The sequence below is a fragment of the Pongo abelii genome, chromosome 8 (assembly GCF_028885655.2).
Source record: "Pongo abelii isolate AG06213 chromosome 8, NHGRI_mPonAbe1-v2.0_pri, whole genome shotgun sequence".
NCBI classification, from domain to species: Eukaryota; Metazoa; Chordata; class Mammalia; order Primates; family Hominidae; genus Pongo; species Pongo abelii.
Genome location: NC_071993.2, coordinates 11,864,116 through 11,935,497, shown reverse-complemented (window position 1 = coordinate 11,935,497; position 71,382 = coordinate 11,864,116). Strand labels below are relative to the sequence as shown.

Here is a 71,382-nt window from a genome sequence, read left to right as displayed (position 1 = left end):
CACTATCTCATCCCCCATTTATTTTCTAAACACTTGGTGTCTCAGTTCTATTCCCACCACGATTCTAAAGCTGTATTCTCGTATGTCTTATCCACTTCTCAGGCATCTGGCTGTTTGGATCATCCATTAAATATAAGTATTTTTCCCAAAGTTGAATCTTCAGCCCAGGGTTCAGACAGCTCTCCTTGGGCAAAAGCATTCATCACCCTGGCCTCAAATATTACTTCGATGATGATGACCTGAAAAATCACCACCACTGGGCACTATTTGTTTTGTCTAACAAGCTGAGCACTGACTCTGGTTCCACTCGGGAACCTTGTTTTAAACCATCTGCTGGGCATCTCACTTATTAAATGCATTCATCCATCCATCACCTCTATTTGATTGTGAAAGGCCAGGTTCTCTTTTCGGAGTGCTTGAGATGGGAGAGTATAAACAAAAAAGGAGTTAAATCACTGCCTGATACAGAAACAGGAATGATCCACGGGAGTCTCAGAGGGGGACTGGGGCCCTGAGGATGGTCTGTAGGGGGAAGGGGAGGGAGGGCTACGTGGCAATGTGATAGGAGACCAGGACCTATGTATGGAGAGACGTGGAAGTAGAGCGTTCTCTATGTGGGACATGGCCTGGACGTTAACAGGCTGATGATGTTGGGCGTTCACTTTGAAGTGTCTGCAAATTGTGTGGTCATTCAGCACTCCCTGAACTTCAGTGACACCAGCCTGGTGTTAGCAGCTCTTGGGGTCACATCCTATCATTTCCAGGAAAGCAAGTAGAGGCTGAAATAGAGCTGGGCGTGATGGTTTGGAGGAATGCAGAGAAGTCAGTGATTATGAGTAAGAAAACAAAGCCAGCCGGGTGCGGTGGCTCATTCCTGTAATCCCAGCACATTGAGAGGCCAAGGTAGGTGGATTGCATGAGCTCAGGAGTTTGAGACCAGCCTGGGCAATGTGGTGAAACCTCGTCTCTAACAAAAATTACAAAAATTAGCTGGGAGTGGTGGCACACGCCTGTAGTCCCAGCTACTTGGGAGGCTGAGGTGGAAGGATCGCTTGAGCCTAGGAGGTCGAGGCTGCAGTGAGCTGTGTTTGTGCCATTGCACTCCAGCCTGGGTGACAGACCGAGACCCTGTCTCAACAACAACAACAACGAAAGCAAACTCCCTTGCTCTTGAAGATGTTAAAGAAATAGTAGCGAGTGTTCTAGATGCTCCTATTATAACTACTTAAGGCATTTTACTTTGATGTTAAATAAAATAGTGACCTCAAGAAGTTGGAGATTGGCCGGGTGCGGTGGCTAATGCCTGTAATCCCAGCACTTTGGGAGGCCGAGGTGGGCAGATCACGAGGTCAGGAGATTGAGACCACCCTGGCTAGCATGGTGAAACCCCACCTCTACTAAAAATACAAAAAATTAGCCGGGCGTGGTGGCGGGCACCTGTGGTCCCAGTTGCTCAGGAGGCTGAGGCAAGAGAATGGCGTGAACCAGGGAGGCAGAGCTTGCAGTGAGCCAAGATCACACCGCTGTACTCCAGCCTGGGCGACAGAGCGAGACTCCGTCTCAAAAAAAAAAAAGAAGTCGGAGATCATGGAGATACTTGAATTATATATTCATGTACATGGCCGGGTGCCGTGGCTCACGCCTGTAATTCCAGCACTTAGGGAGGCCAAGGCAGGTGGATCACTTGAGGTCAGGAGTTCGAGACCAGCCTGGCTAACATGGTGAAACCCATCTCTACTAAAAATACAAAAATTAGTCAGGCGTGGTGGTGGGCGCCTGTAATCCCAGCTACTCAGGAGGCTGAGGCACGAGAATCATTTGAACCTGGGAGGTGGAGGTTGCAGTGAGCAAAGATCATGCCACTGTACTCCAGCCTGGGTGATAGAGCGAGACTCAGTCTCAAAAAAAAAAAAAAAAAAAAATTCATGTGCATGCCATTGCCCTGTGGCATTAGGTGCTTAGTCTCCATATATGTGAGAGGACTAATGAGGTAAATGTGTTTACTATTACTAAGTGCTGGGTCCTCACCTTCCCTTTGGGCTCATCATCTTCTGTCTCAGGCCCCCCCGCCATCCTCTTCCTTAAGCTCTTTAAAAAGCCTAGACAGCCTCTTTCTTACATTTCAGGTGTATAAATAGTATCACCTTGTATCTTTATACCATTTCATAGCCTACAAAACTGATTCACACACGTTTCATTCTCACGACAGCCTTGGAAGGTGTTGTTATTCCCATTGCATAGATGAGGAAACTGAGGCTTAAAAGGATTCAATGTTTTGCTCTATCTCACTCATGTAGTAAGTGGCAGAGTGATCGTTCTAGGTCTGCTGCTGTCTGCTTTTCACCAGGGCTGCTGTTCATGAGTTTCTGGTTGCCTGGTGTAGCAGTACCTTTTCCATGAGTTTGCTCTCTATAAAGCCCGTTAAGGGCTCATATTGTTGACCATTTTCAAGGTTATTAAATTAGTATTGGGGAAAAGCACAACCTTTATGAGAGTTTAAGGAATTGTAATAAACAGGAGCAATGTGGAAATCTCATTAGAAATGTGGAAATCTCACCTTATTAAATATTCATCTAAGTAGAGAGAACTGATAGATATGAAGAGGAAGGGCTACGGGGAGAATGATAACAAAATAGAAGCTGTGTTTCCTAGCAAAAGGTTGAAAATCCATTAAGATTTTGATGGAAAGCATCAAAATCTTTCTCAAGTGTCCATGAAGAATTATTAAATGCCAACTACAAAGTGCTGCTTTATGTGTATGAAAAGACTCGGTGCTTCCATGTATCAACAAAACCCCAAATAGAAGAATGCCATGGGCACAGCGGACATAGATTAAAGCATCGTCTCTGCTGGAGACAGACAAAAGCCCTACATCCAAGCAAAACTCAGAAGCCAAAAAGAGATCATGCCACAGGATTCATACTACACAGACGTCGTCATTTTGCACATCGTCACGTCATTCTTCAGTCTTCTTTGGAAGCCTTTAGCCAGAACTGTCAGAAGTGACAAAGAGGAAAGTCAAGGCCGTGCAGGTGAGAGGCAGACCTGGCCACAGGGTACAGGCTGCTCCTCTCTCTGACACCCCCAGGCAGAGCAGATGGGCCATCCTTGTAAACAGTGTGTTATGCTGGGGGAATAATTATTCTCAATGGGGTTTTTCCATATGCCCATTTTCAAGCAACTATGTCAGGAGAGCAGGGATAATTGATACACAGACATAATTCCATAATAGGTTTGAGCTCCATCTTTCATCAGTCAATTTCCCAAATCTACTAAAAATAACAAAATTAACTCTAATTTTCATTGACTTTCTGTTGTCCTTCCCCTCCTGGGAAGAAGTGTTTACGAACTCCAAAGAGGAACAGGCCTGGTTAGATTCAGCAATTGAACAGGCTAAGCAATTAAAATCTGACGCTAGCATGCAATATGATATATGAGCAAGAAGTCATCTAATTTAATAAGTGGAATTACAGAGTGAAGAAGTCATTCTAGCTTACATTGCATTAAAAGTTGTTCTAAGAAAACACAAATGTTTGAAGTGTTTCTAAGAGGGCAAAATAACTCTTCATTTCATAAATGCATTTGCTAAAAGGTACCTTTCCATAGTGAGTTCCTTTGGCACATTAATAAAATTCAGGTTACGACTGGGCATGGTGGCTCACGCCTGTAATCCCAGCACTTTGGGAGGCTGAGGCAGGCGGATCACTTGAGGTCAGGAGTTCAAGACCAGCCTGGCCAACATAGTGAAACTACATCTCTACTAAAAATACAAAAATTAGCTGGGCATGGTGGTGGGCGCCTGTAATCTCAGCTACTTGGGAGGCTAAGGCAGGAGAATCGCTTGAACCCAGGAGGTGGAAGGTGCAGTGAGCTGAGATCATGCCATTGCACTCCAGCCTGGGCGACAGAGTGAGATTCCTTCTCAAAAAAACAAAACAAAACAAGGCAGTGCTGGAATAACACACTATGATTTTTTTTAGCAAAATAGTTTTCAGTTAATTATTTGAAAAAAGCCATCAACATTGGATCAGGGGAAAAATATTTAAATATATTTTGTAAACATATAGGCTTCCTTTTCTTGCCCATTGAAGAGATGTGGTAGGGTGGCGTTGGCCAGATATCTTTAAATAAGTGAAAAAGTATCTCGTAACTGAAACAGGAGGATGGGTGTGCGCCAGCGTAGTGTGACATTTCAGCACTAGCCTGACCACCCTCTCTGGGGTCTGATCACTATCCGCAGACAGCATTGTGTGCTATCTCGAAGGCCTTCCATTTCACCTGGGCTTGCTGCAGGTACTCTGGGGAAGGAGCCTTCTTGGCAGGCATTTCCAGATGGTTTTGTGATGACCCAGTTCTCACAATAAAAGCCACACTGGGAGAGAACAGAAGCTGAGAGGTCGAAGTGGGAAGCCCAGGTTCCTTCAATCCTGCTGGAGCAGCTTCTGAATTTCAGAGAGGGGCAGAGCTGTGACCTGTCCTTCACCCCAAGGTTTGATTTGTTGGTTAGCACATTTGAGAAGGAAAGAGGGCAGTTTGTCATGCTTTATTCGCGGGAGGCTCAGCGTGGAAACTTCTGATGCTGCTCACATTAAGGCTCTGAAGTCAATTACTGTTCATGAGGCTGTTGAGTTCTCTTTTTTCCTACGTTAGTGGAAAAGGACCAGGAGGCTTGGCACATGTGAATTTCAGGGACACCTTGCAGCCGTAATAATGACTCCATTCCTTTGTTGCTATTAAGTGGGAAAGTAGGAATTGAGCCCGTTTCCAGGTGTTGGGCTGCCTGAGAAACCCCTCACAGCCAAGTCCTACTCAAAAACGCTCAATGGCTTCCCAAATTCAGCCCCTCCAGTGCTGTATTCTTCTACCTGGCCCCCAAATGACCACTGCCCTCTAGTCCCTTGCTGTTTCTCTTGCTTTAATATTTGCAGTTCTGCTGTTTCCTGAGCACTTTCTGTACTTCCCGGTCCCGCGTCTTTGCTTGGGCTGTCCCCCGCCCTGGTAAAAATCTGGCTGGTCCTTGAAGCTCAGCTTCGACTTCACTTTTTTCAGGAAGGTTTTCAAGTATCCCCAACCATTTCCCATGTCTCCTTCTTTCTCTCTTTCTTAAAAAAAATGTTTTAAAGACAGGGACTCGTTCTGTCACCCAGGCTGGAGTGCAGTGGTGCAATCATAGCTCACTGCAGCCTTGACCTCTTGGGCTCAAGTGAACCTCTTCAGCCTCTTGAGTAGCTGGCCCCTGCACTCAGCTGGTATTGGTCATCTATGTATGTATGCATGTAGGTATATATGCATGTATATGAGACAGGGTCTCACTTTCACCCAGGCTGGAGTGCAGTGGTGTGATCATAGCTCATTTCAGCCCCAAACTCCTGGGCTCAAATTATCTTCCTGCCTCAGTCTCCCAAGTAGTTGGGATGACAGGCACGCACCACCACGCCCAACTATATTGCTCCCCAACAGGCCCAGGGAAACTCAAGGAACATTCCAGATGGCCTAGAGAGCATCTGGAGTGTTCCATCTATGGTCTCAGAGAAGACAACACAACCCATCGGTCCCTACATGCACAGCACATGGGCCCTATTCCCAGGGCAGCTCAATCTTAATTTTAGCTGGGTGGGGAAAACGTCAAAGTGCCCAGGGCCGTCGTGACCTAGGGGCATGGCTGGTGGCCCGTCCACCCTGTTGAGATGACCAGCGCCACTCAGACCACTCAGCGGGGGACTAACTGGGGCAGCGGACAGCACTTGCTGGAGGAGACGTTTCTCTGGGCAGTCCCCAGTTCTCCAGCTGTAATAGATGCATTTCTCACCTATTTTTAGAAATTTCCAGAAAAGGAGGTCTCACTCTTTTCTTGCATGGAGAATGGGAGAGAGCATGGGTTAGCGAAGAGTGCTTCTGGGAAGCTCTGGAAACTGTTTTTTTGGGAGGGCCCTGATGTGAAGGCGGCGTCCAGGAGGCCGCTCCGTCCTGGTTCTGCAGGCGTCGGGCAGGAAAAGGGGGAAGGGGGAAGGGACACTCCAGCTTGCTGTGGCCACTGAGGGCAGGTGATCGCGTGCAGAGGGTACCCTGGGCTTTCTGGACTCTGAGAAAAGCCCAGTGTCGAGGGTGGTGGGTGAGGAACGGGGTGGGGTGTTGCGGGGGGCAGGAGGGACGTCTCGCATTTCAGCACCGAGGGCTGAACTCTGTGGTTCCCAGAATCAGGGTATAAGTCACGTAGCTGAGGAAGGTTCCCAGGATGAGGCTGTAAGTCACATCGCCAGGGAAGGAGGGACTGGAAGACCCTGTGTTGGCCGCGCGGAGTGGGGCCTCGGCGTGACGCGGCTGCACGAATACCTGCAACGTGTTGGGAGAGCCAGGAGGGCTCCGCACAGACCTGGACCACACGCCACCCTTTCGGGAAGGTGCGCACCGCAGATGATGAAACCTGCACGGGGCCTGGAGGGCTCTGCCTGCATCACAGATCCCGCCACGGCTGCCAAGGCGGGCTTTCTCCAACCCCCGGGATCCAGCCAGAGGAGGAAGCAAGGACTTCGGTTTTGATGGCTGTGGGGGTGTCATTCTTTCCCTTTAATTCTGAGACGCGTTAATTGGGAGTTGGCTGCACAGGTTGGCGGCTCCTCCCCGGGCCTGGAGTTGCTCAGGAAATCCAGGAGAACTCACTCCCGCTGGCCTTGCAAGGTGCCCCACCCTGCGCAGCAGAGCCCGTTGCGCCCTCCAACATCGGACTCGAAGTTCTTCAGCTTTTGGACTCGAGCTCACACCAGTGATCTGCCGGGGGCTCTCGGGTCTTCAGCCACAGATTGAAGGCTGCGCTGTCGGCTTCCCTACTTTTGAGGTTTTGGGACTGGGACTGGCTTCCTTGCTCCTCAGCTTGCAGACGGCCTACTGTGGGACTTCACCTTGTGATCGTGTCAGTCAGCATCCTTAATATATTCCCCGTTGAATATATTTCTATCCTATTGGTTCTGTCCCTCTAGAGAACCCTCATACAAGAATTACTAGAATATATAAGATAGTTAGCAAGTTTTCTGGTGACAGAATCAATACACAATGTCAACTGTGTTTCTCTACACCAGCAACAAACAGAAATTCAGTTTTATGTAAAAAAATAAAAAACAGTAACAATGACAAAAAATAGGGTACTAAGGATACATCTATAAAAGACCTTTATGGAGAAAATTATAAAATTCTTTGTAAGACATTAAAGAAAGCTCAAATAGTCACCATGTTTATAAAAAGAAATAACTTAATGTCATAAAGATGTCTGTTCTTAACTGACTTACAGATTTAATGTAATTTCTTTTGAAGTTTAAATAAGAATTTTTTCTGAAATCGGACAAGACGAATCTCAAATTTAAAATAGAAGGGAAAAATGCCAAGAATAATCTAGACAAAGGGTCCCCAACCCCTGGCACTGCTCCGTGGCCTGTTAGGAACGGGGCCTCACAGCAGGAGGTGAGTGGCAGGTGACTGAGTGAAGCTTCATCTGTACTGACAGCGGTGCCTCATCACTCTCATTACCGCCTGAGCTCCGCCTCTTGTCAGATGAGCAGTGGCATTAGATTCTCATAGGAGCAAGAGCCCTATTGTGAACTGTGCGTGCCAGGGATCTAGGTTGCATGCTCCTTATGAGAATCTAATGCCTGATGATCTGTCACTGTTTCCCATCACCCCCAGATGGGATCATCTAGTTGCAGGAAAACAAGCTCAGGGCTTCCACTGATTCTACACTATGGCGAGTTGTAGAATTATTTCCTCACATATTACAATGCAATAATAATAGAAATAAAGTGCACAATAAATGTAATGCACTGGAACCACCCCAAAACCATCACCCACCCTCCTCCATAGAAAAATTGTCTTTCGTGAAACTGGTCCCTGGTGCCAAAAAGGTTGGGGACCACTAGTCTAGACCTCTTCTTCCCCAAAGGAAATACTCAGGCAGGGGCCACACTCTGGAGAACAAGACTTATGACAGAACTGTAGTCAATTAAGGCTGTGGAATTAGCTGGGCGGTGTGGTGGCTCACACCTGTAATCCCAGCACTTTGGGAGGCCAAGGCGGGTGGATCACTTGAGGTTAGGAGTTTGAGACCAGCCTGGCCAATATGGCGAAACCCCGTCTCTACTCAAAATACAAAAATTAGCCAGGCATGGTGGCGGGTGCCTATAATCCCAGTTACTCAGGAAGGTGAGGCAGGAGAATCGCTGGAACCTGGGAGGCAGAGGTTGCAGTGAGCCGAGATTGTGCCATTGCACTCCAGCCGAGGCGACAGAGCTTCTGTTCATCAAAAAGTGCATAAAAAGCATGTATACATACGTGACAAACCTGCATGTTGTGCACATGTACCCTAAAACTTAAAGTATAATAAAAAAAAAGTGCGTAAAGAGGGCAAAAAGACTAGGCATGAACTTGGAGAAGATATTCTCAATACACATACCCGTCAGTGGGTTAGTATCTAGGATATATGAACTCCTAAAAAGTAATGCAAAAGTCTCAAACAACATGCGCAGGCGTTTCTAAGAAGGAACACGAATGACTCATAAACAAATGAAAATACCATCTATGATCAGCGTCATCAATAATCAGAGAAACACAGCTTGAAACCACCATGAGATATCTTTCACCTCTACCCAGCTGGCAAAAAATGGAAGAATCACTTGGAGAAGGTGCGGAGCCGCTAGAATGAGCGTGGATTGCTGGAGGGAGATGGCTCAGTTTGGCTTAGCTGCCACAACAAAGCACCTCGGACCGCATGGCTTAAACAATAGATACGCGTCATCTCGCAGTTCTGGAAGCTAAGAAATCTGAGATGAAGGTGTTGGCAGCGTTGGCTTCTCCTGAGGCCTCTCTCCTTCTGTAGTTGGCTGCCTTCGCCCTGTGACTTCCCGTGGCCTTCCCTCTGTGTCTGTCTTTTTAGGAGGACACACATCCTAGTGGCTTAGGGCCACCCAAAGACCTCACTTTAACTTAATGACTTCTTTATTAGGTTGGTGCAAAAGTAATTGCAGTTTTGACATTTTAAATGGAAATTACTTTTGCACCAACCCAATATTTTAGTGTTTATTTATTTGTAAATGTTATTCTATTTATTTCTTTCATATATATATTTTTTATTTCAATAGCTTTTGGAATACAAGTGGTTTCTGGTTACACAGATAAATTGTGAAGTGGTGAAGTCTGAGATCTTAGTGCACCCATCACCTAAGGGGCATACATTGTACCCAATATATAGTTTGTTCACCCACCTCGCACCCTCCCTCTGAGTCTACAGTGTCCACTGTCCCACTCCATAGGCCTTTGTGTACCCATGGCTTAGCTCCCACTTCTAAGTGAGAACGTGCAGTATTCGCTTTTCATTCCTGAGTTACTTCACTTAGGAATATGGGCTCCAGCTTCATCCAAGTTGCTGCAAAAGACATACTTTCATTCTTTTTCATGGCTGGGTAGTATTCCATGGTGTTTATATACCACATTTTATTTATCCACTCATCGGCTGATGGGCACTTCCGTTGGTTCCATATCTCTGCATCAATTACCTCTTTAAAGACTTATCTCCAGCCAGGAGTCGTGGTTCATGCCTGTAATCCCAGTACTTTGTGAGGCCGAGGAGGGTGGATCACCTGAAGTATGGAGCTCGAGACCAGCCTGACCAACATGGTGAAACCCCGTCTCTACTAAAAATACAAAATTAGCCGGGCATGGTGGCACATGCCTGTAAACCCAGCTACTTGGGAAGCTGAGGCAGGAGAATGGCTTGAACCTGGGAGGCAGAAGTTATAGTGAGCCAAGATCGTGCCATTGCATGCCAGCCTGTCGAAAAGAGTGAAACTCTTCTCAAAAAAAAAAGACTTATCATCTCCAAATATGGTCACATCCCGAGGTCCTGGGGGTGAGGGCTTCAACATATGACTTTTGGGGAGACTAATTCCACCCACAAGAGGAGGATACATTTGTACTGTCACTTTGGACGTTTGGGCATTAGCTATAAAACTGAGCCCTAGCAATTCCATTCCCACAAAAGTCTTGCCTTGTGGACTAGGACACATTCAAACAATGTTTACGGCACTATTATTTGCAATAATAAGGGGGAAAAGCTAGAAACGGGAACAGATAAATAAACTGACTTATATTCATAAATAGAATACTACAGAAGTGGAAATGAACCACAGCTGCATGCTTCAATATGGGTGAAACATAACATAATTCTCAAAAACATAAGAACTGATTGTATATAGAAGTTAGAGAAAAATGAACATAATTCCAGTTATAGAAAGTTCAAAAATAGGCAAGACTGGCCGAGTGCGGTGGCTCACGCCTGTAATCCCAGCACTTTGGGAGGCCGAGGTGGGCGGATCACGAGGTCAGGAGATCGAGACCATCCTGGCTAACATGGTGAACCCCGTCTCTACTAAAAATACAAAAAAAATTAGCCGGGCGTGGTGGTGGGCGCCTGTAGTCCCAGCTACTCGGGAGGCTGAGGCAGCAGAATGGTGTGAAACCGGGAGGCGGAGCCTGCAGTGAGCCCAGATCACGCCACTGCACTCCAGCCTGGGCAACAGAGCGAGACTCTGTCTTTAAAAACAAACAAACAAAAATAGGCAAGACTAAGAGCTGGGCATGGTGTGCATGACTATAGTCCCAGCTACTCAGGAGGCTGAGGTGGGAGGATCACTTGAGCCCAGGAGTTCGAGTTTAACTTGGGCCGAGTGAGACCCTGTCTCTAAATAGAAAAGGCCGGGCGCAGTGGCTCACATCTGTAATCCCAGCACTTTGGGAGGCTGAGGCAGGCAGATCACGAAGTCAGGAGTTTGATACCAGTCTGGCCAACATAGCGAAACCCTGTCTCTACTAAAAATACAAAAAATTAGCCAGGCATGGTAGCAGGCACCTGTAATCCCAGCTACTTGGGAGGCTGAGGTGGGAGAATCGCTTGAACCCAGGAGGTAGAGGCTGCAGTGAGCTGAAATCGCGCCGCTGCACTCCAGCCTGAGCGACAGTGCAAGTATCCATCTCAAAAAAAAAAAAAAAAAAAAAAGCAAGACTAAGTTCCTGTAGGCAGTCAGATGTACAATGTAGAATTCAGGGAACACCCCTCAGTGTTTAGAGTAGCTTTGGTCAGCTTTACCATTGATTATCCTGTCAGTGACTGGTGGAAAATAAGAAAAATAATAAGGAAAGCGGATGAAAACTTTTATTACCAGGGGTCTTTCCTACAATGCCCAAAACGTAGTGCCTCTAATACTTCAAAGGCAGCTGCCTCAAGTGGACTCATTGTGTGTTTGATCAGGAAACCGTGCCACTGGGGGAAAGAAAATGGATGTGATAGAAACTCTGAGACACACTCCTGGTGTGGCGCGACTCAAACCGAGCTGCCACGCTGCTGCTGGCTTCGGCCAGCCTGTCCACAGCCAAAAGCACAGACCTGGGCACACAGGGTGGTTGCATTGGATTTTGTCTTTCTTCTCCAAAGTCCTTTTAGTGCTATAGATTCCACCCTCTGCATCTGATGCCACTGTCCCTGCTGAGTGACTTGGGAGCTCATAAACACAGCAGTAGCATTGGGAGAGATGATGATAGTCTTGCGCCTGTTGACTGTGGAATGTGAGAGCTGCCAGCCTGGGTGCTTGGTAACCCTGGTAACCTAGGTCTTTCCATCCTCTTGCTCCAGGCGGCATAAGCACATTAAGCACGAGGCCAGCCAGGCGAGGTGGCTCATGCCTGTAATCCCAGCACTCTGGGAGGCCAAGGTGGGGGCGGGACAATCGCTTGAGCCCAGGAGTTGGCGACCAGCCTGGGCAACACAGAGAAACTTCATCTCTACAAGAAATACAAAAATTAGCCGGGCATGGTGGCGCATGTCTGTAGTCCCAGCTACAGGGAGGCTGAGGTGGGAGGATCACTTGAGCCCAGGAGGTCGAAGCTGAAAGGCCCAGCTGGCCACTGGGCCCTGCTACCTTAGCCCCCTGGGGCTGCTTTTTGGTAAAATGCTTTAATTTCAAAATGAATACCAAACACAAATGTTTTAGGAGTTCAAGTAAAAACACCCACTCATCCTGGGTGAATTCCTTCTCCACTTTCCAAGAAAGAGAGCATAAGGAAGGGGCCCAAGAGAGCTTCAATAACTCCTCCGCGATCTCTAAGGGCCCTTCCTATGCAGGGATTAAGGGCTCCCTGGAGGCGCACAGGAAACATCCCCTGTAGTTTTGCATTCAAATTAGCTAATGAGATAAGCCTCCTGCTTCAGCTTCCTGTCTTTGGTTATAATTGGTCTTGCAGCCTTGTTAATCATTTCCTGCAGCTTTTCCTTCTTTGGCTATGATAAATATGAATGCCTTTAATCTGCCATTCCTTCTTCGGGCCTGGGATTCTGTCAAGAGTGACATTTTCTTGTTTTCTAGTCTGCCTTTCTTAGTGTGGAACCATTTTGTTTTCTTTTTTTTTCTTTTAGTTTTTGAGAGAGAGTCTCCCTCTGCCACCCAGGCTGGAGTGCAGTGGCGTGATCTCAGCTCACTGCAACCTCCATCTCCCAGATTCAAGCGATTCTCCTGCCTCAGCCTCCCAAGCAGCTGGGATTACAGGCTCCCACCACCACGCCCAGCTAATTTTTTGTATTTTTAGTAGCGATGGGTTTCACCATATTGGCTAGGCTGGTCTCAAACTCCTGATCTCAAGTGATCCATCCGCCTCGGCCTCCCAAAATGCTGGGATTACAGGTGTGAGCCACTGTGCCCAGCTCATTTTTGTTTTCTATAACACATTTTGTAGGTCTAGTTTTTTTGTTTTGTTTTGTTTTGTTTGAGACAGTGTCTTGCTTTGTTGCCCAGGCTGGAGTGCAGTGGTGCAATCTTGGCTTACTGCAGCCTTGAACTCCTGAGCTCAAGTGATCCCCCCACATCACCCTCCCAAGTAGCTGGGACTATAGGCGTGCACCAGCACCACTCGACTAATTTTTAAATTTTGTATTTTTTATAGAGGCAGGTTCTTGATATGTGGCTCAGTCCAGTCTCGAACCCCTAGGGTCAAGTGATCCTGCTGTTTCGGCCTCCCAAAGTGCTGGGATTACAGGCATGAGCTACCACGCTCAGCCCTAGGTCTAGTTTTTAATCCAAACGTTCACTTTTCTCCCTCCAACTGTTGTAAAAAGAATGAGAAGCCTGCTAGCAGAGCCGAATCCTACAACCCAAAGCTCCCTGTGGTCTCTTTTTCTGTGTTTGCTCTTGAGAGCACAGGCAGTTTGGGGGAAGGGGTGGGAGTGGCTAGGCCTTGCTGCTGATTGGCTGGGGTGGAAATGAAATCATAGGGGTCAAATTTGTCCTCCCACCTGGACCTCCCAAAGTGCTGGGATTACAGGCATGAGCCACTACACTTGGCCTCGCCTCTTCCTTATTGTACAGATGCAAAAACTGATTCTCAGGATGGTAGATGATCTGCCCAAAGTCACATAGCATCATAGTGGCAGTGCTAGGACCAAACCCCACGTCTTTGGGTTCTCGATCCAGTATTCCTTTCACTCTCTACCTTCAACCAACAAGATGCCGTCTAGCCCTCCAGAACATTCCGTACCTCCAATTCTCTTTTGTAGGATGCACCTATTTATTTTCTCTAACGGAAGCGATTTCATTCCAACTGTTTAAGTACCTAATTCATGTTTAGTAGTTGGAAAAGAACCTTCCAAACCATTCGCAGGGTCTGTATGTATTCACTGGAGGAATCTCATCCTTCCCCACCCACAGAGAACACATTTGTGCTGATCACACGCTGCAGGCATTGCACTCAGTTATGGTTATGTGTTCCCGCCCCTCATTTCCCCCAGGATTTCAGAGGCCTTGAAGACAAGGATCTTCTATGCTTTTCAGACAAGGATCTTCTACGCTTTTCTCTCTGTGGGGATCTAGCACAAAGGCCTTGGAGAATGGTGGATATTCATAGAAGGATTATCACTAATTACAAATTCCAGTACAGTTTTAAGACAATGTCCTGGTGCCACTCCTGTGGGCCACGGTTCATAAGCTCAAAAGCCTTCCAGGGCCGGGCAGGTAATGTACATTAAAGACACAAGACAACGGTAGGGCCAGAAGGGTGGTGGAAACCGTGGAAAACTGGGAAGTTCATGCCTCATCACATTAAAAAATGTAGAAAGCCCACCAGGTGCAGTGGCTCACACCTGTGACCCCAGTGCTTTGGGAGGCCAAGGCAGAAGGATCGCTTAAGCCCTGGAGTTCCAGACCAGCTTGGGCAACATAGTGAGACCCCGTGTCTACAAAATTTTTTTAAAAAATTAGCTGGGCATGGTAGTGTATGTCTGTAGTCCCAGCTACTCTGGAGGCTGAGGTGGGAGGATCACTTGAGCCCCGGAGGTTGAGGCTGCAGTGAGCTATGATCATGCCACTGCACTCTAGCCTGGGTGACAGCGTCAGACCTCTCCACCCTAAAATTAAAAAAAAAAAAACTCCTTTAGCAGCCAAATATCCAGCTATGGAGGCATGAAAATGTCAGCAAGTCCTTCCCTCTTCCCCAAAAAGACTAGGATCAAATTGGGGAAAAAAAAAAAAAAAAAAAATCAAAAACAACCATTTCAGAGTTTTGGAGATTGGCCAGAAGCAGAAAACAAATTGAGAAGTGTTTACTCATGAAAACGAGCTTGAGCTTCAGACAGTGGCAGCAGGAGTCTGCAGCCTTTGCTCTGCTCTGTTCCTAGCCCCTCCCTCTTCCCCAGTTCTGGCAGTGGTTTTATTAGCAAGGGGCCGACCAGAAAAAAATACCAACTTTGCTGCTGAAGTGGGCACATTGATTTGGAGCACAGTGTTGACAGTAAAATAGAGGACTCAGTAGGAAACAAGTGGGAGGAACCACAGCTCTGGGAGTCTGAGGATGTGCTCCTGGTGGGGTCAGTGGTGGGCCAGCCATACATTTAACACAAACTCCTGGGATGAAGGAGCCTCCGGGGGACCGAGGTGGGCTCTCCCCCATCCCTGTGTGCTGGTACAGTCGTAATGGTGGTGGTTGGGGCTGTTAAAGAACTTAATTCCAAATATTCAAACTAGTTTTGAAGTTCAGCTCTTTTTTTTTTGATATAGTGTCTCATTCTGCTGCCCAGGCTGGATTGCTTACTGAAACCTCCAACTCCTGGGCTCAAGCAATCCTCCTGCCTCAGCCTCCCCAGTAGGTGGAACCAGAGGCATGCCACCACACCCGGCTAACTTTTTTGCAGAGATGGGCTCTTGCTATGTTGCCCAGGCTGGTCTCAAACTCCTGGGCTCAAGTGATCCCCCCCCCGCAGCCTCCCAAAGGGTTGAGACTACAGGTGTGGGCCACCTTGCCTGGCCTCAGCTCTTTTCTCGAGTTCACTGAGCCATGGTACAAATGGATAGGAGCCCATCACCTGAGTACCAAATTATTTTCCTGAAATGTGATGAAATTCCCTCGAGCAACTCTCAGTCATGGCCTGATCCCACCTACATTCATCACTGAACTTCAGTTTGGTGTGATCTGTTGAGTACATACGTGTGCGTGTGTGTGTGCTTATGTGGGTGCGTGTGTGTGTGCTTATGTGGGTTCGTGTGTGTGTGCATATGTGGGTGCGTATGTGTGTGCATATGTGGGCGCGTATGTGGGTGTGTGTGTGTGCAAGTATGTGGGTGCGTGTCTGTGCACGTATGTGTGCACGTGTGTGCGTATGTGGGTGCCTACATGGGTGCCTATGTGTGCACATATGTGTGCGTGTATGTGTATGCCTGAGTGTGCGTGTGTGTGTGCGGGTGTGCACGTGTGGGTGCGCGTGTGAGGACACGTGTGGGTGCGTGTGTGGGTGTGTGGGGGTGTCTGTGGGTGCACATGTGGGTGCGCGTGTGGGTGCATCTGTGGGTGCGTGTGTGTGTGTGGGTGTGGGTGCACGTGTGTGTGTGTGTGGCTGCGCGTGTGGGTATGCGTGTGTGGGTGCGTGTGTGGGGTGCGTGTGTGGGAGGGAGCTCTCTGCAAAGGTTAATCTTATTTTGTGACTAGATGAGTGATCTGCCTTGGAAGCTGAGAGACTGAGCATTTTACTGCCTTGCTAACCCTCAGTCCTACACAAACACAACGATGACAGACCTGTAGAACCGGCTACATAATTTGTGGGGCCCAGTGCAAAATGAAAATGCTGAGCCTCTTGTTCAAAATTAATTACTGGCCAGGTGCAGTGTGGCACACGCCCGTAGTCCCAGCACTTTGGGAGGCCGAGGCGGAAGGATCACCTGAGGCCAGGAGTTAGAGCCCACCCTGGGCAACATGGTGAGACCCCCATCTCCCCAAAAACTAAATAACTAGCCGGGCGTGGTCGTACACGCCTGTAGTCCCAGCTACAGGCTGGGACAGGAGAATAGTTTGAGCCTGGGAGGTCGAGGCTATAGTGAGCTGTGATCACGCCACTGCACTCCAGCCTGGGTATCAAGCAAGACCCTGTCTTTAAAAACAAACAAAATAACTGATTACTTCAAGATGGCAACAGCAGACCATTAAACCAAGCTTGAGGCCCTGTGACTCCGTGGGTCACAAGCCCCTGAAGCCGGCCCTCAGAACCTGCTAGTTCCCCTCCAGGGCTAAGACTGAAGAGGACCTCTCTTGGTTAATTATTACCCCCCTCCTAGATGACTAATGAGTCTTCATTAACCTCTAGTTATCATGAAGCCTTTTCTCAACTGGCTTTGCCAGAGACGTCCTCAGTGCTCTCAGGAAGCTCTGACTTCAGGCTCTGCCATTATTCTTTTTTTTAATTTTTGAGTTGGAGTCTTGCTCTTGTCGCCCAGGCTGGAGTGCAGTGGCGCGATCTCCGCTCACTACAACCTCCGCCTCCAGGGTTCAAGCAGATTCTCCCGCCTCAGCCTCCCGAGTAGCTGGGACTACAGGCACCCACCACTATGCCCAACTAATTTTTTTGTATTTTTAGTAAAGACAGGGTTTCACCATATTGGCCAGGCCAGGAGTCTCGAACTCCACCAGCCTCAGCCTGCCAAAGTGCTGCTGCCATTATCCTTGTTAGTTTGCCCAGCGCTGGGGAGGGACAGGGGAGGCTTGGCTCAGGGGTCACAGTTCATGCGCTCTGGCACCGTTTCCCCCACCTGGCTCCTCTCGGAGGCTCACAGCCTTCTTGGCCCCTGCTGGTTGTAGGACAGTGGTCAGTGATACCTCTGGAATGTTATCATTCCAGCAGCGGGAGGAAGAATGATTCTCAGGCACACTCACCAAGGCGTGCAGGAATTCCTGGTGCGTGTATCTTTAGTCAGAAGCCCCTTGCGTTTCCTCTTGAGTTCATCCTTGTTGGCCTAGTGGGCTCTGAAATGCGGATGGAGGTGACTCAGCTGGGTGGTGCCGTGTGCCAGCCCTTCACTGCTCCTGGGAGCCCCGGCCTGTCCCTGCAGCCTCCTTGATCCTGGTATCAGACAGACCCACGGACACCATCGGCCCAGCCTGCCTTCCTCTTCTCATCCTGGTTCCCGTGTTTGCTGGTTTCTGATCAACACAAGTGGTGGGAATTTGTACCAAGCCTTGGGGTTGTGAAAGGAAAATAAATCTTGGAGCCATAATCACTAAGCCAAAGGGCAAAGTCAAGCTGGGAACTGCAGTCAGGCAAACCTGCCTCTCATTTTATTCCTAAAGAAGGTAGCTACAAAAGAAAAGAAAAGAAAAAGCTACATACCTCTCTCACAATTTGCCCATTAGAAATTCCCTGTGGCCCTTAGGTCTTTACCCTGAAAGAGTTGTTGCGTTTCACCCTGCTAATGTAAATGGATAGCTTATCTACACAGGTGTGGGACAAACGACTGAACTCAAAGTCATCCCCCTGCTCACCTGAGACAAATGCATATCTGATTGTTTCCTCTGCCCTGTTTATTTGATCATATCTTATGTAAAAATGCAGATTCACTGAGCTAGATGAATGCCTGAGACTGTTCCTCTATCACTCCTCATAAGTGAATGGCTGACCAAAGACCCAAGAAAATGCAACCATTTGCCTCTTGTCTACCCACACTTTTTAAAAGTTCTTACTCTTTCCCCAATACACACCCTTTTCCTTTAAATATATGTATTTTGAGAGAGTCTTGGTCTATCACCCAGGCTGGAGTGCAGTGGCGTGATCTCGGCTCACTGCCTTCTGGGTTCAAGCTATTCTCCTGCCTCAGCCTCCCAAGTAGCTGGGATTACAGGCACCCGCCACCACGCACAGCTAATTTTTGAATTTTTAGTAGAGGCGGGGTTTCACCATGTTGGCCAGGTTGGTCTCGAACTCCTGACCTCAAGTGATCTGCCTGCCTTGATCTCCCAAAGTGCTGGGATTACACATGGGAGCCACCTCGCCCGGCCCCCTTTAAATATTGAAACCCTCAAAATCATCTTTGGAGAAAGGCACAGACCTCCTTCCTGAGCCCGCGTCTTTAACCTCAGTAAAACAAACATGCAAATGGATTGAGACCTGTCTCAGATACTTTTTCATTTACAGCCTGCGCTCAGGGACTCGTGGACACTGGGGTTGTTCATTCCCCCTTCCCCAGGTTCCCAAGAAGTCACCAGCAGGTGAGCAGCACTTGCTTTATTCCTGGATAAAGAGTCTTCCCCCTAACCCTTCTCAGTGGATCACCAAGATGCACCCTGACCCCAAGGGGCAAACCCCCTTCCTTCTGAGGAGTTAGGTAATATGGCGGGGGTAGTGGGTGCTATGGAGTCTCTAGGGGTATATGCGGTACACACAATACCAAACCACCACTTCAAGGGGCAATTCTCTGCTGCTGTCTCTAAGCCGCAGAGGTGACCTTGAACTCCGAGGAGCCCAAGATGACAAATGGGATTGTGAGGATCTGAGAGCCGCAGGGATACCTGGGTTGGGGGTGAACAGACCTGGATTCTAGTTCTACGTGCTAAGCAGAGTAATGGTCCCCTGAAGATGCTGGTGTCCTAATTCTCAAAACCCGTGGGTAGGTTGACTCACGTGGCCAAAGGATCTCTGCACACGTGATTAAGTGAAGGCTCGTTAGCTGGGGGACTGCCTGGATTCGCCAGATGAGTTCAATGGAATCACCAGCGCCTTTGCAAGAGGGAGGCGAAGAGCCAGAGAACAAGAGGCTGTGAGTGATCAGAGCGCTGGCTGGGACCACAGGTCAAAACCACCTGGGCAGTGGCAGGAAGCTGGAAGAGGTGAGGAAACAGGTTCCCCCCTCGAGCTTCCAGAAGGAATGCAGCCCCACCAACACCTTGATTTTAGCCCATTTGGAGACCCATTTTGGATTTCTTTTTTTTGAGATGAGGTCTTGTTCTGTTGCCCAGGCTAGAGTGCAGTGGTACAACCACAGCTCGCTGCATCCTTGACCTCCTGGGCTCAAGTGATCTTCCCATCTCAGCCTCCCAAGTAGCTGGAACCATAGGCGTGCACCACCATACCTGCCTAATTTTTTGTAAAGCTGGAGTCTATGTTGGTCACGCTGGTCTCGAACTCCCGACCTCAAGTGATCTGCCCAGCTTGGCCTCCCAAAGTGCTGGGACTGCAGGCATGAGCCACTGAGCCTGGCCCCATTTTGGGCTTCTGACCTCCAAAGCTGTAAGGCACCGCATCTGAGTTGTCGGAAGCCACTGCATGTGTGGTAATTTGTTACAAGAACCCTGGGAAGCTAATGGGTCCCACCACTGACATGGATGAGCTATGTGACCCCTGGGCAGATCATTCTTCTTGGCCTAAGATACTCCTCTTTACTCTGGAAAGTGCCACACACAAAGGCTTTCAAATTTTTCCTTCTTTTGAGACAGGGTCTCATCCCCATTGCCCAGGCTGGAGTGCAGTAGCACAATCATAGCTCACTGCAGCCTCTTCCTCCTGGGCTCAAGCCATCATCCTCTTGCCTCATTTTTTGATTTTTTTGTAGAGACACTATGTTGCCCAGGCTGGTCTTGAAGTCCTGGGCTCAAGTGATCCTCCCACCTCAGCCTCCCGAAGTGCTGGGATTACCGGAGTGAGCCACTGGACCTGGTTGGCTTTCAAATATTTAAGAAAATTTAAAGCAGCAGGATGCTTTTCATCAGATGAAAGCACTTGTGGAAGTCCAGTGTGAAACAGGAAAGGGGAGGTTCGTTGGTGAAGCTGGGGATCCGCTGCTCAGCAGAGCAGGCAGGGGCGGCACTGGCAGAGGTGGGGCTGGGTTCCCTGGCTATTGCTACCAACTTTCTTTTTGAAAGGGAAGTGCCCACTTTTGAGAGGGAAGGCGGGCACGGCATATGTGATTGGTTGGCACCTTCTGACCCAAAAAGAGTTCACTGGAACTGAGTAGAATTTAATCTGCTGTTGTTAGGAATGAGGCTTTATTGGTGCATTTTATTTGGGGTGTTCTGTACAACTCCTAGGAATGGACCTCATCTTCAAGACATTTCTGTTGCTTCCAGGATCTTCATTTCATGTCTCTTCGCCTCTGGGAGCTTAAGCAGGAAGGTAGTGTTCCTGTCTCTAGTGAACAGCCATGAATACCGCAAGCTGGTTTTAACATCTAGCAAGATCCAGATGTTATTGAAATTGACTTTCATAGCCTCCTTGAGACCTCAAAGTGTCCTTGGTGAAGGTCCTCTTCGCATGGACTTTTACTTTTGATTTTCTCCTGTTGCTCTTGAAGTCTAGCCAGGGTGCAAACTCATGGATCTCTACGCAGCTCTGAGTTCAGATGTCTGAAGCTGGGGACGTCCTAAGACATCCTGCTCACATCATCCAAGGGTAAAATAAGGAGGGCGGCAGACGCCCAGATTTTCTTATTGACACTAAAATTATCTGGGAGGATGCCAAGGGTAACATTAACCCAGGCTGCATGAGAAATCAAAGCATCATTTAAAAAACAAGCTCAATGGGCTAGGATTGCTACTCCCTTATTAAAAGCAACTTTAGCACTAGACAAAACAAACTCAGAACTGGAGGATTATTAAATGTGAATTTGTGCTGTACAGGAAAGTTATTTTTTTCCTTGCTCACTTCATGAAGGACTGCAGAGAGCAAAATGAAAGCATATATATATATGCGTGTCTGTGTGTGTATATATATATATATATTTTTTTTTTTTTCTCCTTAGTGCTGATATACTAAGCATCAAGGAGGGGCTTGTTAAAAATGCAAATTCCTGTATTTCTCCAAACCCAGAGATTCTACTGCAGCAGAGCAGGCCTCAGACTTTCCAGGTGGTTCTAACACGAATGGTTCCAGAGAGAAATTTTGACAGGCACTGAGGCTTGTATTTGAGCTGCCAAAATGAAGACAGGAGTATTCCAGGGACTTAATGCTTCTTTTTATTTTCTGCAATGCCCTCCCTCCACAAAGTTTTATGAGGTGAATACATAATCGTTCTCTCATCACAACAAAAGTAATTATTGTTAGTGTTGTGTAGTGTTATGTGGTGTTAGCTCTCAACATATTATAATCCAATTAAATCATTTATTTCTGAAATTAATAAGCCCTCTGTTTTCTCTGCCCATATCAAATTGCTTGAGGAGGGCTGGGCATGATGGCTCATGCCTGTAATCCCAACGCTTTGGGAGGCCGAGGGGGGACGGTTGCTTGCATTCAAAAGTTTGAGACCACCGTGGCCAATATAGTAAAATCCTGTCTCTACAAAAAGTCAAAAAAAAAAAAAATTAGCTAGGTGTGGTGGCATGTGTCTGTAGTCCTAGCTACTCAGGAGACTGAGGTGGGGGGATGATTTGGGTCTTGGAGGTTGAGACTGCAGGGAGCTGTGATCATGCCACTGTACTCCAGCCTGGGCAACAGAGCCAGACTATCTCCAAAACAAACGAACGAATAAAAATAAAAATTGCTTGAGGAGTCACAGGTTCACATATTTCCCTGATGCCAGCATAGGTGAGGTTGAGAGAACAGTCGGATTTCTTTGCTTGTCCTTCAACTATTCCAGAGCCTCTCCTCCCATGACTCCTTCGCATCCTCCCGCAGCCCACCCTACGCAGGGCTGCCAGGACTTGGCCACGGGTGCACCAGGCTGCATGGGACACATTCTGAGTTTGCAGCAAGTGGCTTACGTGCTGGTAATAAGCCTTGGTCTCTCCAGGCTTACACCCCCTGTCCCCATTGCTCACCCTCTCCAGCCTGGGAGCTCTGCTTGCGCCTTCTCAGGCTCCTCTCGCTGTCAGCCCCCGGGTCTGGGGGGAATCATGTTGCTGGGCTACATGGAGGGGAGCGGCTGGTGTTGCAGAGCTGACCCTCTGGGCAAAGGCCCTGGGCTCACGGCATTCCCTCCTCTGAGCAGGTGCAGCTCTGTGACAGGGCGCGAGCTCGGCTGGAGCGGCAGGTGGGACCTATCTCTGTGTCTCTGTGTCTCTGTGTCCCTCTGTGTCCCTCTGTCTCTGTCTCTCAGAGCCAGGTGCATCTGGGCAGGGCACACACCACACTGCCCCAGCCTTGCTGCCTCCCAGTGCTGTCCATGCACCCAGCCTCTTTCTCCGCAGTCCTTCTTATATTCTGTTGGAATAACTAATCGGGGGGCTGAGACTGAGGCTGCAGCAGGGCCCTGGGTTCCTATGTCAGCAAACCCTAACCCAACTCAGCATTCAGGGCTATATTTTAGGCCCATCAGAAGCTGCCTGCTGCCCTGTAAATAGGGACCGGGCGCTGGGACGCTTGTATAAGGCTCTGCTCTGCTGTGATTATCAATGTACTCTGCTTCTGCGTTTACTCTGGGAGCCTGCCCCGCATGCTCCTTCCTCAGACCTCAAACCACTTGCCATCTAGGGCTGCCCGATTCATGAATCACTGTTTGCTCAAATAATCTGTTTAATATTTTCATGGGCCTCAGTTTACCTTCTGGCAGTTCCCATTGCTAATTCTGGGCTCGATCCACCTTCCTGGTAGGAAAGAAACTCCCTTCTTCCCTGAGGATGGGCTCCCTGTGCAGCCCTTCAGCAAGGAGAAGGTGTTTTCTTCCCCACCTTGGGATCCAGGAAAAGGAAACTGGGGTTCTCCCATGTTCTTCATGATCACTTCCAAAGCATTCCTTTTATTTATTTTTATTTTTTATTTTTTTGAGATGAAGTCTCACTCTCACCCAGGCTGGAGAGCAGTGACGCCATCCTGGAGAATTGCTTTGTCATTCCTTTTATTAAAAAAAAAAAAAAAATTGAACATCTTTCTTTGTAACATGTAGCTTCGGCATATGATGAGATGCAGGAGGTCTCTGTCTTCCTCCTCCGCCTTCTCCCTACAGGATGCTTCCTGCTTCCCCCCAAGATTCTTCCACCTCCTCAGTTGTTCTTTTTTTTTCTTTTTGAGACAGAGTCTTGCTCTGTCGCCCAGGCTGGAGTGCAGTGGCGTGATCTCGGCTCACTGCAACCTCCTCCTCCCAGGATCAAGCGATTCTCCTGCCTCAGCCTCCTGAGTAACTGGAATTACAGGCATGTACCACCACACCCAGCTAATTTTTGTGTTTTTAGTGGAGATGGGGTTTCACCATGTTGGTCAGGCTGGTCTCGAACTCCTGACTTCGTGATCCACCCACCTTGGCCTCCAAAATTGCTGGGATTACAGATGTGAGCCACGGCACCTGGCCTATCAGCCGTCCTCTTTCATGGGGACCCCATTCATTCTTTCCACTTCTGCTCCTGCCATAGTCCTAGGAGCCCATCTGTAAAGACAGTCCAGTTCATAACCCTGAACTCCTTATCCCCAATGACCTTCATGTCCACACCACTTCCCAGTCACACCCAGGATCCCACCATCTCCTACACCTATTCCACCTGAGAAATTCAAACTACCACCATCCTACTCTGGTCCCATGGTTCTGTGATTCTGGATGTCCCAGACCTAACGAGTGAAAAATGTGATGGGAGTGGGCTGGGCGCGGTGGCTTACGCCTGTAATCCCAGCACTTTGGGAGGCCAAGGTAGGCAGATCACCTGAGGTCAGGAGTTCAAGACCAGCCTGGCCAGCATGGCGAAACCCCATCTCTACTAAAAATACAAAAATTAGCTGGGCGTGGAGGCACACGCCTGTAGTCCCAGCTACTCAGGAAGCTGAGGCAGGAGAATCACTTTCACTTGAACCCGGGAGACAGAGGTTGCAGTGAGCCGCGATCGGAGATTGAGCCATTGCACTCCAGCCTAGGCAACAGAGTGAGATTCCGTCTCAAAAAAAAAAAAAAAGAAAAGAAAAAGAAAAAAAGAAAAATGTGATGGGGTGACCAAATGATTTTACACTGGGCCACTAGGCAAGGGCTGTCCCAGATTAAATATCTGAGCTCTGAATGTCAAGAAATCATGAACGCGAACATCAGAAGGCAGAGGGTTTTCAGGCAAGAGGGAAGATGTGCTCAGGGAATAGAAATTCAAGATCCCACCAAACATAATGTAATTAGCACTATAATTTTATGCCCTACCAAATACATTTTTAAGAAACCTTGTTATTCATATCTTCACTCAATGGACTATTCAAAGTCAGAGTCAACTGTGGAGAGATACAGCTTAGCGGTGACACATGTGACTGAGGGATGTTAAGCTGCTGAATGGAAGAGTCAGCGCAGATGACATTTCTTTCCTAGGCAATTAATTTGCCATCGAGGCTGGGCGTGGTGCTCACGCCTGTAATCTCAGCACTTTGGGAGGCCAAGGTGGGCAGATCACCTGAGGTCAGGAGTTCAAGACCAGCCTGGCCAACATGGTGAAACACCGTCTCTACTGAAAATACAAAAAGTTATGGAGGCTTGGTGGTGTTCACCTGCAATCCCAGCTACTTAGGATGCTAAGGCAGGAGAATCGCTTGAACCCTGGAGGGAGAGGATGCAGTGAGCCAAGATCACGCCACTGCACTTCAGCCTGGGCAACAGAGCAAGACTCTGTCTCAAAAAACAAAACAAAAAAACCTTGCCATCTTTTCCAGGCAGGAATAATTCCTCTTCCTATTCTCAGGGTAAGAAAGAAGAAGAAAAAAACCAAATGCATCAAACCCAAACCAAGAAACTGAACCAAACTCCAAATATCCACCTCACCTCAAACAAATAACCACAGTTACTCACCAGTTCCAGCGAGTAGAGGAGCAATGGCCATCAGGCTATCACGTCATTATATTCTGCAGTCACTGGAGCAAAAGATAAGTGAGGAGGTGAGGTTTAGGAAAGAAGACTCAAAGGACTCCACCCTTCCTCCTTGATTGTTTTTTTAGACCAGCCTTGCAATTAAAGGCTAAAAATACGCCATTGTTTGGCCAACTCACCTTCTATGGACTGAATTGTGTCCTGCCCCAAATTCATAAGTTGAAGCCGTGACCCCTCATGTGGCTGTGTTGGAAAGGGGGCCTTTCAGGAGATGGTTACGGTTAAATGAGGTCAAAAGAGTGGAACGTTGATCCCATGAAACTGGTATCCCTGTAAGAAGAGGAGGAGCATCAATGAACTCTCTACCACGTGAGGACACAAGGAGAAGGTGGCCATCTGCAAGCCTACGTGAGAGTCCTCACCAGAAGCCAACCATGCTGGCACCTTGATCTTGGACTTCCAGCCTCTAGAACTGTGAGAAAATAAATGTCTGTTGTTCTAGTCACCCAGTCTATGGTATTTTGTTTTGATAGCCCAAGCTGACTAAGACGTCACCTCACCTGTAGTTGTCACAGAGAGGCTGCAGTAAAATGAGGAAAGAAAGGAGCTTGATTTCTTCCCTCCCCTCCAAATCCAGTGTTGGAAAAGTAGCTGTGGTGGCTTAAGGATTTAACATAGAATTAAAAACAATTCTCCGTTTTTCATGATTTGGAATTAATGTATTATTTAAACCCAAAGTATTGCAATATATTTAAATTTTTTATCTTTTTTTCTTTCATTTATACCTGGCCATTTGAATGTTTGATGAATGAATATATGGAAATGATGCAATGGACCCCGTAATAGAGAAGACCTGTACTCTGCCCGTTTTCCCCTGGTGTTGAGGTTAGCTCTATATTTAACCAACCAAGACCGGGCCTGTATGAAGCCTCACCCAAAAGGCAGTGCAGCACAATGATGAGGGCTGACGGGTGACTTTAGTGGGCCCTGAGAACCTTTGCCTTCAAGGGCTTCTTCCTCCATTAAAAAAATTAAAAATGATCTTTTGACGACTGCCTTCTTCTGACTGGAAAAGAAAGTAACATGAAAACGTCTTCAGGAGCCCATGAAAGTATCAGGAGCCCTGGGCACTGAGCCTCGGGGCCTGCGGGGAGGTCGGCCCAGGCAGAAGTCAGCTCCCTGCTTCTGGGGCCTAAGTCCTGCTTGAAATCATAGCAGGATCCGGCATCATGCGTTGTCTGTGAGATGTGGGTACAATCACTTAGTATCCTTAGCTATAAAAATGACAAAAATGCAGCAAAACAAACTCGAGAGAAAGCCTCCTTGTTAGCCAGAAACTTCTTTGAATGGGGGGAGACTTTGCTAAGCTTCTTAAGATGGGATGTGCCGGAGGAACACGAAGGTGCCTTGTGGGCGGGGCAGGGTGGGCTGGATCTGAAGGAAGGTGCTCGAATTCCTCCGCCCCGCCCTGCCCGAGGCTGGGCGGAACTGGGGGCGTTGAGAACAGAAATGTCCGAGGGAGAATCTTACTAAGAGGCCTCTCTCCTGTTCCAGGATATCCTGAGTCATACACCCATTGCTCCCTCGAGTTTCCTGGGAGTGGGGTCTTGTGAGGGAAGCTTCCAGGTGCTGATTCTGCCCTGAGGTGGCCTTGGGTCTAGAACCCATGTGATTTATTGCGTCTGAGTTTTGTAAGCAGCTCTTAGCTCAGGGCTTGAGAACTCCCAAAAACGGCCCAAGGCGGGAATAAAGCGGGACTCCGGCATCACCTGCACGGTCTATGCAATGTTTAACAGTAAACTCGCCTGCCCAGATAATCATCTAGGAGAGTGGTCTCACCTGCGGGGGAGCCTTTCTCTCTACGGGACTTTTGTCAATGTCTGGAGACAGTTGTGGCTGTCGCGGCTGGTGAGGGGAGAGGCCAGGGGCGCTGCTCAGCATCCTACCAGGCCTGGGACAGCCCCCACAACAAAAAACCATCTGACCTAAAAGGTCCACGGGGCCAAGGTTGAGAAACCCTGCCCTGGAGCCCAGGACTGAACCATCAGCGATTTCATAGCAGGCTATGAGGTCAGCCGGGTCTATTTCAAAAAATAAAATGCAAACAGTTATATATGAACTTCTTTCTCTCCACTGCCTCAGCTGAACTGACATCTAGCTAACTTTGCTATGTAAGTTGCTAAACGAGTTACTTTTAGTTTCAGGGCTGAAAAGTCAGTATCATTTTCCAGTCAAAGGAACCAGCAACAGGTTACACAGCTAACTTTTTTGTCTAGAGATAAATACCCATTGCCCTCTGCTGGAGAATTTTATAACTGCTGCATTAAGTGTTGAGAAATAATTGTTCCAGGTCATTCTAACTTAACAGAATGTCTGGGACCACTGACTTTTTCCTTTGAACATGCGATTGATTACAAGGGTGGGGAGTATATTGACTTATATGACCAATTTCCTTCCGTTGTGGTACCCTATACATTCAGAGGTTATTCGATAATGATTAGTTATTCCTGTTCCTTCTCTATAAGCACAGAAGTCATGAAACAAGAGCAAAGCTTAATGAGAGAAACAACAGAAGCAGATCCTAGGGGGTGCTTTTTAGAGTTTTGATTGCTTAGGAATTATGGGCCACGGTGGGTGCGGTGGCTCACGCCTGTAATCCCAGCACTTTGGGAGGCCGAGGCAGGTGGATCACCTGTGGTCAGGAGTGCGAGCCCAGCCTGGCTAACATGGTGAAACCCCGTCTCTACTAAAAATACAAAAATTAGCCCGTCTCTACTAAAAATACAAAAATGCGCCAGACCTGCTTTTTTTTTTTTTTAATGATAATATAAATATTACCTGATTCACAGTTTTTTTGTGAAGTTCTCTCTCAATTTCCGATTCTTTCCCAAGAGTACGGAGGATAGCCACTTTTAAGTCTATTGATTTATGTTACCAAATCTCTCTCCTACAGAGCTGCGCCTTCCCACCAGGAGCACAACCCTGGGCCGCCTTGTCGGCAGGATGACCTTTGGTTCAGCCTAAATAGGTCCTGTGCTATTCCAGTCCCCTTCCCCCCGCCTCTCAGGACAAACCTCCACAAGCTCAGTTATTTCTGATGTCAAATCTGCGACTGTCTGTGTATTTCCTGGAGACATCTCCTGGCTTCCCTCCTCCTCCTACAGGGGCTGGTCACTCTCCAAGCCTCCTGCCCCAGGGCCACCCTTTGCCCCTCTCCCGGGTTGGTATCTGATATGGTTTGGCTGTGTCCCCATCCAGGTCTCACCTTGAATTGTAATAATCCTCATGTGTCAAGGGTGGTGACAGGCAGAGATAATTGAATCATGGGGGCTGTTTCCACCATACTGTTCTCCTGGTAGTAGATAAGTCTCATGAGATCTGATGGTTTTATACATGGGAGTTCCCCTGCACAAGCTCTCTTGCCTGCCGCCATGTAAGACATGACTTTGCTTCTCCTTTGCCTTCTGCCATGATTGTGAGGCCTCCCCGGCCATGTGGAACTGTGAGTTCATTAAACCTCTTTTCTTTATACATTACTCAGTCTCAGGTATGTCTTTATTAGCAGCGTGATAACAGACTAATATAGTATCTTAGTCTGGGTTTCCCCTAGAAAGCAGAGCCTGAGACCCAGGACTGCATGCTCGTAGTTTATTCTAGAAGGTGATCCCAAGAGACAGGAGGAGGGAAATGTAACCCAAGGGTGGGCTATTGAGTTGGTCACGGCTGTGGGCAGCTGGGGCTCCATGCTGATGGGGCTTTCCAAGGAGCTTAGTAGAAGGGTCCCCTGAATTCCATGCCTGAGAGACCACGTGGGGAGCTTGTATCCATCTGCTCCTGTTCCCTGATGGCCAAGGCTGGCCTCGAGGGGCTGTACGTCCCTTGCACTTCTGTGATGAGCATGTATGTGTGGGGTTTCACAGACGCCTGCACTTGGCACTGTGAGGCTGTGCCTGGACAGAGCGGTGGGGAGGGTAGAAGGTGGCCTGGGAAGAGAGGTTGTCTGTGATGGATGCGGGTTCTCTTCCTCGTGGCTTGTGCATTTGTTCTGGTGGAGCTGTTTTCTGGCAGTTTCATCTGGTTCAAAAGGGGATGGTGACAGAGGGTACAGTGATGGCAACTTCTTAAGCCACCCAACTGCCTGCTGGACAGTGTCCTGAAATTTCACAATGATGTGGCCTTGCTGTGAGTCAGTTTTTTTTTTGTTTGTTTGGCAGAGTTTCACTCTTGTTGCCCAGGCTGGAGTGCAATGGCACGGTCTCAGCTCACTGCAACCTCCGCCTCCCAGGTTCAAGCAATTCTCCTGCTTCAGCCTCCTGAGTAGCTGGGATTACAGGCGTGCACCACCACACCCGGCTAATTTTCGTATTTTTATTAGAGATGGGGCTTCACCATGTTGGCTAGGCTGGTCTCGAACTCCTGACCTCAGGGGATCCACCCACCTCGGCCCCCCAAAGTGCTGGGATTACAGGCGTGAGCCACCACGTCTGGCCCATGAGCCCCTTTCATCTGGAAACACCTGTCTTTCTGTTCTGAGACATTTCCTTGCATTATTTCACTAATGCTTTCTTCCCTTCCCTTTTCTCTGTTATTTCTTCTGGGAATTCCTGTTATTTAGTTGTTGGTTCTCTTGATCTGGTTCTTTAAAATACCTTCCATGGTGTCTGTTTCTGCTTTATTTTATAGGAGATTTTCCTCAATTTTAATACAAATTCCTTTATTGAGTTTATGCCCTAAACGCTCTTTTTTTGTTTGTATGTTTTTATACATATATTGTATATAACAGATAATATATGAAATGTATTATACATAACATATACGATTATATATACATACATATGTATACTCGTGTATGGTCACAAATATGTGTATGTCAACCTGTTCGTGTTTCATGAATGCCATTTCTTATATCTTTGAGAATATTCCAATGATAGTTGTTTTTTTTTTTTTTTTTTTGAGACGGAGTCTCACTCTGTCACCAGGCTGGAGTGCAGTGGCGCGATCTCAGCTCACTGCAACCTCCACCTCCCGGGTTCAAACAATTCTCCTGCCTCAGCCTCCCAAGTAGCTGGGACTACAGGTGCCAATGATAGTTGTTTTTTAAGTTGTTTTAGACTGGGTGCAGTGGCTCATGCCTGTAATTCCAGTGCTTTGGGAGGCAATGCAGGAGGATCGCTTGAGCTCAGGAGTTCAAGACTAACCTGGGCAACATAATGAGACCCTGTCTCTACAAAAAATAAAAAACTAGCTGGGCGTGGTGGTGCGCACCTGTAGTCTCAGCTACTTGTGAGGCTGAGGTGGGAGGATTGTTTGAGCCTAGAAGTTCAAGAGTGCAGTGAGCTATGATTGTGCCACTGCATGAGGCCCTGTCTCTAAAAAGAAAAGGTTCTTTTCTCTTTGTGTAGTTTCTGTTTCTTCCAGATCACTTTGTTTGGATACCTACCTTCCACGTTAGAGACTTTCCTCAAATGTCTGGCAATTCTTGGTTGACTGGGACCCTCTGAGTCCTTGAGAAGTAAAGGAAAGGATCATATAATACTGTATAATGTATAATATAATGTACAGTGATGTGTGTTTCAATACATAACTGATTGCACATGACTAGAGGAGAAATGACGTAGTCAGATGCTATGCCTACATGGAGTATCCCCATGAATCCATAACTACAAACGCAGATGGGTCAGATGTTTTAGGTGAAACACACTTTAGCAGGAAAGGCATGTTTCAATGAAGCAATAGTATTGGTTGCTAAACAAAAAGCCTAGGCAATAAGTATTATAAGAATCAAGAGGGGACCTGGTGAGGTGGCTCACACCTGTAATCCCAGCACTTTGGGGGAATGGAGGCAGGTGGATTGCTTGAGCTCAGGGGTTCAAGACCAGCCCGGGCAACATGGTGAAACCCCATCTCTACCAAAAATACAAAAATTAGCCAAGTGTGGTGGTGCATGCTTGTAGCTACTTGGGAGGCTAAGGTGGGAGGATCGCTTGACCCTGGAAGGCAGAGGTTGCAGTGAGCCGAGATCGCACCACTGCACTCCAGCTTGGGTGACAGAGTGAGACTCTGCCTGCACCCCCCCCACCCAGCACACCAAAAAAAAAAAAAAAAAAAAAAAGAAGAGGAAAAAAAATGCGTTTGACTCAGTGAGGAAATGCTTTTGGGGACACAGTTTTCCAAACGGTGAACAATTCTTGGTAAAGTTCTGAACAACAAGAAGAACCATTTTGTTTCAACTTACAGAGTTAAATTCCTGAAACAGTCTGTGTACAGAACAGCTGTGCAAATACACATTGTGTTTATTTGCAAAATGGAGTGACTTTCTAGGCTTACATCAGTATAAGCAGGTTTTCACCTACCTGAGTACGCAGTCCTGTGGAATGTGAGATACTTGCGTTTGCAGAACTGTCTCATGGTTTATGAGACATCTGACATTCCTGGCCCTTGACTGCTAAATGCCTGCAGTGTTTCCAATTCTTTTTGACCATAAATAATGCTCCCACAAAGTTTCAAAATTGCCCCTAGCATTGGTATTCCCCCAGCAAGAACTCTGGGTATCCGATCTGGTAGATAAAAAGGAAGCCTACCTCTCAGGGCCCTGAGTGGCACAGGAAAAGTTCTAATTGGATGTTATTGATGTGAATCTTCTTAGGTATAAAAGGAGACAACATCACTTGGGAGAGAAGCCATGATTAGACTGGGTCTGTTCATACACCTCATCCTCATAGGGCTGAGAAACCAGGGCAGATAATAGGATTATTACTTAAAAGCTGCTTGAGTGGAAAATAAACTGTCTTTGCTGAAAACTCTTTGACCTACGTCTTTAGGGTCCTGCATCTTTCACTTGGTGACCTATAAAACATAACTTATCTGGGTCCCTGGCCGAAGGAGTCCTCCAGGTCCTTAGCCAAAATTACTCTCCAAACAATGACATAATTTGAATGTTTCAAGGCCTCAACAGGCAGCCCTTTCGGGAACTGTTTCTGGTAGAGACTTATCGTTAAGCTATACTCGGAGAGTGGTCAAGAGTTAGTAATCTCTTATAAAAATAACATTAAAATGTGGTCTGGGATTCACTTCAAAATAGTCTAGAATGAGGAGGCGCAGATGAGTGGGGCAGATGAACCAAGATTGGCCATAAATTGATAATTGTTCAAGCTGGGTAATATGTAAGTGGTGATTTATTACACTTTTGAATTTCCCATACATTTACAATTGTTTACAATAAAAACGTCTTTGAAAATGTGCCATTCTAGGCTGAGTGCGGTGTTTCATGCCTGTAATCCCAACACTTTAGGAGGCCAAGGTGGGTGGATCACTTGAGGCCAGGAGTTTGAAACCAGCCTGGCCAACATGGGGAAACCCCATCTCTACTAAAAATACAAAAATTAGCTGGGCATGCTGGCACATGCCTGTAATCCCAGCTACTTGGGAAGCTGAGGCAGGAGAATCGCTTGAACCCAGGAGGCAGAGATTGCAGTGAGCTGAGATTGTACCACTGCACTGCACTGCACTGCACTGCAATGCAGTGACAGAGTGACACTATGTCTCAAAAAAAAAAGGTCATTCTAGGTTATATACCTTTGTCTGCTGATGGCAAGGTGGAGGAGGGCATATTAATTGATATGATGCTAAAGAATTGGCCAGGCACAGTGGCTGACACCTGTAATCCCAACATTTTGGAAGGCTGAGGCAGGCAGATCACCTGAGGTCGGGAGTTTGAGACCAGCCTGACCAACATGGAGAAACCTCGTCTCTACTAAAAATACAAAATTAGCTGGGCGTGGTGGTGCATGCCTGTAATCCCAGCTACTCAGGGGGCTGAGGCAGGAGAATCACTTGAACCCAGGAGGCGGAGGTTGTGGTGAGCTGAGATCACGTCATTGCACTCCAGCCTGGGAGACAAGAGCAAAACTCTGTCTCAAAAAAAAAAAAAAAAAAAAAAAGAATTGATGATACTTTAATGCCAGCACTTTGGGAGGCTGAGGCAGGTGGATCGCCTGAGCCCAGAAGTTTGAGACCAGCCTGGGCAACATGGTGAAACTCCGTCTCTACAAAAAATAAGAATCTGAGTGGGGCATGGTAGCGTGCATCTGCAGTCTCAGCTACTCAGGAGGCTGAGGTGGGAGGATCACTTGAGCTTGGGAGGTCGAGGCTACAGTGATTATGCCACTGCAGTCCAGCCTGGGTGACAAAGCAAGACCCTGTCTCCAAAACAAAAAGAATTGATGATATTGAAAAGAGTTGACGTTGATGCTAAAGAATGGCAGAGACTTCAGGAACCCCCTCTATATGCTTTCTGTACCATAGCTGTTTTAAGACGGTGCATCTGAGAGCTGAAATAAACAGCCCATTAAGGCAACTGGACACCTCCTTCCAGCACCTGCTAGCTCCGGACTCTTCCAAGGCAGGCTTGTCATTTGTTGTAAGCATCTGTCATCTCTAAAAAGTCCTACTGATTACTTCACCAACAAGTTCCCTATAACTTATTTTAAAAAGAAACAGAATCAAACTTGAAATAGGTCTTTAAAGGAATGGCGGGGCACGCTGCCTGCCGACAAGCCCTTCATTAGGGCCTCGCATCTGTCTGAACGCTCAGTGTGTGCCCCGGGGCAGCTGTCGGAGCAGGAGTATTGGAGTGGGATTATCTGGGCCTTTGCTGTTGTGAAGATGGATGGTTTCTAAGTGGAACCTCTTCTCCTCACGGTGACCAGGCATGATATTGAGTAAAATTATGGTCAGAAAGAACATCACCAGGCCCCTAATGAGAAGCTGTTGACAGAAAAATTGCTCTAACATTCATCAAAAAGCTAATAAATGCCAAAGAAGGAACCGGAGATGCAGTGGCTCATAAATCCCTTCTCCAGGCGCCTCTGGAGGGGAGTTTTTGGAAAATGCACCTGCTCTGCCTGTTCCCTGAATGCTGCTAAATGCAATTCCAGAAATCCTAGAACACATACGGGGCAGCTCACGCAGGTAGTTGTCGGCGGGTGTCGACAGAGGCCACTCCAGCCTTTGGTCAGGGCGGCCTGCGCTTGGTACCAGGACTGGCTGAGTCTAGGTCTTTCTAGTCGTTTTCCACTGTGCAGTGTCTCAATTTGTAAGTTAACTGAGAGCTGAGATCCCCAATGGCTTGAAAAGTCAAAGCTTTCTATGGATGGTGCCATTTGCTTGCTAATGAGCCAAAATGGATTTTTTCCCTCTTGATTCCTGCAATACTTACGGCCTGTGCTCTTCATTTAGCAACCAATCCTATCGCTTCATGGGAGCATCTTCTGCAGCTAAAGTTGTTTCACTTCTTTGCTGAGGGAGAGGATGTCTACTGAGTGCCAAATACGAACCAGCGTCTCCACTTAGTTTGGGTTCCCTGAACAGCAGACATTGGATGGAGGACTGGTGGTAAGGTGGTTAATTTGGAAAGTGGGACGGGGGAAGGAAGGGAAGGAGGAAAGCCAATCAAGCCTGCATGTATTAGCAGGTCGTGGCTGTGGGTGATGAGGCTCGGTCCTGCTGGGGACCTTCTGAGACAACACAAGCAACACCTCAGCATTGCTCCCTCAGCGCACTGGAGGCGGGGCGCCACCCATGGACTCTGTCTTCTGCTGCCCGAGGATGCCCCTGGAGGCCGCACCTCCTCCCTCCTCTGGGTGGGCCTGGTCTGAGCAATCCCTGCCAGGAACACAAAACACCTTCAAGAAGCAGAAAGACAGAAGCTCAGAGGAGGAAGGGCTGCCACCTGTGGAAGCTGCAGGTGAACTTGGACGTGGCCAAGGGGCTCTCAGCAGGTCACCAACATCTGCTACACATATCACTTCATCTTGTCTCATTTAGCCCTCACACCCGCTTAGGAGGGAGGCATTATCATCATCCAGAATGCAACCGTGAAGAGGCTGAGACGCAGAGAGGGTCAACAACTCACCCCACATCACACAGCTAGTCTTCAGCACAGGTTTGGAGAGCAATCCTGTCTCTCATCTCAGGACAACTGTTTTGAATTTGAAAGTGGGCATGACTTACCTCGCCTACTCAACTATGTTCTGGAGGGTTGGAATTGTCTTATACTTAAAAAGCAAAACAAAACAAAACAAAAAAACCATCCCATAGCACCCAGCACATTGCTTTGCAATGTAGTAGACACTCAATAAATATGTGATTTTACATTTGAAAAATCATCTCGGGACTGTTTCTTTTGGAAACAGACCAGGAAAAAAAAAATCCACGTAACGAACAAACATAAAGGAAGTTAAATTTGCTTTAATGGGAAAATAATAGCCCGTAAAGGACAGGTCCCCATTGGGGTCAGCAGCAGGAGGGGAGTGAGGGTCCCTTTGGGGTGAGGTCTGGGGTTGGGGGCACAAAGACCGAGGCAACTGTCCATCCCTTGGGCCTTAAAGACTTGGTGAGCTGGCTGGGCGGGTGGCTCACATGTGGAATCTCAGCACTTTGGGAGGCCGAGGCAGATGGATCACTTGAGGTCAGGAGTTCCAGGCCAACATGGCAAAACCCCATCTCTACTAAAAATTTAAAAAATTGGCAGGGTGTGATGGTGAATGCCTGTAGTCCCAGCTACTTGGGAGGCTGAGGTGCTAGAATCCCTTAAACTCTGGGGGCAGAGGTTGCAGTGAGCTGAGATCACACCACTGCACTCCAGCTTGGGCGACAGACTCTGTCTCAAAAAAAAAAAAAAAAACTTTCTGAGATTCAAGAATCCTTTATTAAAATACTATCCCAGGGACAGTGTTTCTCAAACTTCAGGTCTTTGCATGCCACCTTCGTGATATTTTGGTCATATCTGTGTAATGCTTATATTTTTGTTTATAATGTTTTTTCCTTAAATTGACCCACTTATAAAAGCCTCATCTGCAAGACATTAGAGCTGTATAATCATGAGTTTGACATGTTAGTTGATTTTTCTGATTGTGTTAGAATAATTAGAAAATATTTTATAAACAGATTCTCCTCTGTGCCACCTAAGGTTGTTGTGTGCCTCAGAACAGCTGGGAAACACTGGCCTGAGAGATGTGGGTATATTATCAGATGCTACCCATTTTTCAGCTTCAATCTGCAAATTGTTGGCTTTTAGTTGTTAACTATTTAATTTGTCCACGATTCCTCTTGGTCTTTACCTTCCCTGAGCATTCTGGAGCTTTTATACCACCAAAAAATACTGTAAAAAACAGCCTGGGTGGCCGGGCGCGGTGGCTCATACCTGTAATCCCAGCACTTTGGGAGGCCGAGGCGGGCAGATCACGAGGTCAGGAGATCGAGATCATCCTGGCTAACACGGTGAAACCCCATCTCTACTAAAAATACAAAAAATTAGCCGGGTGTGGTGGCGGGTGCCTGTAGTCCCAGCTACTCAGGAGGCTGAGGCAGGAGAATGGTGTGAACCCGGGAGGCGGAGCTTGCAGTGAGCCGAGATCGCGCCACTGCACTCCAGCCTGGGCGACAGAGCCAGACTCTGTCTCAAAAAAACAAAAACAAAAAAAACCAGCCTGGGTGTAGAAATGGTAACTATTTAATTTGAGAAAAATGTAAACATTTGAGCATATAAAGAAAATAAAAAGCACCAGTGCAGCCACTTTGGAAAATAGTCTGGCATTTCTTCAAAATGTTAAACGTGGAGTCACCCATGACAGTGAATCCTCTCCTAGGCGTTTACCCAAGAGAAAGCAGAACTGACATCCACACGGAAACCCATGCATGAGAGTTCGCAGCAGCATTTTACTCATAGGAGCCAAAACATGGAAACAACCCAAATGTCCATCAACCAATTACTAATGAAATCTGGAATAGCCATATAATCAAATAGAATTTGGCAATAAAAAGGAATGAAGTGTGGATACATGCTCCAACATGGATGAATCTTGAACATTATGCGAAGTGAAAGAAGCCAGACACTCAAGGACATGTACGGCATGATCCTGTTTATGTGAAATGTCCAGAAGAGGTAAATTTATAGAGACGGGGAGTAGATGAGTGGTTGCCTGGGGCTGGGTGGCTTGGGAGGAAGTGGGGAGTGACTGCTCATGGGTACAGAGTTTCATTTGGGGGTGATGAAAATGTTCTATTTTTTTTTTTTTTTTTGAGACAGAGTCTCCGTCCGTCGCCCAGGCTGGAGTGCAGTGGTGCAATTTCAGCTCAATGCAACCTCTGCCTCCCGGGTGCAAGTAATTCTCTTGCCTCAGCCTCCCAAGTAGCTAGGATTTCAGGTGCATGCCTTCATGCCTGGCTAATTTTTGTATTTTTAGTAGAGATGGGGTTTCACCATGTTGGCCAGGCTGGTCTTGAACTCCTGACCTCAGTTGTTCTGCCTGCCTCGGCCTCCTGAAGTGCTAGGATTATAGGCACGAGTCACTGTGTCTGGCCGTAATGTTCTAAAATTGATTGTGGTAAATCACATAGCTCCGCAAATAAACTAAAAACCACTGAATTGTATACTTTAAGTGGGTACATTGTATGGTATTTGAATTATATCTCAATAAAGCTATTATTTTGGAAAAAAAAAAAAAAAGCACCAGTAATTCCTTCACCCAGAGTAATCCTATCACCCAAATGATAATAGTGAAAATTAGTGAAAACCCTTCTCTCCACTCATATCTCCACTCTCTTACTCAGAGATAATACCAACATATTGCAGCAAATTACGTGGCCTGATTTTATAAACAATTCTTTCAGTCATAAGGCAAACCTTGCATCTGTCTTCACATGAGATTCTAGTTCATCATGTGCTTTTGCCTGTTTGTTTCCATAAAGGTTTTCTAGAACTTACTGTTAAGACAAGCGAGGCCTCATGTGTTTTGCATCACTGTGACACACTTTTCTTCTGTGATATTGGTCTATTTATATTTTCTAGTTCTTGTACCAACCAAAATTAGAATGTATTACCCCAGGAAAGCATTTGTTTCATTCAGATTATCAAATATATATTTGATATGGAGTGTCTTTCTGTTGACTAGGCTGGAGTACAGTGGCACAATCTCGGCTCACTGCAACCTCCGTCTCCTGGGTTTAAACGATTCTTCTGCCTCAGCCTCCCAAGTAGCTGGGACTGTAGTCCAGCTACCACCATGCCTGGCTACTTTTTTGTATTTTTAGTAGAGATGGGATTTCACCATGTTGGCTAGGCTGGTCTCCAATTCCTGACCTCAGACACTTTTTACTTCAAAATGATGAAGCCATAAGCCTCCTATCTGCTGGGTTGAGGGAAAGTAGTCCTCCTCTCAAACATTGGGATTCCCCCTCTTTTGATCGCAACTGTCAATCAAAAATCTCAGGCAGCTCCCTGCTACCTAGCAGATGGCTTCAACTCCCTGGCTTTCGCCTTGGAAATCTGGCCCCAGCGTAATTTTCTCTCACTGCCCATCACGTATCGAACACTCCAGCAATCCCTTCTCACCTCTGTCTTTCACGGTCTTCTCCCCTTGGAACGTCCTCTCACATCTCCCCTGGTCCAGACTTACCTATTCTTTTTTTTCTTTTGAGACGATGTCTTGCTCTTGTCCCCCAGCCTGGAGTGCAATGGTGCAATCTCAGCTCACTGCAACCCCCGCTTCCCGGGTTCAAGTGATTCTCCTGCCTCAGGAACCTCACTGCCTCAAATGCCCTTCATGAAGTTTCTTCTGGTTCTCCAGCTGGAAGGAAACTCCTCCTTGTCTGGGCTCAGACAGCACCGTGTACCTCCTTGCATCTAAGGACATTCTACCTTGGGTTCATTAGTTATTTATGATTTTATTACCTCCACCAAAAGCGTCTACGATAGAGAATGCTTTAGGTTGAAAATACAGAAAATGCTCTTCAAAATGGCTTACGCCATAAGGATTATTTCATGTAATTAGGAGTCCAAAGATAGAGTGGTTCAGTCACATTATCAAAGACTTGGCTTTTTTCCGTCTTTCCACTCTGCCATCTTCATTGGGAAGGCTTTTGCCCTCTGCCTTGTCTTCTTTTGAGTACAGATGTCTGCAGCCACGACTCCAGAGAGAAGCCATTACTTCTATAGAGGACAGCGTCTAGGGTGGCCTTCATGAGCCCCAGCTGTTGGCATCATCCTTTGTTGTGATATGGAACCTGTGACTTGCTTCTCACCAATGGAATATGGCAAAGGTGATGGGCTCTCTGTGATTACACACATGGGCTCATGTTACATACAATTGTAACAGCCATGTCACCAGGAGACCCTCTCTCTCCCTTGCTGGCTTTGGTGAAGCAGCTTCCATGTTGTGAGCTGCCACACGGAGAAAGCCACATGTTAGAGAACTGATTGTGGCTTCTGCTCAGCAGCCAGTGTGACACTGAGGCCCTCAGTCTGGCAGCCTGCAAGGAACTGCCATGGGAGACTGGAATTGAACTCTTCTCCAGTCAAGACTTGGATGAGACTGTGGCACTGGCTGACCCTGGGATTCCATCTCTGTGAGACCCTGAAGCAGAGGATCCAGCTAAGCTGTTCCTGGACTCCTGACCCCCAGAAATTGTAAGATTAAAAAACTGGTGGGGCCGGGCGCGGTGGCTCACGCCTATAATCCCAGCACTTTGGGAGGCTGAGGTGGGTAGATCACGAGGTCAGGAGATCAAGACTATCCTGGCTAACATGGTGAAACCTTGTCTCTACTAAAAATACAAAAAATTAGCTGGGCGTGGTGGCGGGTGCCTGTAGTCCCAGCTACTCAGGAGGCTGAGGCAGGAGAACGGCTTGAACCCAGGAGGCAGAGGTTGCAGTGAGCCAAGATCGGGCCATTGCACTTTAGCCTGGGTGACAGAGCGAGACTCCGTCTCAAAAAAAAAAAACCAAAAAGCAAAAAACTGGGGTTATTTTAAGCTGTTAAGTTTGTGGTAATATGGTTACACAGTAATAAGGAATTGAACTTCCTTGAGTGCTTTTTTTCCAGATGGGGTCTTGCTCTGTTGCCCAGGCTGGAGTGCAGTGGTGCAATCTTTGCTCACTGCAGCCTTCGTCTCAAGTGACCCTCCCGCCTCAGCCTCCTGGGTAGCAGGGACCACAGGTGTGCACTACCATGCCCAGCTAATTTTTGTGTGTGTGTTTTTGTAGAGATGAGGTTTTGCTGTGTTGCCCAAGCTGGGAGTACTTTTTTCAAGAAGCCTCCCAGTCATCTTTTTGGAATTATATTATGGGTCATTCTTAATCTAGCCACTGAGAAAGGGAATAGAATTACTGAATTTGGCACAAACTAATCAAGGTTTACTTCTAAAAATAAATACATGTGGAAAATAGTTAAGTGTTACTGTGACAAATAGGCAAATCCAAAAACTTGTACATTTACAAGACAACTGGCCTGGTCACTTTAAATAGCCAATGTCATTAAAAAAGTGAATTGGACTGTTCTAAATTTTTTGACACTAAAACATTTTTTAAAAGGTACCTAACAACCAAATGCAATGTGTGGACCTTGATTGAATCTTGGTTCAAAAATGTAGCATAAAGTCTATTTCAGGAACAATTGGAGAAATTTGAACATGGACTAGATAATTAATATTAAGGAACTATTTTAAATTTTCTTAGTTGAAACAGAAGTATTACAGCTATGTGAGAGAACATCCTTATATTTTAGAAGATGTATACTGAAGTATCTAGGACTAAGACATCATGATTTCAACAACTTATGTTTGAATAGTTTAGCCAAAAACTATTTACACACACACACACACACACACACACACACAGATTAAAGCAAATATGGAAAAATATTAAATGTTAATTGATTCTAGATGGTGGCTATGGTTGACAGTTGTACTATTTTTTTTTCAACCTTTCTAACATTTTTGATCATAAAAATGTGGACACAGACTCACCTCCTTGGGCTGGTATCTTGGTCTATAGATTCAACACAATCCCAATCAAAATCCCAGCAAGTTACTGTATGGATAGCAACAAACTGATTCTAGGGTGGGTACAGTGGCTCACACCTGTAATCCCAGCACTGTGGGAGGCTGAGGCAGGAGGATTGCTTGAGCTCAGGAGTTTGAGGCCAGCCTGGGCAACATAGTGAGACCTCGTCTTTACTAAAGATAAAAAATTAGCCAGGCGTGGTGGCATGCACCTGTAGTCCCAGCTATTTGGGAGGTTGAATTGGGAGGATCACTTGAGCCTAGGAGGTGGGGGTTACAGTGAGCTATGATCATGACACTGCACTCCAAATTGGGTGACAGAGCAAGACCCTATCTCTAAAAAAAAAGAAGAAGAAGAAGATGACGACGTACTTCCTAGGGCTGCCTGGCACAGTTTCAGCCTAAATCACCATGTGCTTTTGCATTGTAACAGACCTAAAGTCACTGGTGTAGAATCAGTCAGGGAACTGGTGTTCTCTCATTCACTTCATTTGTTTTTGTTTTCCAGGGTCAAGCCAGCTCTCCAAGGATCTCTCAGCCAGGGCGGACAGAAACGGATACCCATGTCACTGTGTGGCCCCTGAACCTGATGGAGTATGACCTGCTGGACGGAGCTCAGCTCAGCTACCCCAAGAAGTAAACAGGGCAGAGGGAAAGATAAACATTCTAGGCTTTCCGAAAGCAATTATCATGTGTGGTTATCAGAAAATTTGTATTCACTATCCCGGGGGAAGGAAGCAGAGATACAAATAAACCTAGAATTGATATTTGCCTGGGGATAAACTATATGACATTGCAGGGTGGGGAGCAGATTTTCTTTCTGGATGACTTTCTGCACAGGCAGCCATTAAAATGCATAGCTGGTCCCTGAGTGCGCATCAGCTTGGGGCCGGGAAGCCAGACCGGAGGCCAGGGGAGTTCATGGTTTGAGGGCATAGTGCTCATAAGGAAATGGGAAAGTCAACTTTTGATTTTCTCTTGTCAAGTGTTTGAGAAGGGTTTGTTACTTTCTCCAAGGCCCTGAGAGTTGACATCATCCTCTCCCCTACGTGGTGTGGGCTGGCAACCACAAGGTGGTGACTTCCGTAGCAGGTCCCCTGAAGGGGAACAGACAGTAGGTGGTCCCATGGACCTGCAGGATTCTTGAGCTGCCCACGACAGCCAGTGCATCACGCCCTCATCCAGAAGCTTCAGCCTGGTGTTTACGAGCTTGGCAGTAAAAACTCCACTGGTGGTCTGCAGATAAGCGAAGCTGGTGTCCTTTCCCTTGCACACTGGCAGTGTTCTGTAGCAAGGGGTTCAGTGCTGGGGCCATTCCTTTGTCTTGGGAAACTGTCACGGGGTAGGACGGCCATTTTTTCAGGCTTGCTGACCCCAGGTTAACCTCACAGCAGCCCAGTGGCCCCCTTCTGGGCAGTGTGGCCACGGGGACGATTATATGTGGCTTTATCAGGCAGATGGTGTCTGCAATCCTCACTCTACAATCTCAGCTGTTTGACCTCAGACAAAGCTGGCCTCAACTACTCACCCATGAGCTGGAGGTCGCTGCAGTACCTACACCACTGGGCTGTCATGAGGATGAAATGAGAACGTACAGAGGGTGCTCAGCACACAGTGTTTGTCCAGAAAGTGGCAGCTTTCATAATTTTCTGTGTGAGGAGTGGTAACAAACTCCTTTTTTTCAAGAGCACACTCTACAGTTTCTAAAATCTAGGAAAGAAACAAATTGTCTTTCTCAACAGAAACCTGTGAAAACAACTCGGGGACATGAGACCCTTGTCCCGGCCATTTGAATAACCACAGGCTAGAGCCTTACAGCTCTTCATCCCCAGCGTGGTACTCATTCCATGAATGGCCACGTTCTACTCACAGGTGAAATAAACTGGTTTTAAACAATCAGCCTTATGGCAATCTTGAGGACAAGAGATTTGGGACATTTCTTGGGCCACATTTGACCTGAAGCCAGCAGGTCATAGACTTAGGTCCCAAGTCAAACCCTTGCTCATGTGGGAAACTCATGCACTGCACCTGGTTCTGGTCTGTGATCTCTCCTGGAAGCCAAGCATCACTTGCAAGTGTGTCTGGAGGAGGTATTCCTTTATTATTATTATTATTATTATTATTATTATTTTTATTGAGGCAGAGTCTTGCTCTATCGCCCCAGAGCTAGAGTGCAGTGGCACCATCTCGGCTCACTGCAACCTCCACCTCCGAGTTCAAGCGATTCTCCTGCCTCAGCCTCCCGAGTAGCTGGGATTACAGGCACACGCCACTGCACCTGGCTAATTTTTGTATTTTCAGTAGAGACGGGTTTCACCATGTTGGCCAGGCTGGTCTTGAACTCCTGACCTCAGGCAATCCACCTGCCTCGGCCTCCCAAAGTGCTGGGATTACAGGCAGGAGCCAGCACGCAGCTGGGAGGAGGTGCTCTTAATGTGTAGGATGTGTGCACCCCACCTCCTCTCCCCAGTGTTTTCATCCTCAGGTTGAGCCTGGAGTCCGGGTTTCAGAAAAATTTGGATAACAAGGACATTTGTTACAGAAATAGGAGGCATCTACTCTATGCCATCAGCGTAAGCATACAAAAACTGTTAATTGATTTTTTTTTTCTTTTCTTAGACAGCTTGCAGTGTAGCTGGGGAGATAAAACATACCAGTCTCTATAAAGATTTAATTTATTTAAATCACATAAGATTATTCAAAGCCATAGGCATGATTACGTCTCTATAGAATCAAGAAGATTTTCTGCGTGGAGAATATCTCGTGGAGATTTGAAATGTGTTACCTCTCCTGAGCAGCCAGGATTAACTCCGCTTAGGAGGACGTTTTGGATAAGGGTCAGGCTGGCGTCCTTCTTTCTTGCCTCCATGGGTTGCCACCTTCTGCTATGTCAGGGGGGTCGCTTGCTTAAGACGTTGTAAGGAGCACCCCAAATGCCAGGCTTCCCGCCATAGCTGGCCTGCTGCAGGGCTCACCAGCCTTGCACTGAGGTCAGCACCTCAGTCACTCTCCATTTTGTCCTTTCCCCATGAAATCGTGGCTTTTAATGTAGGCCAAATGCTGTGACACCAATATCAAGTCACAAAAGCAGCTCGTCTGTCGCCTGTTGAAGCTGAGAGGCAGTGGTGGGGCTGGGGTCAGAGGGGAGGGTGGGCTCCTGGGCGTTGCCCGTGGGCCGCACTCCTCTGCCTCCACTCACACTGGCTCGTGTGACCAGACGGGTTTTCTCTTCTGGAGGAAGGCTGTGATGCCCTCCTGCCCGTCCCGCAGGGCCAGGTTGTCCACCATGGCCTGGGAGGTGAGGTAGTAAGCCGTCCCCAGGTCCTGGGGCAGCTGCTTGTAGAAGATGGCTTTGCCCAGGGACACCACCGGGCGGCTCAGTGACGCAATCTTCCTCGCTATCCGCATGGTCTCCTCCTGCAGCTCCGTCTCTGGCACCACCTTGCTAAGCAGCCCGTGGAGCAGGGCCTCCTGGGCAGAAATGGGCTCGCCAGTAAAGAGCATCTCCAAGGCCACCTACGGGGAGACACGAGAGGTCACTGAGGTGCTCTCTTGTGACCCGACCCCGCCACCTGAGTCCCGCCTCGGCTCAATGACCTGCTTCCTCAAATACCATGTCATCCGCCAGCCCTGACATCTTCAGTGCCCTAACTCCTGCCCAGGAGGAGAGCGGATCTTTCCAAGAGTGAAGAAACCACACCAGGCCCAGGGGAGCAGTGGCTGTCCCGTGTTCTCTTGCTCCTGCACGGATCTGGTCACTGAGCCCTGCCACGGCTGGGGATTTCGTCTACCTCTTTTGAGGGCCAAGCACAGGACGGCAGCCACATCAGATGGGATGCCCCACAGACACTGCAGCGTGGGGGTGGGGTGGGGGTGGGGGTGGGGGTTCCAGTACCTCTCGGAACCCACTGGGGCCACTTCCCACAATAAGCAGTCATGGGGCTGCCACCTCGGCCTGAATGGAAAGAGCAGACCCAGCCTCCTGAAGAAGCAAGGATTTACAATGTCTTCAGGGACCAGACGTAGAGCCCAGCATGGTTTTAACTCACCAATCGGTAAGATGTGGCAGGGAGAGGATGCCCTTTCCCCTCCTACTACCCTCCCCTGAGGTTCCAGGGCTGGTGAAGAGCGAGGGGCCCCAGCTCCCTCCCTCCCCACCGTGTCCTCTGCTCCACAACCGCTGTGTGCTGCACCAACCAATTCTGTCACGCGCGCTACCAAGCCTGGCTCCTCTAAAGTCAAACTTACAATGGAAAAGAGGGGTCCCCAGGTGCACAAGGACACACAGGCAGGGGGCCTTCCCTCCCCCACCCCTCACTCAGGCTCTCACAATCCTGGTGGCATCCCTGATGTTCCTCAAACACGCCTGTGCACCGTCACCTTAGGGTCCTCGGACTCGCTGGTCCCTCTACCTGGGGTGAATTTTCCCTGGGTGTCATCCTGGCACATGCCCTCATCGCAGGCCTCTGGTCCTGCGTCCCCTATCACTGAGGTCTTCCATGGCTGCCCTGCTCCAAGTGTAAAACAAACCCTGATGCGACCCCTGTCTGGCTACATTTTAAATGTTTTGTGCTTCTCTCCATTTAACACCCTATATATTTCATGTTTGTTTATAGTGTATGTCCTTTGTAGCATGTAAACTCCAGTAGGACAGGATTTTTTTTTTTTTCCAAGATGGGGTCTCACTATATTACACAGGCTGGTCTTGAACTCCTGGGCACAAGTGACCCTCCCGCCTTGGCCTCTCAAAGTGCTAGGATTACAGGCGTGAGCCACCATGCCTGGACATTTTTTTTTAGTCTTCTGCTGATTTCTGTATCTCCAGCACTGGAAGACTGTCTTGCACATAGCAAGCAACCTATCAAATATTTATGAGGGAAGGAAGGAGAGAGGGAGGAAGACAGGCAGGCAGGCAAGCAGGAAAATAGAGTGCAGCACAAGTGGCAGACTGGTTCCTTTGAGACAAGGGCAAGGAGGTGATATAGCTTCCAGCTGGCTCTGGCTCTTGCTCTTGGGACCTGGCCTCCATGCTGTGAGGAAGCCCAAGCCACACTGAGAGGCCGGGTGCAGTGTGCCACCAACCACCCTTGTGGGGGCCCAGCTCAGAGGTAGCATCCACAGCCAGACACGTGAGCAAGCAGCCTTCAGATGAATCCCCAGCTGAGGCTGCCGACCCTCTGGAGCAGAGAGAAGCCTTCCTCGCTAAGCCCTGTCCAAATTGCAAATTCTGTTGTCTTGAGCTACCATACTGTGGGTGGCCTGTTGCCTGGTAATAGATAGCTGGACTAGCCGGAGACACACACAGGGGAGGCATCAGTATGTAGAGTGGGGTTTTTCAACCCTGGTGATACTGACATTTGGATAACTTTTGCAGGGAGGGTGGGGGGCTGTCCTGTGCATTGCAGGACGTTCTGCAGCATCCTTGACCTCCACTCTCTAGTTATCAGTAGTACCCACCCCCCACCAAGCTGTGACAATCAAGAATGTCTCCAGGTATCGCCACATATCCCCGGGCCAATACTGCTCCCAGTTTAGAACCATGGGTCTAGAAGGTTTTTAAGCCACAGGACTAGATTGGATCCCCCAGAATTGAACTTGGATAGAGAGACCAGAAGCCTGGCCCAAGGCCCCTCCTGCCACCGTGGGTGGAGATGGAGCCCACACACACTGGGCTGGCAGCCAGGGACGGGTGATGCAGGACCTCCTTTTCTCCTCTGTAAAGTTAAAGGCATGGACTAAATCGCCACCTCTGTTTTGGAACTGTACTGATTTTACGTTGGAGGGAGCAGGAACGTGACAGCCATGGGGGTTCCAGGGCAGACCATTTTTAGTTGACCAGGAAGAGCACTTCATGCCAAAGCGTGTCTGAAGCCCTGGTTGAACCAGGAGCTAAAAAGCGGATCCTGTTGTGAACAGCTGTGAAATAGGACCCTGCTGAAGACACCTAGCAGGTCACAGCATGGGGCCAGGACAGCGCTCCGCTCCATCTCTGCCCCTGAACTGCATGTCAGCTGGGATCAGAAGCCAAGGTGGACACCATGTCACGGATCCTCCCAGCCACTTACCCTGCACTGACACAGGCGGCTCTTGGGGAACTCACAGGGACCAAATGTCAGGAAGTGGCCAAGCCTGAAAAACTGATGCAACATGAAAAAACAATGAAAGCCACCCAAGTCAACCTTATCGATCCCTTTGTCACCTGCAATGATCAAGTCCTAGATGACTTTCAGAGTCGTTAAGAATGGAGTCAGAGCTGGAAGGAGGAAAGAGTAAATCCAAAGTAGTAAGTGTTCCTTCCTGGCCGGCTCAGCAGATGGGCAAGTATTCATCCCAGGTGAGGGGCTTGTGGCCTGGGCCAGCAGTGTGTAGCTGCAGAACTGCACGGAATTCCAAACGCCCCAGATGTTTTGGGGCCGAGTCCTTTGGAGTCCAAGCTTCACAGGCGGGGCCTGGTCCCAGGCCTGCTGGGCACTGGTCCTCCTGGGACCTCTGAGCAAGCCATTTCTCACCTCTCACTTCCGCAGCCAGCACACTTGGGTACAAATGACCATCACCAAGGGACACAGTGAAGAAGCCACTAACTAATGACAGCAGGGCACACTGTCACATCAAGTACAATGGAAAGGCTGGGGGAAAAATGGTCCATCTGAGCCAGATATAAATCAGGGAAGTCACTATGAAGATTTTGCTTGCAGAAGAAAAGCTCAGGGACCTGGTTTGAGCTCAAGGGACCTGGCTGAGCCAGATGTACCTGAGTTCCAACCCCAGCTCTGCCACTTACTAACCACAAGACCTTCAACTAACGCCTTGGAGTTTGTTTCATCTGGAAAACAAAAATGAGCGCCTCCTGCAGTATTGCAAGGATTAGAGATAGCAGGTGCAAGGCTCGTATAATAACAATCCTGGGCACTCAGTAGGCACCCAGTGAATGCAACATCTATTTTTTTAACACAACTAGGCCAACTGCAGCTGGTCCATGATCTCTAATGCTGGCTTTTAAATGGTTACCCCAGCCTTGGAATGGGGGTGATTATTTAAAGCAGAGGGGTCTTCTGGATCTCATAGGCCACCCAAGTGGCAAGAACCGTGTGCTACAGCCCACAAGGGACTCTCCCCACGTCATGCCCCTTTGCATGGGCACGGTGTCTTAGTCCATTCAGCCTGCTGGAACACAGCACCACACGGCCTGGTGGCTTATAAACAACAGACATTTATATCTCACAGTTCCGGAGGCTGGAGAGTCCAAGGTGAGGGTGCTGGCACTCAGCGACTGGTGAGGACCTGCTTCCTGGTTCGTAAACGAGGCCTTCTAGCTGTGTCCTCACATGGAGAAAAAGGGGGTAAGGCAGCTCTCTGGGGCTGTTTTTTTTTTTTTTTAGAGATGGAGTTTTGCTCTTGTTGCCCAGGCTGGAGTGCAATGGCACGACCTTGGCTCACTGCAACCTCCGCCTCCAGGGTTCAAGTGATTCTCCTGCCTCAGCCTCCCGAGTAGCTGGGATTACGGGCATGCGTCACCATACTCAGCTAATTTTTGTATTTTTAGTAGAGATGAGGTTTCGCCATGTTGGCCAGGTTGGTCTCGAACTCCTGATCTCAGGTGATCCACCCGCCTCGGCCTCCCACAGTGCTGGGATTACAGGCGTGAGACACCACACCCAGCCTGGGGCTGTTTTCATAAAGTCCCATTCACAAGGGCTCCATATTTATGATCTCATCACCCCCAAAGGCCCCACCTTCCAACACCATCACCTTGGGAATGAGGATTCAACACAGGAATTTGGGGAGGACACAGCATTGAGACCATAGCACATGGCATCTGTCTCCCAGGGAGCACCAGCAGCAGGGTGAGGAGCTGCAGGAGGAGCACTATGGAAACAGTCAGGCCTGAACAGAACCCATGGGATACTTGTGCACACACACACATGCATTCGCACTGGCACCATGGCACCAGCAGGGTCTGTCCCTGGGGCTGCCACATGGCCAGGCTCTGAGGGAAGCACACTGGAGTGAGGGTCATGGGTCCCATCTCACTGGCCGGACACAGGACACGAGGCCCTGAAACTCCCAGACCCTCTTGCAAACTGGGTGTGGAACTGTGCGTCCTCTAAAACTGCACTCCCAACCTCTGGCCACACAAATCACTGCTAAAACGCAGCCCATCTGGGGCAGGCTGGAGACCCAGCCTTTCTCCCAGGCTCTTTAACATCTGCACCAGTTTGAGCAGCGGGCTTTAACCATCTTTCCAGCTTGGAAACCCCACTCTGTTCTCATTAGCTGATTAGGAAATCAGAGTCTGCCTGCCTCAGGAAAATGACTGTTCTGGGAGGAAGGGCTTCTCATTTCCCACGTGCTCTCCAGTGAGGCCGGCTGCTTGAGGCACTGGCTCAGGGTCTGAGCAAGGCCAGCTCTGCCTGGGAACGGAGCAGCTGCGCCAGGCAGGGTGTTTTATAGGGTGCCGGGAAGATGCATTATTTAGATCGTGCCCAAGGAGAGAAGCTCTTTACAAATGGGGAATATTATTCATGTCCAGGCTTGGTCTGATTTGAACAGACAGGCTTGATTCCATGGTTTCTGCCCATCTCCAGCACAGCCAAGCAGGTCCCTGTGGCGGCCAGGAGAGGGCACTAGTGACCCACACATGTTGTCTTATCCAGTGTGAGACAGGCCCAACTTCCTGCCCAGGCCAGTTTGCAAAGTACCTGCTAGCTTCCCTGTGGGTGTATGAGGGACACGCACCCACCCCCCAAAGTACTCGGTGGGCCTGTGCATGGATGTCCGTGGATGGGTTCACATGCGCACATCAGCAAAGACAACGGGCGGGTGGTTTGGGTCAGGTTTATTAGATTGTTATGAATCCCAGTTTTTCCTCCTAAAGCATGCCCACACAATTAGATCTGCAAATCCAGAAACCTAACAAAGGCCTTAAGTTCCAAAAGACTGTTTCTTCCTACAAAATTCCCTTTATCAGTACTGTGATTTCTGCTTTTCAGTGTTGACCCCAAGCCACGTTCCTGAGTCATGGCTCTGAGTGGCCCAGCATTAATGAGCCCAGCGTGCAAGGACTTGTTGACAGAACTCTGAACCGCTTTCAGGCAGCTGATTAGAAAAAACTGGTGAGTCTCCAGTTGAGTGATTTAGAGGCCTTCTGGGGGTCAGAACATGAGAACAGAGACCAGGAACCTGAGTAGGGCTGTCCGGAGATTTTTTGCCCCATTTTCTGAGAAGGTCTGTCCTTGGGAGGTAAAAGCTACTTTGGTTCATCCAACTGGGTGATTATGAAATGGGGTTTCTGAAGACTGGGCTTCCTTGGAACTTAAGGCCTGTTTTTGTCATATTTTCCCCTTTTTCTTCTCAAAAACTTTAAATTTTATCAATTTAAAACTTGATAAATATGGTCTAGCATTGTTTCTAGGAATCAAATCTAATAAGCCTTGATTTCAAAAGTTTAAGAGAGAATGGGTTCTTAGCCAGATAGTAGGGCTGACTTCAAGGTTTCAAGTGCTTTACTGTGGAACCTTCCAGCACATCAGGTGTTGAAGAGGACAAGCAGCTGTCAGCACAGCTGTCTTTTATTAGACAAAGGCCTTGTGATTTGATTTGTACAGTTATAAGATAGTTTATGAATAAACTCTGACAATCAATTTGTAACACACAAAGTAGAGTCTTAAGAAATATTTACTGAATGGGCCAGGTGTGGTGGCTCACGCCTGTAATCCCAGCATTTTGGGAGGCCGAGGGGGACGGACTACTTGAGGTCAGGAGTTTGAGGCCAGCCTGACCAACATGGTGAAACTCCATCTCTACTAAAAATACAAAATTAGCCGGGTATGGTGGCACGTGCCTGTAATCCCAGTTACTACGGAGGCTGAGGCAGGAGAATCCCTTGAACATTGCAGTGAGCTAAGATAGCGCCACTGTACTCCAGCCTGGATGACAGAGACTCTGAGACTCCGTTTCAAAAAAAAAAAAAAAAAAAAAATTTACTGAATGAGTTTAAGGTAAGTGTCTATCTTGACAGAATCGAAAACATCCTCTTAGTCTGAAGACACTTTAGCCAGCCGTCACCTACTGTAGTGCGGAGCCCACTTCCAGCCCACCGTCCTAAGTGTGTGTGTTCGCAGGTATCTGTCTTCAGAATTTCCCCACAAACACACATTTCTGCAAAAACTAACAAAGGGGCACTGCAAAAGAAAGGAATACTTCCCTAAACTTCTTGGTCCTACTACTGGATTTCCCTTGGATCTTATTTCTCTTGCGTCTTAGGCATGTGAGCAATTGCTGATTTTCACAGTTGATGCTAAAGTAGATCATATACGTTAGAAAGCAATTTAGCTTCTTTACTTGGTGTGGTCTAAGACTCTGCCCCCTTTTTACAGATTTCCAATTAAGAACAAGGATGCACTGTTTCTGCAACAAGAACACTGTTGGTTTACACTTAAGGGAGGTTTAGGAAATATTATTTTATGATGTTATAGGAAGGAAGAAAGCTTTGTGACGGAAACAGACTTCACTGTAGTTAACAAAACCACTTTGCAACACGGCTCCTTCTTGGGCAGATTCAACATACCACACACAGGAGATTCATGTTCCTGAAATGCAACCGTTGTAAACCCAACACACTCCAGAAATCACCTACTCTAAATCCGTTCTGGAACAAGACAGACTGTTGACGAAGAGTGAGCCAGCGACACTACTATCCTAGGCTCTTGATACTGGCATTATGTCAGCACGCTATTCTATCTCATGGGCAACCATTCAGTGCAACAAAACTGAGTCTCAATTGCATTTCAAATAAGATTACAAAATATGTGCCATTAGGAAGACAAACAAAACTAATCGGCAAACCTACCCAGTGGTACTGAGGGTACGCATGATGGAAATGCAGTGATTTCACAAATTGACGCCTGGCGTCAGAAGCTACAGAGGAACAGGCAGGCGGTCGGCTCTTTCCTCCCTGCCATTAGAGGAAACATCATGGCCCATCTAGCCAGAGGCATTCTGGGCAGAACGTCCTGATATGAAAGGCACTTTTAACAAGCGGATCTTGAATCATCGCATGCATTGGAGGAGGAACTCCAGAGAAGGCTGGGAGGCAGAGGTGGGTGGGGGGAGTTAAATTACCTTTCTAGGCACTGCTCTTGCCAAGGCAACCCCAGGGGTAGAACAGAAGAGCCCGACGTTCACCCCAGGAGTGGCAAAAGAGGACTTGTCGCTCGCCACGGCAATGTCGCAGCTGGCAACCAGTTGACAGCCGGCAGCCGTGGCCAGGCCATTGACCATGGCAATGACGGGGACGGGGTGGTTCCGGATGAGCATCATGACCTGCGGGACAAACACACCCACTTCATTTCCACCCAGACGGAGGCACGACATTAATGCCTATTGCTTTTTTTTTTTTTTTTTTGACAGAGTCTCACTCTGTTGCCCAGGATGGAGTGCAGTGGCAAGATCTTGGCTCACTGCAACCTCTTCCTCCTGGGTTCAAGCAATCCTCCTGCCTCAGCCTCCTGAGTAGCTGGGACTACAGGCACGGGCTACCATGCCCGGCTAAATTTTTTTTGGTATTCTTAGTAAAGATGGGGTTTTACCATGTTGGCCAGGCTGGCCTGGAATTCTGACCTCAAATGATCCACCCACCTTGGTCTCCCAAAGTGCTCAGATTACAGGCGTGAGCCACCACGCCCAGCCAACGTCTATCATTTTATATGACTTTCCTGTTTCCAGAGCACTTTTCATATGCTTGAGTTTATCCGACTCTATGGAAGAAGGGTGAAAAAAGGCACAGAAAGCACTAACTCCTATTAAATATCTACTCTGAACCAGGCAGTGTAATTTGGTCTTTCTGAGAGCCCCATGGGGACAGAGCCCTACCGTACAACAAGGACACTAAGCTTGGTGGGGGCTGCCGCAGGGGGTGGCCCCAAGCTCAGCTCTTGAGTAGTGACAGACCCCCGCCTGCCTTCCTGGCAAATGTGCTGAAGAATAGTGTGGATTTTTATCTCTGGGGAACAAATCAAACCCTTCACAAACAGTTCTGTTCTCACCGTGCCTGTGTGAAGCTCTTGTGTTAAAGGTCTGAAGCTGGTATTTGGTGCTTCCTTGAAAAATTGAGGTGGAAAAGGGCCTTGAAGGCAATTTGCTTAATAATTACTTCTCCAATCACCACCATGAGGATGCTCTCAATTCTAGTAAAATGGGGGTGGGGGGACTCTGCTGTCATCAAAGTAAACAAAATTCCTAAAATAGAGCCCTTGGCACAGAGAGGAGACACAAAAATGTGCTAATGTGACCCCTCCAACCAATACACTTCCAGAACTTTAACTTATTTTTGCAGCTTATGTTTTCATGCCGCAGAGTGTGTTGCTATGGTAACTTCAATTTCTAAACTGCTGCTCTTTGAACCTTGGCAGGGAGAGAGGATGGGAATGAAATTTGGGTTACTTTCCCCAAGGCAGGTATTCAAAGACAAACGACCTTCATTGATTTGAAGATTTTGTCTAAGAAGCTTATCTTTTATATCCATAAACATTTGATATTCATTAGCTTTCTTCTAAAATAACCAATTATATATTTAAGGCTATGGTATCATATCCCATAGTAGTGCTTTTTGACTTTTTTGGGGGGAGGTCTCCTTTTGAGAACCTGATAAACGCTAATGACATTTATCTTCCCTAGGATAAATGAGGAAATACATCCTCCTCAGAAGAACACAGGTGGGTGGATCACCTGAGGTCAGGAGTTTGAGACCAGCCTGGCCAACATCATGAAACCCTGTCTCTACTGAAAAAAAAAATACAAAAATTAGCTGGATGTGGTGGCGCGTGCCTGTAATCCCAGCCTACTTGGGAGGCTGAGGCAGGAGAATTGCTTGAACTTGGGAAGTGGAGGTTGCAGTGAGCTGAGATCGCGCCATTGCACTCTAGCCTGGGTGACACAGTGAGACTCTGTCTCAAATAAAAATAAAAATAAAAAAAAAGAAGAATGCACAGATAAGTAAACACCTGTACACAACACTGTTCATGGATTTAGGGGGTTCATGCACTGTAAGGCGAGGCTGGGGATGGGCTAGTGAGAGCGCTCATTACCAGTGAACTGGAATGAATAACAAGGGGAAGAAATCCCAAGAACTTCTAAAGTCTTGCTGCAAAGAAAGAAAACATTTTGTTTTCGTTCTGAGTGTTGTTGCACCACCCAAGGAACTGAAGTTACTAATGAAAACCCAGTTGACTGGGATTAGAGTTGAACAGTCTACCTGTCCTGTCCATCATCTGTGAATGGCTAGGATTTCATAAAACTTGGCAGAAAAATAGGTAATATGTATATATTCAGCATTAAAAAAGCATACAATTACTAATATTATTTTTTTGAAACAGAGACTTCTCTGTCACCCAAGCTGGAGTGCAGTGGCACAATCTTGGCTCACTGCAACCTCCGCCTCCTGGGTTCAAGTGACTCTCCTGCCTCAGCCTCCCGAGTACCTGGGATTACAAGTGTGCACCACCATACCCGGCTAACTTTTTTGTATTTTTAGTAGAGACAGAGTTTCACCATGTTGGCCAGGTTGGTCTCAAACTCCTGACATCAAGTGATCCGCTCACCTCGGCCTCCCAAAGTGCTGGGATTACAGATGTGAGCCACTGTGTCTGGCCTAAAAATGCATACATTCACCTTTGATCTAGGAATTCTACTTCTAAGAAATAATGTGAAACAGGTAAAAAGCTCTATGCCAAAGATGCTCACCAAATCATTATTTTATAATAGTAAAAAACTATAAATATTATAAATATACAAAATAAATAAATGGCAATGGAAACTAAACTACATCCATTGACTAGGATGCTGTATTCTCACTGAAATGAAAATTTCCAAGAGAAACACCAGCATGGCAGTCTGGAGCTTATGCAGTGGTCTGAAACCAGGCTGCCAGGGTTTGATGCCCAGTCTGTCACTTACTCTGCCTAATCCTGGACAAGTCATTTAACCCCTCAATTTTCACATCTGTAAAATGGACATGATAATAGCACCAACCTTATAGAACATGACAGTTATATAAATTAACATATCTAAAGTACTTAAAATATTATCTGGCATATAGTAAGCATTCAATGCTATAATCATATTATGTAATTCTATACTGTAATCTCATCTATATATGATTATTTAGAAAAACAGGTTCACATGGAAAAATGATCTAAAAGGAAATACAGCAAAATATTAATCATGGTTCTCTCTGGGTGGCATGATTATGGTATCACATCGGTAATCTTTTACTGTTCTAGACTTTCAAAACTGTTTACAAGTACTCATTACTTTCATGATTAAGACTATTTTAGGCCGGGTGCTGTGGCTCACACCTGTAATCCCAGCATTTTGGGAGGCCAAGGTGGGCAGATCATTTGAGGTCAGGAGTTTGAGACCAGCCTGGCCAACATGGTACAACCCTGTTTCTACCAAAAAAAAAAAAAAAAAAAAAAAATTAGCCAGGCGTGGTGATGCACACCTGTAGTCCCAGCTACTCAGGAGGCTGAGGCAGAAGAATTGCTTGAACCCGGGAGGCAGAGATTGCAGTGAGCCGAGACCATGCCACAGTAATCCAGCCTGGGTGACAGAGCGAGACCCTGTCTCAAGAAAAAAAAAAAAAAGACTATTTAAAATATAAAGTTAGAGAGAAGTTCAGAAAAGACAAAGGGAATTTAAATAATCAACAAGCTAGAATAATCAAACACTTGATAGTCAAGAACTGATTATACCTATTTGAGCTTCCTGAATTAGGTACTGTTTTGGGTCTGCTGACTCCAAAATGTGACATAAATAGAACGCTGCCCTAACCTCATTTAATAGCATCGCTAAGGGTTTCACATTATTTCCCCAAAGCAAGAAACCTTGTCCCATTGTCATTTGATTGACGGGGTATGAGAGCAAAGTGCAGAATCTTCTCCTGAACTAGAGTTTCCGTCTCCAAACTTCAACAGGATATAAGTAGAGAGACAAGGAAGAAGTCTCTAATCTGAGTGCCATGGCAGGTCATTTTCACTCTTCCAGAGTCAAGTTCTTCTCATTCTCATTCTACTCATTCTTAATTTGCCCTACTCCTGGTTTGTATATAATTAACTATCATGCAGTACTTGTGGTCTGTAACAAATTGGTATAGTTTTTAGATGCTTAGCTAGTTCAGATACCTCTATCCTCCTTTCTAAAATCAAATTTTCTCATGCATGAACTGAACAACGAAATATCTAGCTCATTCTGTTCCAATCTGCCTGTTGATTTCACTTGGAAATGGAAATCTTGCACAAGTTCATGGCACTCATATTTATCCAAGACAATGTTATTTTCTTAGAAATGGTTTAAAGATATCAATACACTTTCAGTCCTATTTTACTACTTTGGGGTAGGCCCTGTTTATGCACTGAGTTTTTTTCAGGGAGTCAGAGGCTTCCAAGGGTTAGGGGCTTCCAAGAAATCTGGGCTTTATCCTCTGAAGAAGGCCTGCTCCCCTGTGGCCCATGGCTATGCTGTTTAGATCCCAGTTCATGAAGTTACTAGAGCAGAGTGATAAAAGCAGACCCTCAGGGAGGATAAAAGGGCTTTACTGGTTCTCTTTGATGCTTTTCAACTTTAGCCAAACATACTGGGTATTGGTAGAAAAAAACTTTTAAAGCACCAAGGCTTGGCAAACCCAAGAGTGGAATGTTACATAAACATCATTAACGTAGGAAACAAAAGACCCAGGTCTCGGCTCTAACTTGCTCCCACTTCCCCATGAAGCTTCAAGTAAATTGCTTTTCCTGTTTAACCTTCCATGGAGTGAGAAAAATATAACCTGATCTCTTTATGGGTTTCTGGAAGGGCAAGGAAAACAAATGGGGATGTCTTAATCATCTTCCCATTCACATCCCTCTTGCTCACTTCTGTCTTGTATCATTAAATATCTGTGAAATCATTAATGACCAAATACATGAATGAATAAGTCAATGAATGAACAAAACAATTAGGTTAAACTATCTTAGAGGCAGGTTATGAAACCGTTTTATATGTGTTGTTTCCGAAATAGATTTTCAGTTTCAGTTTGGCAGAAAACAATTTTTTCTTATGCTTCCCTCAATGCCTTGCAGGTATTATAATAGGTGCTCAATAAATGGTCATTAGATGAACAATGTATTACTTAAAGCTGGATTCTCTATTCAATTTTTCATTACCCAAGGGGTTGATTTCATGCCTTTAAAAATCATCCAAAACTTTTTGTACCTCTTCTTCCTCTGTGGCTGTTGGTATTTTTCCTCCTTAATATGGTTAAAGAGGCAGAAAAGAAGCAATAACGAAGAGGTTAATTTTCCTACTTGGAGGTGGTGATTATAAAGGCTGGTTGAAAGAAGCATTTGAAAATAATTTTAAAAACCATTATTGTTATTCCATTTATTAATGTTCTTTCCCATTTAACATAGTTTAAAATTTTTAAAAATTATTATAATCTTAGATTCTTCTTCCCTAAAGACACACATTTTCACCTTTTCCTTCTTACTCCAAACTTCTATACCAAGACATACTCCCACAATGCTAGACATGGCAACTATGAGTACCATCCTATATTCCACTTTCTTTGGTACAAAACAAAATCAATAGCAAATTATGGTCACTTTTTAAAAGTCTAAACTAGGCCGTGCACGGTGGCTCATGCCTGTAATCCCAACACTTTGGAAGGTCGAGGCAGGAGGATCACCTGAGGTCAGGAGTTTGAGACTAGCCTGGCCTGGCCAACATGGTGAAACCCCATCTCTACTAAAAATACAAAAATTAGCCAGGCGTGGTGGCGCACGCGTGTATTCCCAGTTACTCAAGAGGCTGAGGCAGGAGAATCGCTTGAACCCGGGAGGCAGAGGTTGCAGTGAGCCAAGATTGCATCACTGCACTCCAGCCCGGGCGACAGAGGGAGACTCTGTCTTAAAAAAAAAAAAAAAAAAAAAAAAAAAAAAAAAAAAAGTCTAAACCAAATAATTGCTTGGATAAAGGATCTGATGACCAAACAGTTTCTAGTTGCTCTGGGTGGTTGGGTCTCATGGATAAAATCTTATCTGTAAGGTAGAAGGCGAACTCAACCTTTAATATAGTGATCATTTGCAGTTGGGTCTCATGGATAAAATCTTATCCGTAAGGTAGAAGGCGAACTCAACCTTTAATATAGTGATCATTTGCAGGTTTGCACTGTTGACTGTCGTCCCGGCTTACCTTGGAACAGGTCTGAAATACTTCGGCATGGTAATCACGGCCTTGCTCCTCTGTCAGCTCCTTTAAATCATGCCCAGAAGAAAACACAGGCCCCTCAGCTGCAAATGTTTCCAATTGAGAAAAGAAAACAAAAAGATGTAAACACCCAGAGTTGGGCAGTTAGTTACCTTCCTTGTCTACTGAATAACTTCAGCAAACTTTCACTTAGAGAAAGTTAATGGCCTAATTTTGAGAAGAATAATTCCAGTTTGCTTGAAAAGTTCCAGCCAGAATTTTGTGATGAAAAATGCAAGGTGAGGTGTTTTTTAGATGCCTCTGTGTCCTAAAATTCCTTCATGGAAAATGATAGAAATACACAATTACATAAGGAGAAGTTTCAGTTACCAAGGCAAAGGTATTTTATACAGAGCCTTTATTTGGGGACTTGCTCTGGCCTGAGTGTATTGAGTCACACAAGCTCATCAAAATCCCCCATGCCGAAGGCAGTGTCCATGTCATTTCATCTACAGTGGCCAGCCGTCATGGCTGAACTAGGAAGGTGAGGGCAGGAAGAGACCTCGGAAGCCTTCTGGTCTTCATTTTACAGATGAGGGATCATAAGATGTGGCTGCTATCACTGCTGTCATCAACAAGAAAATGTCATCCTACTGATGAGCTGATAACATTTTCTCATACTTCCCTTTTGTTGCTGTTGTTGTTGTTTGAGACAGAGTCTTGCTCTGTTGCCCAGGCTGGAGTGCAGAGGCACGATCTCAGCTCACTGCAACCTCTGCTTCCCGGGTTCAAGCAATTCTTGTGCCTTAGCCTCCTGAGTAGCTGGGATTACAGGTGCCTGCCCCCACGCCCAGCTAATTTTTGTATTTTCAGTAGAGATGGGGTTTTGCCACATTGGCCAGGCTGGTCTCGAACTCTTGGCCTCAAGTGATCTGCCCACCTTGGCCTCCCAAAGTGCTGGGATTACAGGCATGAACAACCACACCTGGCTGTTGTAGTTATCTTGATTGATAGGCAATATTATTGTCTTTTTGTAAGTGAGGTAATTATGTAGTTAAGAAGCTATAGTGAGACCCTGTCTCTGCAAAATAAAACCTTAAAAATTAGCCAGGCACAGTGGTGGCAATGTTGCTTGAGGCTAGGAGTTCGAGACCAGCCTGGGCAACATAGCAAGATGCCATCTCCACAAAAAATAAAAACTTAGCTGAGTGTAGTGGCACACACCTACAGTCCCAGCTACTCAGGAGACTGAGGCGGGAGATGACTTGAGCCCAGAAGTTTGAGGCTGCAATGAGCTATAATCATGCCACTGCACTCCAGCCTGGGCAACAGGGCAAGACTATGTATCAAAAAAAAAAAAAAAAAAAAAAAAAAAAAAAGAAGACGTTAACTGCTTTTGCTGTATCCAGGTAACATCCCACATGGCTGCTGGACTGTACTAATTCTAATTTCTTTTCTCTTCACCATATAAAACAGTTGAACACTTTTGATTAACCATGGATAAGATGGTAACATTCTGAGTTTCTGCCTCCAGAAACACTGATGCTTGATTTGCCAAACAAACATAGCATCACAAAGCATCATCATCATATTTTTTTGTGCATGCTTTAAAATGCTAATATTACTATTATTTATACCAGTCCCATCATCACAAGAAAAAATAATTCTGTAAAAATTCCTTTTAGAGCAAGCAAACAAATTAGCAGAATATGGCATCTTTTCCAGCACCATTAAACGCACTGCAGATATCAGTTCAAAAGCTTGGTAAGAAAAGAAAAGTCAGACCAATCAAATGCCCCAAAGGATCAGTGGTTAAACCCATTTTATAAGGTCCATGAAGAAATTGATTCTCTGATTTTGAGGGGAAGACCAGTATAGCCCAGCACAGAAATGTTTTAGTATCTAACAGAAAGGAAAAGACATAGTTTCACTGAACAGTCAGTCACCTTTGTTATAAATTCTGCAGTTAATAGTGTTAGGACCAAATCACCAACTACACAGGTGTTTTCCATAATTAATGTTCTTGTAAAGGAGCTTCAAAACAATTCTCCAGTTAAATGAAGGGATGCCCCAGTTAACTAAAGACTCAGAAAGCTCTTCTGGGCACTGCAGAATACTAAGGACAGATGTCAGATACATACCCGAGATGATAATGACTTTCAGATCGTTGCTGTCAGCGTCATGAAGAATGTCACTTTGGAGAGACTTGAGCATTGCAAGTGACAACGCGTTCCTCTTCTTGGGATTGCTCAAGACAATGTTCCTGTGAAGAACATTTTACAATCACAGGGTCACACACTAGTCAAAACAAGTGAGGACCCCTGCGATTCCTGTCTAATTTAGGAGCTATTTTTAAAAGACAAGAAAGGAGAACTGCTGGGGCTTAGTGCCAATTTAGAGGGTCTGTCAACTCTCTGGAGTTACAGCCAAGTCAAAACAAGAAAAAGGCGACCTGAAATGCAGGCTGGGTTTCCTCCCTCTTCCCTTGATTTGTTTCTCTTTTTCTCCATGTTTGCTGTCAGAAACATGACTGCCACCTCCAAGGAGAGGGCAACGCACAGTGGTTCCAAAATCAACACCACCCAGAGAGGCTGCAAGCTTAGCATGACAGCAGGCGCCGGAGAAATCTGACCAACAGTGGCTACCTTCCACTGCTTTCTTTCCATTGTTCCTTAGAAAAAAGTTAGAAAATGAGCCCAGAATGAAAATAACTCCCCAGATGTCAACTCACTGCAACGTCCACCTCCCGGGTTCAAGCGATTCTCCTGCTTCAGCCTCCCGAGTAGCTGGGACTACAGGTGCCCACCACCACACTCGGCTAATTTTATATTTTTAGTAGAGACGGGGTTTCACCATGTTGGCTAGGCTGGTCTTGAACTCCTGACCTCAGGTGATCCGCTTGCCTCAGCCTCCCAAAGTGTTGGGACTATAGGCATGAGCCACCATGCCCGACCCAATTTTTTATATTTAATTTTCGTGGGTACATATAGTAGGTGTAGATATATTTATGGGGTTCATGGGATGTTTTGATACAGGCAAGCAATGCGCAACAATCACATCATGGAAGATGGGGTATCCATCCCTTCAAGCATTTATCCTTTGTGGATAACAAGGGATAAATCAACAATCCAATGATACTCTTTTAGTTAGTTTCAAATGTACAATTAAATTATTATTGACTATAGTCACCCTGTTGTGCTATAGAATTCTCGGCCTTATTCATTCATTCTGTTTTTCTGTACCCGCTCCATCTTTTTTTTTTTTTTTTTTTTTTTTTTTTTGAGATGGAGTTTCACTCTTGTTGCCCAGGCTGGAGTGCATTGGCGTGATCTCAGTTCACTGCAACCTCTGCCTCTCGGGTTCAAGTGATTCTCTTGCCTCAGGCTCCCAAGTAGCTGGGATTGCAGGTGTGTGCCACCACACCCAGCTAATTTTTGTATTTTTAGTAGAGCTGAGGTTTCACCATGTTGGCCAGGCTGGTCTCGAATTCTTGACCACAGGTGATACACCCGCCTCAGCCTCCCAAAGTGCTGGGATTACAGATGTGAGCTACTGCACCTAGACCCATCTTTTCTTATAGTGGCATCCTGTAAGTTTACAAAACAATTCGTGCTGTCCGCAAATGGGATGATACATGAAGGAAAAAAGTACAAGCCACACAGCAAGAGGGCTCTTCTGGACATATCCTCTCACAAAAAGCTGGCGTCCAAAGGGCCTGCTCGCTCTTTTGAGGCATCCCACATGCTGAATAAAATAACCTGTATTGTCATCTTGCTGCTTATACACAGAAATGTCTTATTTTTGGCTGTTACAAGAAATGGGCAAAGAGTCAAACACCAGATTGTTATTATATATTTTATATGTTTCCTATCAGTTTTCACCTACAGGTTTCCTACCTTCCTCAATCTTTTTTGAATCTGATATTCCTTCCGCAGTACAGCCAACTCGGATCCTCCATAAATAGTATTCTGTGTCATGGTTTTCCGGAAAACAAGTTTGATGACTGAAATGATTTCAATAAGAATAACTACTTTCTTTGGAATACAATTTCAAGGTTGCTGCAGTCTTCAGGTGGCTGTGCTATTCATCTTGTTGTTTCTTATGAACATCGTTCTCTCCTAAGTACAAAAATTACTTGCGCTGATTTGCTGATAGACTTCAAAACTTATATTTGGTGGGGGTGGTGGAAGAACTGCTTATAAACCTCTCCATCAAATAATGAGGGTGCTTCTTGTAGCAAATATAAAAAGCTGCCATCCCATCAGTGACATATGCTTAATCTTAATTCTAAAGTCTCAGGCAAAATTGTATAAAAAGATTCGAGCCCCAGAGGCCATCGTGCGCTGTGGAATCTGTTCATGTGTCCTGTTAGCTGTTTGGCTCCCATACTGTGAGTGTTCTAAACCGCAGAGTCCACTCTCCAACCCAGAGGAACCAGGCTCAGCTCCTCCCGCCCCACCCAAGCTCTTCTCACCAACCATCTCCTAATTTCCAGATCCAAATCCACTGGCCATCTCGATCACTCCCTCCTTCTGGAGACAGATTTCTTCTCTCCTGGTTGTTTTGTACTTCTCTGGCCGGTCCTTCTTGACTTCTTTCGTGGGCTACTAGCCCTCTGTTAACCCCTGAATGCCAACCACCCTGAATTCTGTCCCCCACACTCTTCCCAGGCAACTTCACCGATGACCTTGATGTCAACAGCCGCCTCTGAGCTGAGCTCCAGGTGCACGCGTTCATCCCGATGTCTACTGGCCTTCTCCATCTAGGTGTCTTTGGGCATCCCCCCATTCTCAAACCTGCCCCTCTCCTCTCTTTCTTATCTGAGCAGTGCCACTCAGTTGCCTGAATGAGAGAAAAAGTCATGCTAGTTTTCTATCCCTTCCTGATTCAACTGGCATCAAAGCCTGTTAATAATACCTCCTAAAAAAATCTCTTCACTGAACCCTCCCAGTGGCCATCTTGGTTCAAAACATGCGATGCCTTGCACCGAGAGCTCCACCAATATCACCTAACCGAAGAGAAAACCTCTTCAAGAATGAGGTCACCACCAGAGCATGTGGTAAGTGTCAAGGTAAGAGATGGTCCCTATAAATGCTCCCATGAGCTGTCTGAAGATCATTATTGCAAACCACGAGAAGGTCCCTGAAGTGAGGGACTGTCATGTTCTCACACAGAGAAGACACTCAATATCTGTTGACCTAATGACAAAAAATAGCATTTCTATTTTTTCACAGGCAATTCCACCGAATGCAGTGGAATGACATCACATCCCGTTTTTTCGCCATCTCTTTTCAAACCAAGCGGTGAGTAGAAACAGAGTAGAAACCACTTTGGGGCAGAGGGACCTCTCTGAACCCTGGTGAGACCTACTGGCCGTGTGGCCCTGAACAGGCTGTCACCTCTCTGAACTTGCTTCCTCACTGTAAAGCGGGCATAAAATTAGCCACCTTGCAGTCCACTGTTAAGAATTAGGGATCATGGATACAGGGAGCCCAGCACAGAGCTGGCCCTGGGTCCATGACAGCAGCGCTGCTGGGAGGAGAAGCATGGAAAAGGGACCCTTGAAGAGTGGTGGGTCGCTCAAGTTCTTGCTCAAGTTCACCTGCTTAGTGCCCAACATAATGCTGCTTTAATGCTTGGTTAAGAAGTGTCCTTTCCTACTAAACAAACCCTAGCATTCATGTGGGAGTGTTTCAGTCACCACCTTTGCTGATTCATATTTAATTCTGGAGAACTCGACCAGCCTCCTTTCTGTCATCTGGCCACCATGCCCAGAAGTCAGGCTTCCAACCAGATGTTACCAGATTTACAGAAGCGGAAACTTAGCAATGGGCAAGAAAGGCCCTGGCCTGGGCCCTGCTCTGGCCTGTGCTCCTGTAGTTGATGAGCAAGGGGTCCACAGGGACGGGAACCATCCCCTTTCCAAACCCTGGGGCCATTACTGAGACCCTGGAATTCCCTGCCCCTGCTGTGGGCACCCCAAGCCCACAGATGGCCAAGAGCAGCTGTCTGTAGGGCATGAGGGCTGGAAGGGTGTCTGCAGATCTGTGCACCCAGCCCCTTGCAGAGCAGCAGAAAGGACGGGTGCAAAGGTGGGAAAGGATGAGAGGAGTGTGAGAAGAAAAGGAAAACGCTGAAGCCAGGGGCTGGCTCTCTACCCCTGCGGGGAACCACCTGGTCATCTGAGGACTATCAGTTCACACGCAGCCTTCTAGGTCTTCTTCGGAAGGTAAACATCTCAGGGTAGGAGAAGACGACGTTTTATTTAATAGCTTGATTTAGTACTGAAGCATGCTGAAACACGGTACGCAGGCCTCCCTTTGCACCCCTGCCCCGGCCAGGCAAGCACCCGGCTCAGGCCTGGAGGGGGCAGGGCCCTCCACCTTCATGACTCCATCGCCCAGATTCCAGTTGGCGTACAAGCACATTTTTAAGAGTTTTGGGCCTGTAGCCACAAGGGCAGCGCTCAGGAAGCTGTGTACTTTGTCCTATTTACTGCCCCGGCCCCCAGCCCCGCGCCTCTGTGTGAGGGCCAAGGAGCAGCTCGGCCGAGCTCACACTCCCCCTGGAGCCGGGTCTGGGGCCCAGAGCCCTCCTCCCCAGGCCTCTCCGCAGGCCCTGCGGCTGGAGGCCAAGTGACCCCGCAGGCTGCCCTGAGGGCTTTGGAGCCCCGGACAGTCCCCACCGACGGCCCTACAATCCCCCCTGCGCGTCTCGCTGCCAGGCCCGGGTCCGGGACACAGGGAGTTCCCTCCCCAGGGGCGTAAACGGGGCTCCGGCTCCCCGGGTCCTCGCCGGGTCAATGGCGGCGCCCTGACCCCGACTCGGCCCCAACGCGAGGAGCCCGCGCGGCCCGGGGCTGACCTTATGCCGTCCAGCTGCCGCGCGCTGGTGGGCCGCGGCTCCGGCTCCCGCCGCCCCGCCCCGGCCGGGTCCCGGCTGCAGAAGCGGGCGGGGAGCTGGGCCCAGGGGCCGCGCCGGAGACACATGGGCCCCCTTGCCCCGAAAGCCCGCAAGACGGCGACGGCGGCCATAGCATCCGGGATGGCCAGCCGCCGCAGGATCGCGCTGCCTGGACCGGCCGCAGGTGCTGGGCGCTCGGAGGGCGCTGCTGTGAGCAGGGCCGGGACAGAACTCGATGGAACTCGACGGTGGCCGAGACCCGGACGGCACCGCCTGACAGGTCCAGGCTTCGCGAGGACGCCCTAGGCCAGGCCCAGTCCCTACTACGCCCCGCCCCGGCACGCCCCTCCCCTCCCCTCCCCGCCCCGCCCCTCCCCGCCCCGCCCCTCCCCTCCCCGCCCCTCCCCTCCCCTCCCCGCCCCTCCCCTCCCCTCCCCGCTCCTCCCCTCCCGCCCCTCCCCTCCCCTCCCCGCCCCGCCCCGCCCCGCCCCTCCCCTCCCGCCCCTCCCCTCCCGCCCCGCCCCTCCCGCCCCGCCCCTCCCCTCCCGCCCCTCCCCTCCCCTCCCCTCCCGCCCCTCCCCTCCCCTCCCCTCCCGCCCCTCCCCTCCCCTCCCCTCCCGCCCCTCCCCGCCCCTCCCCTCCCGCCCCTCCCCTCCCCTCCCCTCCCGCCCCGCCCCTCCCCTCCCGCCCCGCCCCTCCCCTCCCCTCCCGCCCCGCCCCTCCCCGCCCCGGCACGCCCCGCCCCGGCACGCCCCGCCCCCACGAGGCCCTCCCCCGGCTCGCCGCGCCCCGCATGGTGAAAGGCGCGCATTGAAAACCCGCAGGCCGGCTCCAGGGATTGTTTGACAAGGCCTGTGGGAAAGTTTAAGCGAGGGGAGGAGTAGGATGATTTCTTTTTGCACCAACACCAGGAATGTGGCGTTTGCCTGCATTAGGAAAACGAGCATCAGGAGTGAGTGGCGCTGCACTGTTAACAACCGCTCCCCTACCTGCCTGGGAAACGCCCCGAGCCTGAAGGGCGAGCACATGAGGGGGCCTGGCTGCGCGGACGTTGACTTTTTAATGCTTTGTGACCTCTCATCCAGACGCTGGGGGTCCACACTTTAAGTTTCTGCCTCCAGGTATCTGGAAATGGAAAGTGAGTTCATAAACAAAATAAAGTTAAATTTCTAGAACACCTGAGCTTGACCTCGCAGTCATGCCAAGTGCCACCGACGAGGCCGAGCACGGGGGAACACGGGGGTCGCAGAGCCTGATAAAAGTGACAGCCCCCAGGGCTTAGGGTCACTGCTGGTCTCATTACTAAGATGACTTTCGCTGGCTGGGAGGAGATGAGGAGGCCCCACTCCACAGGGGAGCTGGCGCAAGAGCGAACTGATACGGGGGTTTCGGGAAGACCAAGGAGCTACGAGAGCACTCCGAGCCTGGACTGCGCAGATGAAAATGGAAAGGCGGCCGGGCGCGGTGGCTCACGCCTGTAATCCCAACACTTTGGGAGGTCGAGGCAGGTGGATCACCTGAGGTCAGGAGTTCGAGAACAGCCTGACCAACATGGTGAAACCCCATCTCTACTAAAAATATAAAAAATTAGCTGGGCGTGGTGGCGCGCGCCTATGGTCCGAGCTACTTGAGAGGCTGAGACACGAGAATCGCTTGAACCCGGGAGGTGGAGGTTGCAGTGAGCCGAGATTGTGCCACTGCACTCCAGCCTGGGCGACAGAGCGAGACTCCATCTCAAAAGAAAATGGAAATGCTCAGAGGCCACTTCCACGTGCTTCTACGTTTGATTTAATAATAACAGGTCGCTCTTTGTGGAGCCCCACTCTGCCAGTTCCTGTACCTATGCCGTGTCTTTCAACGTTCGGGGTCGTCCAGACAGGTATCATTATCCCAGTTCCTACCAATTTCACCAGCCCTGTTGGCACCAGGCCCAGTAGTTACAGAGTCAGGACGGGGCTGAAGGTCAGATGAAGGATGGCGCTGTGGATGGAGGGTCCCCTCTCATCTGAAGTCCTAGGCCTGCGTTCCCATTCCTTTCATGTCTAGCTCCCCCCTGGTTTTCTTTCAGAGCCTGCAGCCCCAGTTTGAGCGTGGTGAGCAAAGAGGGACATGCAGGTGGACGGCCACCGCGTTACCCAGGCAGAAGTCGATAGAACTTACTGAATCTTGAGTCCTTCCTCAAGCAGTGCAGGACTCTTTTCAAATTCAGGCTGCTTCTCCTGGCCTCCTCTGCTTCTCATTAACTTTTGCAGGGGCTGCCTTTCTTTCCTCTCTCGTTCAGTGCCTTTCTAATCTATTTTCCACGCAGGCCTTCTCCCTGACACAATTTGATTTCCAGGTGGCTAGCAGGCTTCTCCCTGGCTTTGATTTCTGCACTTCTTTCTTGTGCCACATGTCTTGGCTGCACAGATGTGTCTTTGCTACCTTTTCACATTTCCTTTAAAGACCTGCAGATGCCTGATGGAACACTGCAGAAATAATGCAGGATGAAAACACGGTTCCTGGGAGGCCACTGTCTCAGGCTTGATGTGGGAATGAATGAAGGAAGACTTAGACCACCTCAGGGCTCAGGGAAAGAAATGTGAAGTACAGATTTTCAGCTTCTTATGGAGTGGTTTTTGAATTTATTTTTTATTTATTATTATTTTTTAATTTCAGGCCTTTCTAAGGTAGACATGTAATGACATGGTTCAGAGGTGCAATGGAGAAGATGGAGGGGCCTACTTTCAGTGAGAGCCCTTGGGCATGTAACCTGATCAGATTCCAGTTTCCCGCCCTCATCCTCCACTCCACATCTGCCCCCCCGCAGCCGCATAAAGCCAAAGGAGGATCAAGCGCCCATAAACCAGAAAGGTTTCAGATTTTCATTGGTCCACACAGCTGCAGATGCTTGGCCATGTCCTGGTTTTGTTATTCTGTATTTTATTAATAATCCACCAGTCATTACCCATGTGCCTCTTGCAAACTTAAATGTCTTCACAAGGACCCAGACCTTGAGTTGGGTGAAAATTAGTTTAGAAGATAAATGGAGGTGTGGGGGTGAAATGAGCTTCCTTTGCTCCCCACTTGGCATGGATTTTTGAATTTGCTCATATGCCTTAAACAGAACAGACTCGGCTGGGCGTGGTGGCTCATGCCTGTAATCCCAGCACTTTGGGAGCCTGAGGTGGGTGGATCACCTGAGGTCAGGAGTTCGAGACCAGCGTGGCCAACATGGTGAAACCCCGCCTCTACTAAAAATACAAAAATTAGCCGGGCATGGGGGCACGTGCCTGTAATCTCAGCTACTTGGAAGGCTGAGGCAGGAGAATTGCTTGAACCTGGGAGGCAGAGGGTGCAGTGAGCAGAGATTGCGCCACTGCACTCCAGCCTAGGTGACAGTGCAGGACTCTGTCTCAAAAAAAAAAAAAAAAAAAAAAAAAATCAAAACAGACTCAGTAACTTCAGGTAAGGTCTGGAATAGCTGTGTAAACTGATGAAGAGGTATGTGTTTCATGGCATCCTGGTTACAGATAACACTTTAAATGAGCTTGAAAAGTTAAAGGATCGTGATAGTGACAGTGATAGACACCATCTAGGGGGGCAAGAAGTCGCATGGGAGAGGAATGTTTAATGTTGGATTCATTAACTGCTGTTAAAGAAGGACAGCTGTGGGGCAGCTGCAGAACCCAGGCTGCTAATCACTATTTGTGGTCCCTCAATGAGGACGGAGCAGGAGACCAAGGATCAAGCCAAGTCCCAAAGCCACAGCAGGGGCTGGTACCCACTCACCCCTATCTTCTACACCTCCTGCATCTGCATCTGATATGGTTCGGCTCTATGTCTCCACTCAAATCTCATCTTGAATTGTAGCTCCCATAATTCCCATGTGTTGTGGGAGGCATCTGGTGGGAGACAATTGAATCATGGGGGCGATTCCCTCATACTGTTCTCATGGTAATTAATAAGTCTTACAAGATCCGATGGTTTTATAAGGGAAACCCCTTTCGCTTGGTTCTCATTCTCTCTTTTCCGCCACCATGTAAGATGTGCCTTTCACCTTCTGCCATGATTGCGAGGCCTCCCCAGCCACGTGGAACTGTGAGTTCATTAAACTTCTTTTTATTTATAAATTACCCATTCTTGGGTATGTCTTCATTAGCAGCATGAAAACGGACTAATACAGCATCTTAGCTACATGACCTGCATCTCACAATAATTTTAATCCTGCAACACAAAGAGAAGGTTCAGTTACATTTCGATAATTCAAGAAGAGGCCACGCATGGTGGCTCACACCTGTAATCCCAGTGATTCAGGAGTGTCAGGCGGGAGGCTCACTTGAGGCCAGGAGTTTGAGACCAGCCTGGGCAACACAGCAAGACCCCAACTCTACAAAATACAAAAAAAAAAAAAAAAATGAGCTGGGCATGGTGGCGTGTGCCTGTAATACCAGCTACTTGGGAGGCTGTGTGAGGAGGATTGCTTGAGCCCAGGAGTTTGAGGTTATAGTGAGCTGTGATTGTGCCACTGCACTCCAGCCTGGGTGACAGAGCAAGACCCTGTCTCTAAAAAATAATAATAATTCAAGGAGAAAGGAAAAGTAGTTGCCATTCTGACATTGATCAGGTTAACCTTCACTCAAATGAAACATTCTACCATAAAGAGTGATACTTGCTTGAACATTCCAGACAGCCTCTGCAGAAGAGTTCCTGTAGTGGTGGTAGGGTGGGGAGATGGGAGGGGATTTTTCCTGACTGGAAGGAGGGGAATGACTTCACACTTGGTCAGTGAGAGAAGGGGATGGGACAGGCTCAGCTCTTGATAATTGCTATATTACTAGGTTGATGACCTTAGCATGTTACTTCTGAGCCTGTTTCCTTGTCTGTCAAATGAGAAGAATAATACTATCATTCATTTCAAAGAATATTTGTTGAGCCCATTATGTGCCAGGTACAGATCTAGGCACTGGGGTTATTGCAGAGAACAAAAGCAAGTCCTTGCTCTCAGAAGGCTTGAGTTCTAGTGCAGGGAAGCAGAAAATAAACAGAGTGGATGATGTGTCAGATGGTGAGGGATGCTCTGAAGAACCTTGGAGCAGGTCAGGGGCAGAGGGAGGGGGATGCCACCCTACTGCAAGGTGGGGGAGTTGGGGAAGTATTGATAAATTCATGTCTGAGCAGAGACCAGAGGGAGCGAGGGAGTGAGTCACACAAGTATCTAGGGCCAGAGCCACCCAAGCAGCAGGAACGAGCACAGATGCTGAGAAGCAGGAGGACCCAGTAAGGTCAGGGAACAGGAGAGGTCAGGGTGGGTGAGCAGAGGGAGGGAGGATGGGTGCTAGGCTTGTTCACTCTGAGAGAGAGAGGGAACCACAGGAAGTTTTAGCACGGGTGGGACATGACCCAACTTGTGTGTTCAAATTATTCTCCTGAATGTCATGTTAAAAATAAACCGTAGGTGGCAAAGAGCTGAAACCAAGAGATGAGCTGCACGGAAGTGGCACTCATCCACATGACAGTCGATGGTCTTGGACAGAGTGGCATTGGTGGGGTGCATGTGAGAAGCTGATTCTAGATATACTTTGAAGGTGGAGGGGACAGGATTTGTAGATGGATTGGGTCTAGAGTGGAAGGAGAAGAGTCAAGGATGGACTCTAAGTATTTTGGCCTGAGCTACTTATTTTTGCCACAGGATCCTTGGGATGTTGCTTTGCCATCCAGAAACCTCTGTGGCCAGTGGCACCTTTGCCTGAGTTTTTCTCAGGCCTGCTGGGCTCTTTCTGCCCACTCAGCCTGGCAGGCTGCACTCAGCTCATGCTACTGGCCTGGATCCCTCACCTGCCAAGGGCAATCCAGGTGTGAAGCAGCAAGGGGTGCATGAATGAGCAAGCACAGGGTCTGGCCATTGTGCACAGCCAAGCACGCTGGCTACTACAGTGTGGTGGGCAGCTCCAGGAACCAGCACAGGTGCCAGCTCCCTGTGAGGCTATGGCTGGACCAGGCGTACCACAGGTGGCTTCCACTGTGAGCACCGGGAAACATGGTGGCATCTGGAAGCTTGGAGACACCAGGAACTGCAGAGCCCCAAAGAGGATATCACAGCCCTGGCCTGGGGAGCTCCTAGGTCTGAGCTCCCTGAAGGGCTGCAGATGGTCTCTCCTTCTTTCTTCTCTCCTTCTTGTTGCCTGCAATGTGGTGAACGGGGTTAGGGAGGCAGCAGGGGTGTGTGTTTCAGCCTTGTTTGTGTTACAGCTCTTTCAGTCCTACCATTTGGTGGGTCCTGGGTTCTTGTCCCACATCCAGGAAGAATGAGGTACATGGACAACTAGAGGGTGAACAAGGCAAAGAGGTGCTTTATTGAGCGTCAGTACAGCTCTCAGGAGACTCAAAGCGGGTAGCTCCT

At 47.8% G+C, this 71,382-nt stretch overlaps 1 protein-coding gene across 1 annotated transcript; it reads right to left on the bottom strand.

Annotated features, from left to right (window-relative positions):
- Positions 1 to 43,534: 43,534 nt before the first annotated feature.
- On the bottom strand, positions 43,535 to 65,336 carry ECHDC3 (enoyl-CoA hydratase domain containing 3). The gene is made up of 5 exons (XM_024254324.3): positions 64,962 to 65,336; positions 60,239 to 60,360; positions 58,104 to 58,201; positions 51,999 to 52,199; positions 43,535 to 44,393 (listed from the first exon to the last, which is right to left on the bottom strand). Exons 1-5 carry the CDS (start codon positions 65,129 to 65,131, stop codon positions 44,073 to 44,075), a joined length of 912 nt encoding a protein of 303 aa, XP_024110092.1. The 5' UTR covers positions 65,132 to 65,336; the 3' UTR covers positions 43,535 to 44,072.
- Between the last annotated feature and the right edge of the window lie 6,046 nt (positions 65,337 to 71,382).

What these genes read in the sequence shown, in the direction of transcription:
- ECHDC3 (XM_024254324.3), bottom strand. Translation starts at nt 65,131, where the DNA reads ATGGCCGCCGTCGCCGTCTTGCGGGCTTTCGGGGCAAGGGGGCCCATG. An exon ending in GAAAGTCATTATCATCTCGG is followed by an intron (nt 58,202 to 60,238) that starts GTATGTATCTGA and finishes AAACATTTGCAG; the next exon opens with CTGAGGGGCCTGTGTTTTCT. An exon ending in TATTTCAGACCTGTTCCAAG is followed by an intron (nt 52,200 to 58,103) that starts GTAAGCCGGGAC and finishes TTTGTCCCGCAG; the next exon opens with GTCATGATGCTCATCCGGAA.